Source organism: Lucilia cuprina, chromosome 3 (genome assembly GCF_022045245.1).
Source record: "Lucilia cuprina isolate Lc7/37 chromosome 3, ASM2204524v1, whole genome shotgun sequence".
Lineage (NCBI taxonomy): Eukaryota > Metazoa > Arthropoda > Insecta > Diptera > Calliphoridae > Lucilia > Lucilia cuprina.
This window is the reverse complement of record NC_060951.1, coordinates 41101019-41173107: the sequence shown is the minus strand read 5'-3', so window position 1 is coordinate 41173107 and position 72089 is coordinate 41101019. Positions and strand designations below refer to the sequence as shown.

Sequence of the window (72089 nt, the reverse complement as noted above, 5' to 3'; positions counted from 1 at the left end):
TCATTTATTAGAATTAAATTGAATTTTATATAAAGTACACTTTGAAAAGAACGTTTAAAAATTTAGACTGAACTAATGTTTAGTTTATAGTCTGGACCATATTCTAGTCAATATATACTCTACAGTCTGCACTAAATCATAGTCTATAGTCCGGGCTATAATCTAATGAAGCCATCCTGGTTTGAATCAGTTTATATCGGTTTTAATATCAATCAAAAATCAAGTGCAAAATGATTAAATCAATGTGAAATCAGCCAAGAACGGAAGTGTTAATTTTAGCGCGATTTTACCCTTTCATGCACAAAACTACACAATTTATTTTTTACGTAAATCAATCATTTTTGATGAAAAATTTTTACATTTTTGTAGTGGCATCAAATTTAAAAAAATTATGCATTTTCTTTAAATATAACCATTTACTGTAGTTTTGAACTTAAAGTAATGCTTCAAATCGAGAAAGACTAAAAAAAACTTGGGTCATCGGTGTACCGTATGAGTGAAAGAGTTAAGTCTTTTTGGGATCAAATTATCCTAGAACGTGATTGTGCTAATCTTAAAATGAAATTGCAATGATCCAAAATATGTTCTTTATAATATTTATACCCTACACCACTTTAATTGAGAGGATATATTGGATTTGTGCTGATGTTTGTAACGCACAATAATATTGGTCCTATATCCACCTTAAAGTATACCAATCGGCTTAGAATCATTTTCTGAGTCGATTTAGATATGTCCGTCCATCTGTCCGTACATGTAAACCTTGCAATCAAACTACAGGTCGCAATTTTGAAGATAATTCAATGAAATTTAGTACATGATCTTTTATTATCTCAGAGACGAAGCCTATTGAAAATAGTTAAGATCGGTCCATTATTTGACCTAGCCCCCATACAACTGAACCCCCCAATAGGGCTTGTAAACCTTGTAATCAAACTACATGACGCGATTTTAAGATAATTCAATAAAATTTACCACATGATCTTTTATGGTACCGTAGACAAAGCCAGTTGAAAATGATTAACATCGGTCCATTATTTCACCTAGCCCCCATACAACTGAACTCCGAATAGGGCTTTTAAACTTTGTAATTAAACTACAGGTCGCAATTTTAGAGATAATTTAATAAAATTTGGCACATGATTTCACCTAGACCCCATACAACTGAACCCCCGAATAGGATTTTTAAACTTTGTAATCAGACTGCAGGTCGCAATTTTTGAGATAATTCAATGAAATTTGACACATGATCGTCATGATACCGTAGACGAAGCCTGTTGAAAATTGTTTCCATTGATCCATTATTTCACCTTATGTTTAATATACTCATATCTCGACAAAAAGCTGCAATAGCTATACTAGACTTGATGACCCTCATGAATTCCATAATAATAGGTCCTCATATGACCTAGACCCTATAAAATTTTATTCAACCATAAACAGCTGAAGTATGTATATCTGGGGTAAGGTACAATTCAAATTAAATGCTTTATTATGGCAACTAAATCACATTATATTTGTGTCAAAGGTGTAGGGTATTATAGGGTCGGCCACACCCTACTATAATTTCGTAGTTATTTTAACTTGATTCCAGCAATTGAGTTAATGCTTTAATTGATTTAATCGAGCATTTAAAGCTGTTTGAATCAAGCCTTAACTCGTATTTGACTTAAACTTTTTTCAGCTCCAGATTATGGATTACAGTCTAGTTCAAAGTCTGGTCAATAGCCTTAACTAAAGATGAGTCTATAGTACTTCCTAAAATATAGTTAAGTAATCCATAATGTAAACAATGTCCTATAGTATGGACTATATGGGCTGGAATATAGTCCAGGCCTAAAGTCTATACTCTGGACTAAATCGAAGTATATAGTCCGGACTAAATTGTAGTCTATAGTCTACTACTATTTATTTTCTTAAACTACTTTAATACAAAATTTTCAAATCACTTTAGTCTACAAAAATAAAACTTAAATTTAAATTTCTATTGATTTGTGAAAAAATTTATCTTAAATTATGCCATTTTCTCCAGTTTCCAACTGAAGAAAAAAATCAATATAAATGACATTATATTTTCTAAACAATTTAAAAAGTTTAGAATGAACATACACAATAATATACACAATTATTTAACAATATACTACGTAGTATATTTTTATAACTTTGACAACTGACAGCAATGGCGGCATTTCCGTTTTATAACATAACATACACATAAACGCCACATATACAAATGAAACAAACAAGTTTTTTTTTTCTTTACAAATAAAATAAAAACAAACATTTATTACGCTTTTGCGCACTTTTCCGGTTTAACTAAGTAACTGTATAAGTTTATGTATGTGGATATGTTTGAGTGTATGTATGTAAGTATGTAAGCTTTTTGGCTGGTGGTATATGAGCCATTTTAACGACGTTTTGAACAATTTAAAAGAAAATGTCTTTATATATTAGTTGTTTTTCCTTTTCATTCTGTTTTTTTATCTTTTTTAGAACTAACACACACACATATGTATGTATGTATGTAAGTATAAGAAAATGTTTAACTTTGTATTTAAATGAAAGGAAATTGATGTTTTAAAAGCAAAAGCATAAAATTTAAACTTAGTTTTTTTATTATTATTATTTCCATTACACAATTTAGGAAAAAATTTCACAAAAAATTACCATAATTTATAGAGAAAACTTTTTTGCCTTAAATGTTCTTAGGTTTTTTGACTATTAAAAACAAAATTGAATTTAAAACTAATTTTTGTAAAATTTTATGTAATAACTTAAATTGTAATTTTATTCATTCATTATTTGTATTTTTGTTTCTTGTTTTATTTTTATGGGGGCAATAAATGTTTTTTTTTTTTGTGTTTTTATATAAGTTTTGTTAAAATATCCTTTTTCCTGTTGTTTTTCTTTTTATTACCAGTTTTTTTTTCTAGAGTGGAATGGTAAGGTAATTTATGAACCTTGCGACTTTAGCTATAATTAATCAAAATATCCATTTGACATTTTTTGTTATGAAAACAGAAAGCGTCAAACGTCAACATTTTTAGGTAATTAAGTTATATTTTCATTAAATGATTTCTTTTATTGGTCTTAAATTATGGGAATATTTTCTCTTTATAACCATTTTAACTAGATGAAGAACGTATTGAATTCGTTGAAAAGACTAATTTTCTTATATCAGAACCTCACCAATCCATAGAATCTAAAAAGATTTTCTATATAAAATGTCGTTAAAATCTAGAAATTTTGAAATTTTCAGAATCAGTACGTGATTAAATATTAAAATTAGATTTAATTGACACAAAAGGTGCTGGAAGCTTTTTAAGCACCAGATTATAGTCTGGACTATAATCTAGTCTATAGTCTATATTATGGGTTATAGTTTAGTCCAAAGTCTGTTAAATAGTCTTAACTATAGTCGAGCCTTTTGTCTAGAGAATAGTTTAATATAAAATTTCCTTAAAGTCCGAGAGGATTTCCTCGGAATCAGAGAGAATTTTCTATAGAAAATTTAATTAATCTGAGAGGATTTTATATAGAAAATTTGGTCGGAATCTAAGATTATATTATGTAGAAAATTCAAACAAAATTTGAGAGGATTTTCTGTTAAACGTTCTTTAGAATCTGGGAGAACTTTCTATAGCAAACTTCCTAAGAACTTAAGAAGACTTTCTATAGAAAATTTCCTCAGAATCTTCAAAATCTGTGAGGACTTTCTATAGCAAACTTCCTAAGAACTTAAGAAGACTTTCTATAGAAAATTTCCTCAGAATCTTCAAAATCTGTGAGGATTTTTTATAGAAAATTTTACCAGAATCTGACAGGATTTTCTATGGAAAATTTCTTAAGGATCTGAGGGGAATATCTATAGAAAATTTCGTCAGAATCCAAGAGTATTTTCTAAGAAAAATTTTCAAAATCTGAAAGAATTTATTGTAGAAAGTGACCTTAGAATCTGAGATAAGTATATATATAGAAAATTTCGTCAGAATCCAAGAGTATTTTCTAAGAAAAATTTTCAAAATCTGAAAGGATTTGTTGTAGAAAGTGATTTTCTATAGAAAATTCCTTAGAACATGAAAGTATTTTATACATAAAATTCCGTAGAATCTGAGTGGAATTTCTGTATAAATTTTCCTTTTTCGAATCCAAGAGAATTTTCTATGGAAAATTACCTTAAAATCTGAAAAGATTTTCTCTAGCAAGTTTTCTCAGAATCTCAGAGAACTTTGAAAAGAATTTTCTATAGAAAATGTGATCAGAATGTAGACAATTATAAGAGACACTTTATTGGTCTAAAAGTCATTTATTTAGAATTAAACTTCTTAAACAATAACTTTTCCAGACACACGTGTCTCTAGTCTAGCCCCTTGCCAATATTGACAGGGTCCGTCCTTCTCTAATTATTGTTAATGTTTATAATAAAAATAAAACAAAAAAAAAAAAAAACTAAAAACAACACAAAAACAATAACATAAAATTAATTACAACCCCATGAACGGTGGGATGGTTAAATGACTTTAAATATCCTGGGAAGTTAACACAACTCCATAACTTATTTCAGCAGTCAAACTACACATTAACATGCAAACACTAACATGTAAATAGAAAAAGTTAAATTGAAATAAAAGTCAAATTATTTCAATATCTTAAATAGTAACTCTTAAATATTAATGATTATTTTTTTTGACGGTAGCAGCCGTGTGTTTTATTTCGTCGAATGACAAAGAAAGAGAGAGAGAGAGAGTAGTAGGTCACGTGCACATTGGCAATGATTTATAAACCAATTGTAACAATAACTAAAATAATGAATAATATTCAAATGACAATAATACAAAACAGCAACTGTAAGTGAACGTCGTTCATTTACGTATTCCAAGTCTAAGTATCGTTGTAATTGTGTCGACCACTTGACTGATTTAGTTACAAACGGAAACAAAATGCCGTTGAAAAAGCACTTATAAGCGTTGCAAGTATGAAAGTATTTTATTGAAGGATATGACTGGATGTAAGTATGTATAAGTGTATAAGTGGTACAACATACCACAATTAGAAGTAGAAATAACAACAGTACATTAATAGCAATAATAATAATAATGAACAGCGAATTTGTTTCATATCACCACTTTATATGGTGCTTTCAACCACTAACACAATCACGAACCAGCTGCCCTTTCACAATGTTCGCACCCAATGCACAGTCGTTCTGAATGTTTGGGTGAATTTTTTATAAACAATTTTCATAAGAATCTGAAGGGATTTTTTGTAAAAAAGTTTCTTCAGAATCCAAGAACACGTTTTTTTTTTTTGGAAATTTTCCCTTAAATCTGAGTAGATTTTCTTTAAAAAATTTTCTCATTTAAGAGGATTTTGTATAGAGAATTTCCTTAGAATCTGAGAAGATTTTAAAATTTTTCCAGAATCTGAGAGAATTTTCTGTAGAAAATTTTTCGAGGAACCCAGAACGTTTTTTATAAAATAGATTAGATGCTGAGAGAATTTTCTAAAAAAAATTTACTCAAAACCGGAGAGGATTTTTAAAAGAAACTTTACTAAGAATCTGAGAGGATTTTCTATAGAAGATTTCCTCAATATCTGAGAAGTTTTTGAATAAAAATTTCCAAAGATTATAGATAGATATTTTCTTAAAATCTGAAATTTTATAGAAAATTTTTCAGAATTTGAATAGATTTTGTATAGAAAGTTTCAAAAGATAAATCTGATAGGATTTTTAAAAAATTTCCCCAAAATCTTATAGAATTTTCTTCATATATTTTTTTTCAGAATATTAGAATCTAAGAAGAAATTTTCTCTGAATCTGAAAGGATTTTCCATAGAAACATTCCTCAGAATCGGAGAAGATTTTCTATAGGAACTTTTTCAGAATCTGAGAGGATTTTTCTCTCAGGTTCTGAGGAAATTCTCTCAGATTCTAAGGAAAGTTTCTGTAGAAAATCCTCTCAGGATTTTCCATAGAAACATTCCTCAGAATCTGAGAAGATTTTCTATAGAAACTTTCTCAGAATCTGAGAGGATTTTTCTCTCAGATTCAGAGGAAATTTTCTATAGAAAATTCCCTCAAATTCTAAGAAAGTTTCTGTAGAAAATCCTCTCAGATTCTGAGAAAAGTTTCTATGGAAAATCCTCTCAGATTCTAAGGAAAGTTTCTATAGAAAATCCTCTCAGATTCTGAGAAATTTCCTCCGTAACTAAGAGAATTTTCTATAGAAAATTTCCTCAGTAACTGAGAGAATTTTTATAGAATATTTCCCCAATTTCTAGATTTTTTTTTTAGAAAATCTTCTCAGACTCCGAGAAAATTTTCTATAAAAAATCCTGTAGAAAATCCTCTTAGATTGTTAGTAAATCCTCTGCGATTTTGAGTAAATTTTTTTATTAGAGAGGATTTTCTAAAAAATTTCTAGAATCTGGGAGAATTTTGTGTAGAAAATTTCAGCAGAATCTAAGAGCACTTCCCATAGAAAATTTCCATTGAATCTGAAAGAAATTCCTAAAAAAAATTCTAGAATCTAAGAAAATTTTCTTTATACAATTTTCTTAGAAACTGAAAGGATTTTCTATAGAGAACATCCTTTAGAAGCTGAGAAGATTTTCCACTAGAAAACTTCTTCAGAATCTGAGAGGATTTTCTATAGAAAATTTCGTCGGATTCTAATAATATTTTTTATCCAACCCACAGTGCATTGCCTCATTTTGAAGTGTAATTTGTTCTCATTATTTAAAATGTTTTGTAACTTCGAACAAGTTGGAGGAAATCAACTTTTTTCCTTTTTCTAAATTTATTTTACCATTTTAATTTCATTTTTCTTATTTATGACCCACAATACCACACATAACGCAGAACAGGAGAAGCGAAAAAATAACAACAACAACAACTAAACTATTGTTAATGAGTCTGTATTAGGTTGGCAAATGAAAGGACATTTAGATATTTAATTACCCCTAAACTCTAGATTATTGCCATATAAGTGCGATTTAAGCGTTTTCATTTGATTTTTTTTTAGGAAAAAACTATTTTGGGACTTTTTTTCTTTTCCCTTTCTCATTCCTTATAAGATAACAATCGTTTTTATAGTTTTAATTTATTTGTATTTTACATTGAAATGTTCGCTGGTCACGTAACTTTTTATTTCTAATCTTTGTGTATACATATGTTTGTTGGTGTTTCGGTTCATAAATTAATTTTAATCTTAAAAGAAAAATATTTATTCATATTTTTGATTTGATAACAACTAATACAATAATTCATTTATGCATATTTCTTAGTTTATTTTCGTTAGTTTCGAGTAGTTTATGCAGAGTTTAGTAATTTAAACGAAAAGCAAATAAAAAGGGTTAAAAAGGGTGATTATCCCTTACTATGAGTTTTATTAAAGGATTTGTTGACCAGCAATTTTATTACCAAATATTGGTTAAATATGCTAATATTAGAACTTAAATTGCTTATTCATTGGTTATTTAATTCAGTTTTTAACCTAGTTTTATGATTTAAGGCAACCATTAACTACATGCGCTTCGCAAATCGCATCATAAATAAATCATTATGATGACATCACCACAACTCTTGAAGTAATAGTTGTAGCAAAAACCCAATTCTCTTACCAAACTACATCTCTACAACATTTAAACGAATTTCTTGGTGACTAAAAAATTCTTGATGAACTGTCTTTTAATTTTAAATAAAATCTATGACTTATTTTCTTCTTTTCTTTATAATTTAAGTTACCACAGCAAAACTGAATCGAAACGAATCTTATAATAGAATGTTCTTTCTCTTAACCATTTCTTACAACTTTCAAACGCTTTCAGTCACATTAAAACCATTAAGTGTTTAAAAAATTTAAAACAAAGATTCTCTTTTAACTTCCTTCCAACATGAATTTGTTTAGAGACCCAAAAGTCTCTGATGAGGGAAACAAAATCAATGCAATAAATAACTAAACACGATTAAATAAAAAGATACAAGACCACAACAAATTTGTATTTGACATGGTCTCTTAAATGGCCTGCGTTCAACATCATGAGGCAAGTGTGTGTGGTGTGAATGAATATCTCAAAAAAGATACATCTTAGAGTGTGCTGTATTCGGCAGTAACGAATAGTGGGTCTGTTCAATAACTAAAAATTGTTACAAAGTTTCACAAAAGTATTCAAAATTTGTATTGAAATACAAAAACAAAAAAAATTATTTGTTATTAAACATACATCGTATTATGTTCATATTCAAACTTCACAAAGTGTAAATAGAATCTAAGAGAAAAGCAAGAACCTAAGAGGAAAGCAAGAGAAAATGTCATTAGCATCTGAGAGAAATTTCTAAAAAATTTCTTCCGAATTTAAGGGAAATTTTCTTCAGAATATGAAAGCAATTTCAATAGAAAATTTCTTTTGAGAGGAATTTCTATAGATTACTTTTCAGACTTCTTCTATAAAAAATTTCTTCAGAATTCAAAAGGATTTTCTACAGAAGATTTCTTCAAAATTCATAAGTATTTTATTCAAAAAATTTCTACGGAATCTGAAGGAAAACGCTCAGACTATGAGAAGAATTTCTATAGAAAAATTTTTAAGAAGGAAAATTCCATTAAAAATTCCCTTAAAATCTGGGAGGAATTTATATAGAACATTTCTTTAGAATCTGAAAGAAGTTTCTATAGAACATTTCTTCAGAATCAGAAAGGTTTTTTATTGAAATTTTTTTTTCAGAATGTGGGAGCATTTTCTATAAAAACAATTTTTCAGAATACGAAAAGATTTCTTCAGAATCAAGAGGATTTTTTCTTTAAAAAATTTCTTCAGAATCCAAAAGGATTTTCTATAAAATATTTCTTCAAAATCCAAGAGGATTTTCTACAAAAAAATTCTTCAGAATCTGAGGGAAGATGCTCAGATTCAGAGAGGAATTTCTATAGAGGAATTTTCTATAAAAAATGTTTCAGAATACAAAATGATTTTCTTTCTAAGAAGAATTTTTATAGAAAATTTTTTTCAGAATCTAAGAAAACTTTCTATAGATCATTTCTTCAGAATCAAAAAGACTTTTTTATAGAAAATTTCTTCAGAATCTGTGAGCATTTTCTATAATTTTTCAGAAATAGTTTCTATAAAAAATTTGTTCAGAATCTAAGAAAATTTTCTAAAAGAAAATATTGAAAAACTTTCAGAAATCTTTAGAAATTTTCTCGGATTATGAAGATATTTCTTCTAAATCTGAGAGGATTTTCTTTAGAAAATTTGCTCTCAAGTTAAGAAAGTTTTATATAAAATTTGGCTCAGAAATTTTCCCAGATTTTTAAAAAAACTCTTTAGAATATCTGATGATTCTATAAAAAATTTTCTCAAAATCTGGGAGTTTGAACAAATTATAAATATTTTGTCAAAATTTTAAAACATATTTTCTAGATCCAGAAAAGTTTTTTCCCTCAAGTTGACCAGAGAGTAAGATAATTTTTCATAGAAATGTTGCCTTAAAAAATATTCTATCTTTAAGGAAATCCTTGAATTTTTTGAACAGAGCAGATCACAAATTATATGCAAACCAATGTCACTAAATTTGCATTTTCTCTTAGAAAAAGTTTACACAAAATCTGAGAGGATTTTTCTTTTGTAGAAAATATAGAAATCAAAAACAAATTTGTCACTAACGTTATATCGAAATCAATTTACCAACACATTTTATTTTAAACATTATTTAAGCAAAAAGGCAACAGAAAAATGTGGCGCAAGCAAAACAAATACTCATAAACAAAATTCTAATCGCTAGCAGCTATTAGCAGTATTTAAAAGACGCTAATGCGCTTAGCATATACATAATTAAATTTTAAGATAAGCGGAAACGATGAATGTCAGATGGAAGTGAGGCTGCAAAAAAAAAAATACACACACATAACACTGTTAAAGGAAGACCTATTCCTGACAAAAAAACACGCCTATACATACTATAACTAAAACCAAAACGGCAACATTTGTCGGGATTAAATATTGAAAAAAGTGACCAGAATATAGCACCATACGCCATTACAAAATAAAAGAGGCCAACAAACTATACATATAGGATAAAGCTGCTAAGGTATTTTAAATAATGAGTGTCAGCCAAAAATTAAAAAGGAAAAAGCAGCAGGTTTAAGCTCTTAACAATTTGAGTATATGTATGTATGCTGCTTGCAAAACAGTATCTGGAGCGCATGAAATTAGCAACACATTAGTTGTGATATGATCAAATAAACACCTGATGCTGAGTCTTCTTAAACATTTTATATACAACATAAAGATATATACTTCTCCAGACTATTAAGCGTTGTCGACTAAGTCAACTAATTTATATGCATTTAAATATTAACAAAATGTTTTGACACTTTTTTCTTTTCGCTTTTTCTGTTTGACATACCATGGAACAGCCGAATCTTATACTTTTAAGTTCATTGAAACCTACGGAGGGTGCAGAAGAAAAAAAATTGTCATCTTTTTAAAGAAAACCAAAAGAGTTAGATAATAAATTTTATCAATTTGTCAAAGGAAATCTTTTTTTTTTCTTTTTTGATTGTTATTGGTGTTAGATTAAACAAAGATTTATTTATTAGACTTTTATAAAACAACCGCTAAAAAAGAAATGATAATTTTTAATGGGTACTGGTCTCCATTAACAAATCTATATTCTAAAAAAACATGAAATGTTTAACATTTCTTAAAAGTTTTTTAAAATAAAGAGGAATGTTTTCTTCAGATAAAGGATTTTCTTAGAGATTAAGAATGAATATTCTTCTCATATTCTGAGAATATGAGAAGATTTTCTAAAGAAAATTTCTGAAAAGATTTTTTATACAAAACTTCTTCAGAAACCGAAATTATTTTTTATAGAAAAATTTCTCGTAAACTTTCTATAGATGTATTTCCAGAGTCGAAAAGCTTTGCTGAGAATTTGAGAGGAATTTTTAAAATACATTTTCTCAGCAAATGAATTTTTTATATATATTTTTTTTTAAATCTAAGAGGATTTTCCACAAAAAAAAAATTCTCAAAATCTGAGAGGATTTTCTACAGAAAAATGTTGTCAAAATCGGAGACGTGGATTTTCTTTAGAAAACCTTCTCAAATTTTAGGAGAATTTTCTACAGAAAATTTTATCAAAATCGGAGAGCATTCTGTACAGAAAAATTCTCAAAATTTGAGAGGATCTTCCACAGAAAATTTTCTCATTTTACAATCTGAGAGAATTTTCTATAAATAATTTGAAAGAATTTTTCATCAAAAATGTTCTTATAAAATTTGAGAGGATTTTCTGTGTAAAATTTTCTTAGATTCTTAGTTATTTTCTATAGAAAATTGATTTCAGATTCTGCGAAATCTTCTATAGAAAATTGATCTCAAATTCTGGGAAATTTTCTCAAGAAAATGATTTAAGATTTTGAGATATTTTCTATAGAAAATTGATATCAAATTCTAAAAAATTTTTCTATAAGAAATAGATTCAAGTTTCTACGAGATTTTTTATAGAAAATCCATTTTGAATTCTAAAATATTTTCTACAGAAAAAATTCTTAGAAATTTTCTATAGAAAGTTGATCTCTAATTGTTAGAAATACTCCGTAGAAAATTAATCTCAAATTCTGAGAAAATTTCTATAGAAAATTAATCTTAGATTGTAAGAAATGTTTTATAGATAACTAATCTCATATTCTGATATTTTTTTTTAAAGCTGACTTCAGATTCCGAGAAATTTTCACCGAAAAATTTATGTAAAATTTTTGCAAAGTAATACTATAGAAAAATTTCTCAAAATCTGAGAGGATATTTTATAGAAAATTTACTCTGAATATGAAAATATTCTTTAGAAACATAATAGATTTTCTGCACATATTATTATAGAATTAGAGAGGATCTTCTATAGAAAATTTAATAAGAATTTTTAATACAAAATTTCCACAGAACATAAGAAAACTAACTATAAACATGAGAGAATTTTCCCTCCTTGCTGCTTCTCAAACGATCATTCTTATACATTGTCTTTATTAAATAAGAAACTCCAAAAAAAAAACTAATAAACTAAACGATTATTTTATTTTTATAATCGTATGGGTCATTTTGATCTTAATTCTTTTTCTGGTATCACTTCAAAAAGAAAACGTGTATGTTTGTTTTAAAAAGCGATACGAAGACGATCAACAGAGTTTAACAAACTTAAATTTATGGCTTATTTTAAGGTTTTTTAGGTTCTTTGCTGTTGATGCTGTTTTATTTTTTTATATATATATTTTTTTTTTGTTCTTAATTTTAATACTGTTTGCTATTAATTGCCTTCAGGTGAAAAAGTATGCCGTTCACACTTTGTTTTGTGTTCTGTATTTAAGAAAATATTGTACAACATTCACTTCATCTAATCATGTCAACAAAATGGGAACATTATAAAATTATTTTTAAGGTTTTTGCTGGTTGTTGTTGGTTGAATGGATGGATGGACGGACGGACATATGGCTGGTGTTGCCGTTTGAAATACATTTATAGACAAAATTGTAAAAAAAATATCGACCGATTGTTTTCAAATCATCGCTTTAGAACTAAACTGATGGTTATGTGTATCATCTATATATGTGTGAGAAAAAGGTGTTAGAATGTTAATCACACAAACACTCTTTGGAAGGCGTTAGTGAGTATCTATACGAATGTGTGTATGTGTGTTATTTTAGGCCATAAAAATAAAGCAAGGTGTTGATAAGAAAACCATTCAAAAGGTTTTGACTAAACAACCTTAACAGGTGGGTTGTTTATTTAAAACAAACACCACAAATGGAAATGTGGTCTAAAGTCCACTCACTCACTCACTCAGTCAAACAGACAGACGAACGAACAAAGAAAAGAAACTGTAGACGACAATGTTTGTAACCATAATTGAGTTTATACGAAATAAATTTCATAAATAGGTTTATGATAATTTTGTTTTTGTGTTCTTTTCTTTGTTTCTTTAAATTTTATATCCTGATAAGAGAATTTATTTTATTTAATTTGTATAAACTTGTATAGTATATTGTTGTAATTGTAGCAGAGATAGTAGGAGAGTATAACGAATTTATGGCATAATTTATGTGAAAATAAAATATAATTAAAAATTTATTTCAACATTTTTATGAGTGTAAAATTAATATAAATAAAAAAATATAGTGGTTTTAAAAGAGATCAATGAAAATTATTTTTATAGTTTAATTTAAATTAATGATGTTAGCATGTAACTTTAATTATTTATGGAAAAGTTTAAGATTAAAATCATTCAATATCTTTTATGGAAAAATTTCTTCCAATTTTCTATAGAAAATTTCTCAGAATTTGCGAATCTTTTTAAATTTTTGTTAATTCTTGTAATTTGAAGCAGATATTCTACGAAATTTAAAAAATAAAGAATAGATTAGATAAATTTTCCTTAGAAAATTTCTCAGAAACGGACATCTATCTTTAATAGAAAATTTCTCAAAATCTGAGAAATTCTGAAAACAATTTTCTATTAATATTTGTCAGAATTTGAGATAAACTTGCTATAGCAAATTTCTAAGACTTTGAGATCAATATTCTATACAAAATTTCTCAAATTTGACATCTATTTCTTATAGAAAATTTATCTAGAAATCTAGGATCATTTTCTAAAATCTGAGGTCTATTTTCTATAAAAAAATTTTCACAATCTGAAATCTATATTCTATACAAAATTTCTCAGAATTTGAGATACATTTTCTATAGAAATTTTTTAGAATCTGGCATTTATTTCATTAGAAAATTGTTTAGAATCTGATATCATTTTCTATAGAAAATATCTCAAAAACAGAAATCAGTTTTTAAAAGAAAATTTCCTAGAATTTGAGATCAATTTTCTATAGAAATTTCTCAAAATCTGAAAACATTTTCTAAAGAAAATTTCCCAGAATTTAATTAATTTTCCATAGAAAATTTCTCGGAATCTGAGATCAATTTTCTTTAGAATATTTCTCGGAATCTGGGATCAATTTTCTATATAAATAATTCTCACAATCTTAAACCAATTTTCTATGGAAAATTTCTCAGCATTTGAGTTCGATTCTACATAAATAATTTCTAATAATCTAAGATCAATTTTCTTATTTCTTAAAATTCGAGATAAATTACTCAGAATCTGACATTTATTTCCTATAGAAAATTTCTATGAATCTGATATCAAACTAAGATCGTCTTTCTATAAAATAATTCTTAGATTCTGATATCAATTTTCCTAAAATTTAAGTTCAATTTTCCATAGAAAAATGTTTGAGAATCTGAGATCTATTTTCTATAGAAAATTTCTCCTTATCTAAAGTCTGTTCTCTAAAAAAGAGATTAGATCACATTTTCTACAAAAACAAAATGGTCAGGTTGATCTGTTTTGAGCGGTCAGCTATAGATGGTCAATCTATAGGAAATTTGCTGAAATTGTGACATTCTAAAGAAAATTTGTTAAGATTGTTTCTGCATAAAAATTACTCAATTAAAAAGCAAATACAAAATTTGCTCAGATGTCAACCCCATTTTCTATGGAAAATTTACACAGTTTACTAGCAGATTTTATACAAATAATTTGCACAATAACACTTTTAAACATTTGACTAACATTTAAACAAAAATTAAGGCTTCTAGGTCCTATTTAAACAATGACTACCGTTTTTGATTGCATGATAGTAAAATAAACTTAAACATTTATTTTTATAAAAATTGTGTTGCATATTTATTGGCGTGCCAACATGTTGTATTGCATGAACACTGTCGCTCAATTCTTTTATTATTTTAGAGATTCTTGTATATTATTTCATTTATTGTTTGCTGTTGTAATATTAACAAAGTTAACATGACATGCAACAGAAAATTTTTAATTCGCGACATTCTGCATTTATGACTGGAAATTGTAGTTTTTGACTAAAAAAAAATGTTGCACTCATTCCTTGAATGGACTCTTTTTTTTTGTTTTTGTTTTGAAGCGGATTAAATGAACATTATAAACCAATGATTATGAACAAAACAATTGTTGGCCTTATAAAATAAACACATACACAAATAAAAAACAAACATTTGACTAAAGTAGCAACTTTAAATCAAGGACATCACTTTTCTCTAAAGTAAATAAACGATTGTTTAACATACACTCAGTCAAGTCATTCTCTCGCCTATAATTATTTCCAATTAATGTTCATTTGACATGATTAAATAGTAATTTTGTTATAAAAAGTGAAAAAATTACATTGTTGAAGTTTTAAGTTTAATTAACGAATTAAATAATAATAAAGTGATTTTAAAGGAAACTCTTCTAAATTACATCAGAGTACATTTTCTACAGAAAATTTGCTTAGTTTTTGAGACACTTTTTCTAAAAGTGTTTTAATTTTGAGCATATTTTCTATAGAAAATTTGATTAATTTTTGAGACACTCTTTCTATAGAAAATTTGTTTACGTTATGAGCCTACTTTTAATAGAAACTATATTTTTTATAGAAAATTTGCTATATGAGGTTATTTTCTACAGAAAATTTGCTTACTTTATGAGCTCATTTTCAATAGAAAATCAGCTCTGTTTATGAGCCCATTTTCTATAGAAAATTTGCTCTGTTTAAAAGCCTATTTTCTATAGAAAATTTGCTCTGTTTAAGAGCCGAAACATTTTCTATAGAAAATTTACTCTGTTTAAGAGCCGAATCACTTTCTGTAGAAAATTTGCTCTGTTTAAGAGCCCAATCATTTTCTGTAGAAAATTTGCTCTGTTTAAGAGCCCATTTTCTATAGAAAATTTGCTCGGTTTAAGAGCCCATTTTCTATAGAAAATTTGCTCTGTTTAAGAGCCCATTTTCTATAGAAAATTTGCTCTGTTTAAGAGCCCATTTTCTATAGAAAATTTGCTCTGTTTAAGAGCCCATTTTCTATAGAAAATTTTCTCTGTTTAAGAGCCCATTTTCTATAGAAAATTTGCTCTGTTTAAGAGCCCATATTCTATAGAAAATTTGCTCTGTTTAAGAGCCCATTTTCTATAGAAAATTTGTTCTGTTTAAGAGCCCATTTTCTATAGAAAAATTGCTCTGTTTAAGAGGCCATTTGCTCTGATTAGGATCCCATTTTCTATAATACGATTACTTTATGAACCTTTTTTCTAAAGAAAATTTGTTTAATAATTGCTGAGGATGGAAGTACAATTTTCCAAAGACTTCTGCAGTGTGTCATAAGTTCGAAGTGTCCAATCATTTCTCTACTTTATACAATTCTCCATATCCTTCATACCCTGAGGCATATACATATTAATTATAAAACTTATAGCTTCTGCAATTTTTACAAGCACTTACAACAATGTTGCAATTTGTAAAAAAAATGTAAACAGCTTACCAAAAAAACACGAATCATTTATAACTACGATATCTTGTTAATTGGTTACAAATGCTCAAATGCACCTTTTCTCGTTGCCTCCTGATGCAACAACAGTCTAAATAAAAGAAGCGATTAAAATCACATAAAATTCAACATAACGACAGACAGACTTATTTTCATTTTCTATACATTGTTGTAGAATCCTAAATGATGTCGTAAAATTAAAAAAAAAAAACTCACCAAAACTAGTGTTGTATATTTCATTGAAACAATTTTCAAAGAATTTTTATTATTGAACTGCAATCAACAAAACTAAAAGATTAAAAATTATTAAAAATCGGAGGAGAAGAGAAAAATATTTATTAACTGCTGTATAAATTGTTAGTGGCTGGTTAATTATTTGTGGCCAATATAAAAAACAGCTTATAAACAGTTTGATCGTTAAAAATTTTATCGTAAAATTATGATTGAGTTGTAAAAATTTGTTGCAACATGGTTGTTTTATTTTTCACATATATGATACTTGCAGCTTTAACAGGAATATTATTTTTTTGAATTAATGTCTAAAATGCTAAATAGAAGTGAAAATGATGTTAACTGTTGATAATTAAAAACGATTAAATTTAATGAAAACTATTTGTGGTGAAAAAGTTAAGACAAACTTGTGGACACGATACAAGCCATAAGATCTTTTATGTATTTTCCAGCAACAAAGTTTAAACAAAGCATATGCTTGTCATTTGTTTAATAATTTCTTCTTCTTTTGAGATCATAAAAATGCTGTGCGATATTTGTTTCAATGACTTAATTAACTTCTGAAAACCGTAGTAGGTACCTTTTCCCCGTATCCAGTTTAATTAACTTGATAACCCTTCTATACTTTTAGTCAAATGTTATTCTTACATGCAACTTAATTATAATTTCTTAATTAATTTCAAAACATACTAAAACGAATGACTTTTAGCAATTTGTTTGAACAGAATTTGTGCTGTTTCCTTAGAATTTTTCTTAGTGCTTCATTTTTTCGTTAATGTTAAATATTAACCAGCTGCAGTTTCCTAAGTCCATACATGTGAAATTCCATATTTACTGCTCAATTGCTAAGTCTATGGCTTTCTTCTTATTACATCCTACTTTGCTTAATATTACTACACATTTTCTTTAGCCAAAACTTCAACCAACGAAGAAAGAAGTTAAGCCTTTAAATATAAATCGTTCAAATTAAACAAAAATTAATATAAATCTTAATAATACAACTATAATTTCCCTTTGAACTAAACATTCTACCAAAACCATTCATCCTCTATTCATGCAACCAACAACCAACCAAAATGTAGTAATAAAAAATCCCTACAATATTTAAACAACAATAATAAAAATGCAAATCATATGAAGCTGGATAAAGTCGAGTAACATACAGCAAAAAAAAATTGGAAAAAAATCTAGAGGTATCAACAAAAAAAAAAAAAAAAACGGCTTCGTTTGATATTATAATGTTCGTGTTACTGCGTGGACAAACGTAATAAAATAACTGATCGTTGTTGCTGATAAGTTAATTTACTTTTAATGTGTTTCCCTTTAACGATGACAACAACTACGACTTTAACTTTTAGAAATTCTACATGCAACAACAATACGTACACATTGGGGCGAACGAGATGAGGCTGTAGCAGAAAACTCCAAAAAAAATATGTTTGTGGAAGGAAAATAACAGAGAATGCAATACACATTTTTACAATAGTACGAACCAGCATGATCTTCAATGACGACGAAGGCGACAAATCTAAAGTTGTTGTTTGTTGTCATGTCAGTCCTTTAAATAGTGAAATCTTTTATAAAGACTTTAGCTTTTAAATTACTTTCTATAGGAAATTTTCTTTCCTTAAGAAAAAAAAAATTGCTCTCTTTAAGAGCCCATTTTCTATAGAAAATTTGCTCTCTTTAAGAGCCCATTTTCTATAGAAAATTTGCTCTCTTTAAAAGCCCATTTTCTATAGAAAATTTGCTCTCTTTAAGAGCCCATTTTCTATAGAAAATTTGCTCTCTTTAAAAGCCCATTTTCTATAGAAAATTTGCTCTCTTTAAGAGCCCATTTTCTATAGAAAATTTGCTCTCTTTAAGAGCCCATTTTCTATAGAAAATTTGCTCTCTTTAAGAGCCCATTTTCTATAGAAAATTTGCTCTCTTTAAGAGCCCATTTTCTATAGAAAATTTGCTCTCTTTAAGAGCCCATTTTCTATAGAAAATTTGCTCTCTTTAAGAGCCCATTTTCTATAGAAAATTTGCTCTCTTTAAGAGCCCATTTTCTATAGAAAATTTGCTCTCTTTAAGAGCCCATTTTCTATAGAAAATTTGCTCTCTTTAAGAGCCCATTTTCTATAGAAAATTTGCTCTCTTTAAGAGCCCATTTTCTATAGAAAATTTGCTCTCTTTAAGAGCCCATTTTCTATAGAAAATTTGCTCTCTTTAAGAGCCCATTTTCTATAGAAAATTTGCTCTCTTTAAGAGCCCATTTTCTATAGAAAATTTGCTCTCTTTAAGAGCCCATTTTCTATAGAAAATTTGCTCTCTTTAAGAGCCCATTTTCTATAGAAAATTTGCTCTCTTTAAGAGCCCATTTTCTATAGAAAATTTGCTCTCTTTAAGAGCCCATTTTCTATAGAAAATTTGCTCTCTTTAAGAGCCCATTTTCTATAGAAAATTTGCTCTCTTTAAGAGCCCATTTTCTATAGAAAATTTGCTCTCTTTAAGAGCCCATTTTCTATAGAAAATTTGCTCTCTTTAAGAGCCCATTTTCTATAGAAAATTTGCTCTCTTTAAGAGCCCATTTTCTATAGAAAATTTGCTCTCTTTAAGAGCCCATTTTCTATAGAAAATTTGCTCTCTTTAAGAGCCCATTTTCTATAGAAAATTTGCTCTCTTTAAGAGCCCATTTTCTATAGAAAATTTGCTCTCTTTAAGAGCCCATTTTCTATAGAAAATTTGCTCTCTTTAAGAGCCCATTTTCTATAGAAAATTTGCTCTCTTTAAGAGCCCATTTTCTATAGAAAATTTGCTCTCTTTAAGAGCCCATTTTCTATAGAAAATTTGCTCTCTTTAAGAGCCCATTTTCTATAGAAAATTTGCTCTCTTTAAGAGCCCATTTTCTATAGAAAATTTGCTCTCTTTAAGAGCCCATTTTCTATAGAAAATTTGCTCTCTTTAAGAGCCCATTTTCTATAGAAAATTTGCTCTCTTTAAGAGTCCATTTTCTATAGAAAATCTGCTCTCTTTAAGAGCCCATTTTCTATAGAAAATCTGCTCTCTTTAAGAGCCCATTTTCTATAGAAAATCTGCTCTCTTTAAGAGCCCATTTTCTATAGAAAATCTGCTCTCTTTAAGAGCCCATTTTCTATAGAAATTCTGCTCTCTTTAAGAGCCCATTTTCTATAGAAAATCTGCTCTCTTTAAGAGCCCATTTTCTATAGAAAATCTGCTCTCTTTAAGAGGCTATTTTCTATAGAAAATCTGCTCTCTTTAAGAGGCTATTTTCTATAGAAAATTTCCTCTCTTTAAGAGCCCATTTTCTATAGAAAATTTCCATTTTTCTATAAAAAATTTGCTCTCTTTAAGAGCCATTTTTCTATAGAAAATTTGATCTCTTTAAGAGCCAATTTTCTGAAAGGCCTTCTTTCAGTGATCTGCTTCACACAAACATCCTTTCAACAAATTAGTATCAGTATTATTGTGCCGCAAGGATGCATTAGTATTTGTAGATGGAGGTATGAATAGTTGGTTTGTTGTGTGTATGTATTCAATATTTAGGTGCCGCTGATTTGTTAACGTATTTATCTTGGTTCAAATCAAAAAGAAACATATAAAACAAAACAAATTAACAGCAGAAAAAAGGAAGAAAAAAGCAAACGAAAGAGTTAAAATGACGAATAATAAAAATTAAATATGGAACAACAAGAACGTTTGCCTCAGTCAGGCTCATTTAAATAAAGGCAATTTTCAGCATTGAAGATTATTTAAGTCAACTAGACATTCAAGACATTTAATGTCACAGTTGCCTTGCTAAATAGCCAGACCAACCAGACAGCCTTCTTGCCTGCCAGCCAGTTAGACAAACAACTAGTCAGTCGTCATTCAGTTTGTGTTGCAGTATAGTGTTGATTTTGGCAGCATCTTGGTTGCATTTATTCTCTACCATCCTCCTCCTTCATTTTTTTAGTTTTATTCCCTCATCCAGTATTTGTTATTAAAAAATCAGTCAGTGTTTGTTTGTTTATTTTTGGTGTTGCATGTATTGTCATTTTGTGTCCACAATCCACAAGTGTCAATCTTTTTTGCTTTTCTACATACAAATTTAACTCATATGTTTAAGAGTGTGTATGTGTTTGTTTCTTTTTTTATTACTCGATATGGACAGGTCCATTTCTAAATGTGACATTTAAATGAAAAGGACGTTAACACTTATTTAAATTGATGTCGGTTAATTTTTGTTGAACTTTATTTCTTTTTATTTTATTTTTTTTCTCTTACACCACATCATCATTGTGGTATTTAAGAACGACAAAAAGTATGCAAATAAAATTTATCATAAATGGGTGGAAAATGGAATTTACACGTTGCAAAAGATATACATTCTGGGGTGATTGCATAAGGAATTTTGAAATTGTTATTCGTTTGTGTCTTGTGTTGTTGCAGGCAAACAGGGTAATCAAAATTGTGGCACATGGCTATAATTAGTAAGAATTTAAGTGATAACACTTCTTTTTCTTTTTGGGGTTTTAAAGGAGTTTTTTTTTTAACAAAGACACCATAACAGAGAAGATTTTATTTTATACAGGAAAACGTTATTGACATACTTAAAACGAAAAACTGTAGAAGAACTTCATGTCATTTTAATAGATGACATAGTGTTCATTGACATATTGACACTTTTAAGTTTTATCATGACCATTTTTACAATGGACTATTAGACATAACCTCAGCTTAATATGAATCATTTAATTTATCCAATTTTTTTATTTTCCTTGTCTGTAAGAAACCTATTATGTCATAAAATTCATTGTTATGTCCATGATCGATGTGACAACATATGGAGTAAGATTGTTAAAGAAATATACATAGATAAAAATTCATATATCTACAACGTTCAACATAATTAGAAGACATTTAGTCCAAGTAAATACTGTAATCATGTAAATTTTATTTATGTCACAAAGTTTATTGACATGATGACATTTAATATTAAGAGGTTTTTACAGTAGTGACTAGAACCAAAAAACATTTAAGAGCTACTTATATAGGAGAACCATGGAAACATCATTAAAAACATAATAAGATTGCTTGGGTATAAGTTCGACATGATCAAAAATTTAGAATTTAGATCGCAATCTATTTTTGAGACAAAGCGGGACTTACTGCAGGACATTCATATGACCAATGTAAACTAGACATCTTGTGGGGTTATATTGCCTTTAGGAAACTAAAACTGGCGGTTTAACAGTAGTAACTAGAATCAAAAAGAATTTCAGAGCTATATAGCTGAACCATGAAACATAATAACCAAAGTATACTAGACATATTGGACAATTATATTGCATTTCGGAAACATAAACTGTCTGATCGCTGAACCCCCGGGGGCATGTTACCTAGGCTAGACCTCCGCCTTGGTGCTAATGCAACCCCGGGGTATAAAGAGGTGGCCAATATCTCCATTCTGACCGGAACTGAAAAATTGGTTACAGTCTACTGCTTGGCTTAGTCCTTGCATAGATTGCCAGAGGTCAGACCAGAGCACCGCATAATCTGGTACCACATGTGGCCTGTTGCCCGGTTGAATGATGATGGATGAAAGGTATCATATACATTTGATACCATTGAATTTTCCTTCCTTGTTCAGATATGTTCAGAGTTTACTCCGTTCATTACCACAGTGTGTGTCTGTGAGTAAGAACAATGTCCACGGCTTATTGATTCGGTCTACCGGTTACGTCTCTAGGTGCTGTTGCCGAATCAACAGAGGCCATCCAATGATCAAGAGATTAGAAAGCTCGAGTGCTCCAGCAAAGTACTTGTGCATGGACCGGTCAGAACCAATGTACAAAAATTGCAACCTACGTTCTTCATTGAAGAACAAAGGGGCGATGGTAGACCGTTCTCAAGTCTACTCAGTGGATGAAAAAGACCATCGTGAGATAAGGCCGTCAAGGCTGGTGCTCACGTTAAAACTCTCGACATTCCTGTCCGATCGTTGAGACATCGCTTCCTGAGTGTCCATGTTTATATTGTTCACATGCTAAAGGTCGCAATTTAAAATTTTCTCTTGGCCTAAGTATAGGACCTATTGTTAATGCTTAAAATCGGTTTTATATAAGTCCTAATGTTACCCGATTACCCACACCATTACGATGTGGCCTCATATGACACTAGCTTCCAGAAAGTCATGTAATTAACTTATACAAAATTAATTAATTTATACAAAACTGGTAAATGTTACAAAATATTTTGTAATATCACTAAATATTGTCTCATACATATTTGAGAATATTACGAAAATAATTTCAAAAAATTTATTTATTATTTAACTATAACGAATACAATCATAAAAACAAAATTGAAACTAAATTTTTTAAATACTTGAGTAGATACGTACAAAAATAAAATTACTATTAATTTTTAAGCTATAGTTTTAATACATTTTAAATTGTGAAAAAAGAGATCTTATCACAGATTTGTTTACCATTAATCTTCATTAAACACTTTGATATTTTTATAATTTTTTTCTCAAGTTTTTCTTAATTTTTGGCTTGTTTTGCCCAATTTGAGTTTTTTTTTTTTTTTTTTGTTTTGCTTAACCAGTTCAAATTGTTTTCATTTTGGTATTTTAATCAATGATTTTTTGATTTGTTTCATATGACAGTGGATATAGTAGGTTTGTGTGTTTAATTTAGTGATTTTCAACATCTTGATAAAGTTGTTTTCTGAAAATTTAGACATTTTCATTAATTTAAAGTGTAAAATTGTGTTTTGTCACATGATAAATGATGTTTATGCGTTGACATATAAGGATTGTTTGTTTCACTTTACTTAACTTAAAATCTTTTTTTTTTTTTTTTTTGGAATGAATTTAATTTTTGAAACACACTTGTATTAAGAATTCCAAACTTGACAGTTTCAAGAGAAAGATTTTTTTTAATAATGCTAGGTGGTGTGTTGTTTGGTTATTTGACCGCTTTTTTTGAGAAATTTTCTTGAACACAATGTCAAAAGAAATCATTCATTCTATACCTGTTACCAAAAAATATATATATTAAATGAATTGATGTTGAAACTAAAATAAACGCAAAAGTTAATTTTGTTGTATTCAAAAGGCTTAAAGACCTTTTAGCCAACACTTTAGCCATTCCTGTTACTCTCTAAACAAATGATTGATGTTTTAGGTGAATTAACCATTTCTGTTGTTTCGGTAGGTTTTTTGTTGTTGATTTCTTTTCCTTTTAATCCTTTGATGATTTTGTTAAGTAATTCTTGGAATTGCTGAAAGCAGTAGTGTTTGTAGTGATTGATGAAATATGTGACAAAACAATTAAAATGAAACCATTAATTAACTTCAAAATACATATTTGTTTAAAATTAGAAGGATTTATTGAGAATTTAAATGATGGCCTATAGAAGCATAGGACCATGCGTTATGTCAATTGGAATGTGCTAAAATTCCAAAGGATTTTGTATAGATGTATTTCAGGTCTATACTGGTTACTGGTGGTTTCAGTTTAAACCCAAGTTAAGGAAAAAAATACCTCAACCACTAAAGTGAGGAGGGTTTGTAGCACTCAATCCCCTTAAAGTAAACCAATCGGCTCAGAATCATTTTCTGAGTCGATTGAGCTATATTTGTCTGTCCGTCCGTCTGTCTGTCTGTCCGTTCGCTGTGTGTCCATGGATACCTCCCGCGCACTCAACAACCTTGGCATTATAATGCCTAAAAACATTGTCAACTTGTCTTGCAACATTGATATTAATACTTTTTCTGTATCACAGTTTTTAGACTTCATAAGTCCAAAGCGTTGGTCGAGAAGCTTAAAAATTAAGTTAAAGTTTTAAGAATTGCATACAAGGTGGGTCAACCAACCTGAACTTGGTCAACAGTGTTTGGCTAGGGTGGTACTCGGCTAGCGTTATAGTTAGCATGAAATCTGTTCTCCTCAGCTTAGAAACACTATCTGTCAAATATGACTGTAATGATTGACTTTGATGTTGATGGAATTTATGATCGGTTACTCTAAAATGAATTTAGCGCTAATGTGTAGACTGTACATGTAGTAATGGGACAGCTTAATAGAAGTCTAGCATGGACTCTGTTCGTCACTGATTTCTCTATTATGGTTTTCGTAAACTGAGTGATTGTGTATTTGGAATTAATATGGACGTACTTTGGACTTTTCAATATCGATTATTGCCATAAATATTGAACTGACAACAAACGATTGCAATAATTAAAATATTTATGAAAAATAAAAATAGGCGGCATCGGAATAGTGGGAGTGGCATTTTCTTTTAAAATTAATTTTTTAAATAACATATAGAATAAATCGCCTTCCAAAATAGTACAATAGTAATTTAATTTTTACTTTACGCAATTAATATAAAAAAGGGCAGAATTAAAAAAGTTGGCGTGACACTTCTTACAATAGTCCATGTTTATAATTTATTATCTTCAAATGTTTTAATCTTTAAACAGAGATTATTTCAACTGTATTCAAAACTGTTGACTGCATTTTCTTTAATAGTAATTAAAATGGGCGGAGTATATAGTGGGCGTGGCATTGAAAATGAAATGTAACTTTTTTATTGTTAAAATAAAGCCTATTATCCTCATTTCATGTTATTAAAAGAATTATCGGAATCATAGAAATGGGCGTAACGCCTATCTTAACTAAAAAACGGGCCCTAACGGGCAGACAGTTTTAAAAATTTCGCAATAGAAATAAATTAATATTTGAATAAAGAGAAAATTGGGCAGAATATTTCGAAACTTGAAATATTAACGTAGGACTAATCAAATCCTATTAGTAAACATGAACACTGTTGCTCCGGGCAATTCTCTGCTTAAACCGTTGCAGAATTGATCGGTGAACCGTCTTCAGACGATGTCAATCGATTTGGCCCGTGAGGATCGAACATTTTGACTCTTATAGATCGGGTCAGCAGTGATCGGTATGTAAGTTCAACATTCTTTTCGTCGTAATCCGGGATGTGAATGTATAGGATGTTATCTCACAAGATCAGTCTTTAGTTAAACTAGAGCGATCGTAACTCTGATCCCTACTTTGCAATATACAATGAAAATACTTTATTTAAACTAAATATATGGAGATATTTTATGAAAAATGCTTTCGTAAGCAAGCTTGGTGTAAGCAATTGCGATTGATGCTGTTTGTTCCTTTTTCAAAAAGAACAAATTTCTTTAGAAAGAAGTGGTGATTATTTGTAATTCATACTTTACTCAAACAAAATGGAAAGAGAGCATGTGTATGTCTTCTAGAGGCGAATGATTTTTAATAACTGCAATTCCATTACTCAATCATCTTCCTTTCTACAAAAGAAGTTAAACATTTTCCCCATTCTCATAAAGACCTCAGTTGTCAACTCCTTTTTACAAAATTCCTGACAATTTAAAAACAAAAATATAAAAAAAAAACCATTTAATTGCACTGTACTTACAAAATTGTTACGAATACATAATTCATTTTGGTTTATATTTCTTTTTTTATCAAAAGGTATGCGTGTTTTTGCATGTTTCTTTGAATTTTCTATATGTAAACAAGTGAACGAGTATAAGCAAAACTTAACTACTCGTATGCTAATCATTTGAACATTCAAGATTAAAATTCAGTTTTTACTGTTAAGCTAAACGGCATTTGTTTGTAACAATTTCCAAACAAATTTGAAGTTGCGTGAAATTTAGCACTTTTTACACTTCAATGTTGTAAAACGAGCCAATCTTAACTAAACTCCTGAAGCTAATCAAGCCAAATGGCGTGTGATAAAATGTAAATTTAAATGGTTGACTTCGAACAAAAAAAAACAAAAAAAAATATGTATTAAAATGAAACGAAATGTAAGGCAAACAGTAAGATATTTATGTCGAGTATGGTTTTAGAGAAAAAAATGGATAGAGCTTTTAAACACCTTGACAGGAGAAATAAATATGTAATAATCCTTTAAATTTGTTGGAAATTTTATTTTAAAGCTTAAGGAAAGACTTGATTTTAATGACTTATTTAAAGAAATTACTTATATATAAAATGAAAGTAAGGCATAAGGTTTAATATAATAAATGGGATAGGGCAGATTAAAATAAGGCAATTTTTGTGAAAGTGAAATACTAAAGGACTTTTTTATACCCTACAATTGCAGGATTGTCCATAAACATTAGTTAAATCTTTATTAGTTTTACAATATCCAATTAATCAGGACATTCAGGAGGAATGTATTTCGGTCAGAGCTCTAGCTACTATTCCGCTACTAGCATTAGACTATATACCTAAATTTCTGGATATCGGGACTTGCATATAAGAAGTATCCAAAACCCTAATATCCATAACAACTTCCATGAAGTCGATTGGTAAGTAGTTCATAGAAAGTGTTGCAAATTATTTGAAATCCTTAATTTAAATACAAAATCCCTGTAGTATTTAAGCCTAAGAAGAAAATAACATGTTTTATTTATTTACGGGCCAAAAGGTGGAAAATTGTGCAAACTGCCTACACATATTTTGTTGTAATATATTAAAGTTTTTACCAACACTCACCCTCCAAAATCCTTAATAAATGTTCCAACATTTCATTTCATATTTCACTAACAAGAGTACGAAGGGTAAGAGAAAAAAATATATATATTTGCATAATTATGATTAATTTTCATTTGAAACATTTGCCACTCAACTTAAACGACATGCCATTTTATTAAAATGTGAAATTTTCTTTACCTCCTGAACGGCAAGACAGACCTTTTAAATTTAGTACAAAAACGTATTTCATTGTTTTGGTCTATTTAGTTGATTTATACGTAAAATGTTTTTAAATACATTCGGAAATTTGTCTGAAATATATTCAAGTAGTAAGGAAAAAAACAACAAGAAAACATTTTTATGTAATTTTCTTTTCATATTACTTTTATATAATTTTTGGTTGTTATTGTTTGTTACCTTGTTCCACTTAATCGCTATAATCGCTGGCAATCAAATTCATATAAAATAATTCACACACTACCACCACCACCACCACCAACGCTACCAACATTACCATGCAAATGCCACCACCTTCATAACATAGTCCTTAGAAGTGTAATAAGCCTTAATCATTTTGAAGTGTATGTAGAAGTTGTTTGTATTTGAAAATTCATTTGATCCTTTTTTTTTGGTTTACCACCTTGCATGCTTATAAATGTTTTTCATTGTTGGTCTTTTGGGTTCTATTTAGGAAGAACATTTCATTTCGTGTCATTTAGTTGTGGTGTAATTTAACTAATACTCTGTATTTTGCATGAAATTGTTGACAGCAAAATGTATTTTAATTAAAGATCTAGAAAAATTTATCAATAAATAGAACATTTATATAAAAATGCAAGGTGTAGAGGACAGGGATTTTCAGAGAATCAAGGATATTTTAAGAAAAATGGTACAGGACTACCTTTTGCCCTAAGAATTAACATTAACTTGATATAGTTCATGCTGGTCGGATCACCATTATTCAGGTATGATAATGTTCGGACGCATAGGTTCAATTACCGGAAGAATTAAGATGCTGATATTCTTGTCAAATAAATTGGACTCAATATGAACAAAGTTGATTATTCTAGATTAGAATATGAGATGGAATTAAGATGCTGCTCTTCTAGTCAAATCAAGTTGATTTTCAAGTAGTCGAATCTAGTTGATTATGTTCTAGTCGAATCTCTTTGTATGTCATCTAGTCGAATGAAGTTGAATCTTATCTAGTCGAATAAAGTTGATTCTATTCTAGTCGAATCAAGTTAATTCAATTTTAGCTGAATCAAGATGATTCTGTTCTAGTCGAATTAAGTCGTCAAGTCGAATCAAGGTGATTCTGTTTTAGTCGAATCTAGTTCATTATATTTTAGTCGAATCTCTTTGAATAGTCGAATCAAGTTCAATCTCAACTAGTCGAACCAAGTTGATTCTAGTCGAATAAAAGTAATTACTTTTTAGTCGAATCATGTTGTTTCTATTTTAGACGAATCAAGTTGATTCTATTCTAGTCGAATTAAGTTGATTCTCTTCTAGTCAAATCAAGTTGATTTTCGTCTAGTCGAATCTCTTTGAATCTTATCTAGTAGAATGAAGTTGAATCTCATCTAGTCGAATCAAGATGATTCTATTCTAGTCGAATCAAGTAAATTCTACTTTAGCCGAATAAAATTGATTCTATTTTAGCTGAAACCAAATGATTCTGTTCTAGTCGAATTAAGTTGATTTTCGTCTAGTCGAATTAAGGCGATTATGTTCTAGTCAAATTAAGTTGATTTTCGTCAAGTCGAATCAAGGTGATTCTGTTTTAGTCGAATCTTGTTGATTATATTCTAGTCGAATCTATTTGCTTATCATCAAGTCGATTCAAGTTCAATCTCATCTAGTCGAACCAAGTTGATTTTATTCTAGTCGAATCAAGTTCATTCTCTTTTAGTCGAATCAAGTTGCTTCTATTTTAGACGAATCAAGTTGATTTTGTTCTAGTCGAATTAAGTTGATTCTTTTCTAATCAAGTCCAGTGGATTTTCGTCTAGTCGAATCTAGTTGATTATGTTCTGGTCGAATCTTATCTAGTCGAATGAAGTGTAATCGCATCTAGTCAAATCAAGTTAATTCTACTTTAGCAGAAACAAATTGATTCTATTTTAGGTGAATCAAGATGATTCTGCTCTAGCCGAATCTAGGCGATTATTTTCCAGTCGAATCAAATTAATTCTATTGTAGTCGAATCAAGTTGATTCTCTTTTAGTCGAATCAAGTTGATTATATTCTATTCGAACCACGTCACACACTTTTCTACGTCACTATACATTAAAAGCATAGTAAATTAAAACGCTTACACTCACTCTCTTATCACTTAAAACAAAGATAAAATATATTATTTTCAATCTGTTGGTTAAGGCAACAACAAAAAATACAAATAATAAAACTGCAGTAATCAACTATGATTAAAGGTGGCCAACACTTATTCAAATTTAATTGCAGACTACAGACAAACAATGATAACAAAAACAACAGAAACTAAAAATAAAAACACACATACAACTTAAAAGAAAAACAAAAACAGCAAGAATATGAAACTGATTTAAGGCAACAAAATTAAAAAAAAAACTAATAATGAAAAACCAAATCTTGTATTGTGCGAAAAAAAACCAGCGAGAGAGTGAGAATAAGATAAGGAAAAATGTGTTACGGATGTTGTAAACATGAAATTTACGATAGAAATCAATAAATTTCTTTTATTCAACTAAATGTTGTTGGTGTCGTTACTGATTTTATTCCACTAAATTGAAATCAGAGTTGAACAAAAAAATCGCAAATGTGGCATTAACATGGCAATTATCGCAAAAGAATAACAACAACATTTGATTTGATAGATAAATAAACATGTAGATAAATATAAAGATACATAGATAAAATGACATTATATAAGTGAAGGAAACAGCTAGAAAATAATGAGTGAATAAATATTTATGAAGAGTTTAATCATTTACATTTCATAAATCTATTTGTTGGTTTAGACATAAAACAGATAACTTTTTAAGGGTTTGCGATTCTACCTAAAACCATCTTAATATGGGGTTTTTTCAAGTTGTTTCTTTTTCAAGTAAAAGGAAGTTGATTCTCCTACAGTCGAATCAAGTTGATTATCTTTTAATCAAATTGTGTTGATTCTACTGTAGTCGAATCGTGTTGAATTCCCTTGACGATCCATGTTCATTCTACTCTAGTCAAATGATTTTGATTATCCTGTTATCGATTCAAATTGATTACTCTCTTGACGACTCTTGTTGATTACTCTCTAAACGAATCAAAGTGATTACATCCTATACTAATAAAGTTGATTCCGCATAAGTCAAATCACGTTAATTCTTCTCGAGTCGAATCAAGTTTGACTTCTCTTTAGTCGAATCTAGTTGATTCTTTTCCAGTTGAATTAAACAGAATCTTTTCTGGTTGAACAAAATATAATCATTTCTAGTCGAATCAAGTTTATTGTACTCTAGTTGAATACATATTTTATTCTAATCTAGTCGAATTGGATTGACTCTAGTCTAATTAAGTTGATTCTAATCGTTTCCAATCAAGTTGATTCTTTTCTTGTTGAATCAAATTGATTCTTTTCTAGTCGAATCAATTTTGATTATCCACTAGTCGAACTCAATTGATTATTCTCTAGTCGATTCTACTCTAGTCGAATCAAGTTGATCCTAGTCTAATCGAATAAAGTTGATCCTAGTCTAATCGAATCAAGTTGATCCTAGTCTAATCAAATTAAATCTATTCTTGTCGAATCAAGTTTATTCTTTTCTGGTTGAATCAAATTCATTTTTCTTTATTCGAATCATGTTTGATTTTCGTCTAGTCGCATCAAGTTTGACACTCCGCTAGTCGAATCGAGTTTAATTCTTCACTAGTCGAATTAAGTTTAATTCTGCTCTAATCGAATTAAGTTTGATTCTCTTCTAGTCATATCAAGTTTGATTCTCCTCTAGTCGAAACAAGTTTGATCCTTAACTAGTCGAATCAAGTTGATCTTCTTATCTGATCATATTTATTCGAATCAAGTTTAACTCTCCGCTAGTCGAATCAAGTTTGACTCTTTACTAATCGTATCAAGATTAATTCACCTCTAATCGAATTAAGTTTGATTCTTCATTAGTCAAATCAAGTTTGTCGAAAGTCGAAAAAAGTTTGATCCTTAACTAGTCGAATCAAGTGATCATGTTGATTCTCATTAAGTCTAATCAAGTTTATTTTTCGATTCAAATCGAGTTTGATTTTCGTCTATTCGAATCAAGTTTGACTCTCCACTAGTCGAATCAAGTTTAATTCTCCTCTAGTCGAAACAAGTTCGATTCTTAACTAGTCGAATCAAGTTAACCTTCTAGCCTGATCATTTTAATTCTCATCTGGGCGCATCAAGTTGATCCCCTAGTTTAATCATGTTAATTTTCCTTTATTCAAATCAATATTCCTTAATTAAAATTTCATCCTATATAAAGTTTAAGAAATATTATAAATATTAGAAAGTCGCTCGCTTCATGGTTGCCATCCGAAAGACACCCAACTGTGAGAGTTTTGTTGATTTAAAGTTCAGACAATGTGTAAGCGCAATACTACAATACTTCAATTGCATGCAATGTAAGTGTCCATGAAGGAAATGATGAAACCACAAACAATATTATAGTTGGTATTTTTGTTGCAATGTTTTAAATGAATGGCATTTGCAAAACAATTTTAACACGTGTGCACTAGACGAACACACACACACTCTAAATTTCCTAAGCGGCTGCATGCCACAAACTATGGGCTTTTTGTATTCAAAGTACTTGATATTCTTAAACTATGTTGGCAAATTTTTGGTTCTTATACACAATATTGCTGTTGTCTTCTCTCTAGCATTTAAAGGATAATTACAATTATTTGCAATTATATATACAATTCAACCGCAAACACACTAAAAATACTACGAAACCACAAATAAATTTTAAACTAAAATTTCTATTTAAATAACAAATATTTCCAATAATTGAACATGATAACAAACAAAAGAAACAAAAACAGATGGAGAAGCACCTCATTTGTAACTAATAAAGGTTAACAGAGGCACCCTTCCATTTTTTTCATTTGCACAATGAAAGACAGACAGACATATATTTTCCTCTTGTTTTTTTTTCTGTTCAAATTGTTGATGCTCCTTTTTTAATCGTTCACATTCGCATTTGTTTTTCTATTTACTCGTTTCTCCTGTCAAATTAAACATGTAAAACCTTTAGAAAGCCGACATTAATTTCATGATCACAGTGGGCGCGCATGCTCATTTACAATGATCGTATTAGACTAGAGTTATTATTGTTGTTTGCATTTGTGGTAGAATTTTCATTTCTTTGCTTTTAGGTTCATTTAACCTGAAACCACACAATTGTAGTCGTAATTAGAAAATTACTTTTCTTGATCAAGCAGACAATTGTTTAAACAAACCCACTATTTGAGTGTGTGTGTGTGTGTGTGTCTATGTGTCTGCTTCAATCATCATTATCCTTATTGAAGAGCCTTTAGAATTGTACTCTTTCCGCCATAGCGTTAAGAAATCAATCAAATTGTTTAGATGTCTTGCCGCGTTTCATTTTAAGACATATTGCGGACAAATTATTATTGATCTAATTTCGTTTTTTTGTAATAATTATTCTAGTTGTTGCTGTATTTTCTGTTAAAAAGCGTAACATTTGAAATTTTACTTCCGTTTTCGTATTTCGAATTTTATTGGTAATTTTGTGGTTGATATTTTTTGCACTTTCATTGGATAATTAAAGAATATTAATTGAAGAACCATCTGTTGGGTCATGAGAACAGCAAGGGAGCTTAGTTGTATTTAGTTTAATTTATTTTTAAGTCAATGTAATGTAATTATCAAAAAACTTTTTGAATGATATGTTTTTTTTTTTTTTTCATTGGAAATCGTAAAAGAAATGTTAGAAAAATTTACAATTTGAATAAGAATTTATAAGAAAGACCTCAAATATGCTTGGATCTACTATCTGCTTAGTTGCCAAAGAGAAATAAGACGCCATTTTATTTTCAGATATAAAGGATGTAATCCCTTGAGTTCCAATTGATAAACAAATAGAATATTTTTACTAAAAGACATGTGCTTTACTTGGATCTACAGTTTGCTTAGTTGCAAAAGTAAGATAAGACACAATTTTACTTTCAGCTATTAACGAGTAACCTTAGTTGCAATTAAGAGTATAAAATATTCCAGTTTAAATTTTAACGATTCCTTTGTCTATGATGTGAGCGGATCTATGTATATGATTTCTTTGGTTGCTTTACATGCCACAAACTTAATAGCTTCAGTGTTTCATCCTTATTGGTCTACTTTGCTTATTCTAAATTCATCAATTGCATCTGAACGCAAGCGCAGAATTACAAGTCAAAATATCGGACCGATTTCGTACTCAAAAAAAAACAGCATGTGCTAGGAAAATGATTGTTATATGATTCTTCTGGAGTAGGGCAGCTTTGTACGCTAGTCTTATTTAATCTGATCTTGTGTAGAGTTCTTTAGCTGGGGCATTACATCTTCTTAATAAATGCCCAGTTAAAAGCACTTACAGCACTTTGCTATATTCCCTTACAACTGTATGGGCCACTCTTGGGTTATTCGTATAGCATGGGTCTTAAAATAAAAAGCCTTTATCAATATCGCTGATAACACGGTTATCGAAAATACTACGCAAATGATATATTTTTTAAACAGATGTGGGACAACGTGTATTATCCTAACTGTATCCTTTTTGTGCAATGTTTTTTACGGCTCGTGGTAGTCGTTTGAAACTTTTTTCACAACAAACTACCTAAATTCTCTTTGCAAATATGTTTGTAATACTCCCCAACATTATTCAAACATAAAGGGACTTATTCTAGTCCGAATAGATAAATTTCAGACTGAATAAATTTAAATGATTAAAATTCCACTCTAGTAAAATTAAGTTGGGTACTCTCTACTCAATGCAAGTTGATACTACTCTAGTCGAATCAATTTGATTCATCGAAACAAGTTGATCTACTCTAGTCAAATGTTTTCTACTTTGTTCTAGTTAATTCAAATCTAGTCCTATCAAGTCTAATCAAGTTTTTATACTCCTCTAGTCGAATCAAGTTTGATTCTTCTCTTATTTAGCCAAGTACGTTCTCATCTTGTCAAATAAAGTTTACTCCGCTCTATTTTTTATTTAGTAATGTTTCTTAAATTTCTAGACTTTTTTAGGAGGAATACCTATAAAATAATGCGTTTTAATGTACTAAATACAAGAAAATTAACAAAACATTTTTTTTTTTTGAAAAAATCTTCAGTTCCTTATCTGCGATTGAAAATTTGGATCTCAGTATAATATGTTCAAAAAAATGTTCTGCAATTTTTTCGAATTGGGTATCAAAAGTTCCTCAATTTTCAGCTTATTATGAGAAAAATATTTTAAATTTTTGTAAGTGTATTTCTGGTTCGAAAAACGAATTTTATTGTATTATTAGGGGCACATAAATTTCAAAAAATTGTAAAAAAAAATCTGAAATGTACTAAACAAAATGCCATTTTTTTAAAGATTTTTCTGTGTAAGCTTAAAATTACGACAATTTTAACACCCATTTCGGTAAAAAACGGAAATAATATTCCTTTCCAACCTACTAATAATTATATTGTAGACCAACAATATTCTACAAAGTTTTTAGAATTAATTTTGGCGTAATCAGCTCAAAATTGCAGAATTTTTAAGACCCATTTCGAATTCTAATCTAAAATATTTTATTTTTAAAAAATACACTGAGGTCAGAATTTTAAATCTGTGATAAGAAACTGAGAATCATTTCAAAAAAAAAAAATATGTTTTATTTTTACTCGTGTTTAGTACATTAATATGCACCAATTGGTGGGAATTGTTTAAAACATGCAATATTTTTGAAACTGTGACAACATACCATTAATAAAAGCTTTTGGATTATCACTAATATTGGTGTAATTATTTTGTTAAAATTTCAACTCCTTCATCTGCATATCTGCGGATGTCGCACAACGATTTTGTGCGACATTTTTTGATAGACCGAAAACTGCTGAACATATTTCAAATCCGACTTTAGAATACTATTCTTTAACTGCGTAGAAGAATCAAAAATGCCACAAATGTGACAAAAACTTTTACAAAGTATGAAATAGAGGAATAATGTCATCCCGTTTATTTCACACGATAGACCTACGAAAGTATGAAAGTAATTTTGTCTAGCTTTGTCCGTCAATCCGTCTGTATACATTTTTTAAAAACATAATAAGGCTAGAAGCTTAATTTTTTTAATAATATTGATATTAAAAATATGTAAAATCGGTCCATATTTTATCCTAGTCTACATACTTATAAGCGCGTCTTCAAAAATTACTTTTACTCCATAAGTTTTTTAATAATAGATTGACGAAATTAGTTTTAAAAAAATTTAGCGGAATCTTTTAACCAAATCTTACAAAAATTATAAGTATCGGACTATAATTGACCATTTTGAAAAGTTTAGTAATTCCACATAGAATTGTAAGTTTTCGAAACAAATAAAATTATAATTTAATTTGTCAATTTTACTAAGAAAAACTTGCATAAAAATAAATTATTTAATTAAAAACCCTAATAGCAGTATTCAACAAAATATAAAACGAACAGACAATTTTCAAAAACATTTCACAATTTGAAGCAGCAAAAAAACGCTTTTGCACAAGTATAATTTCTCAATAACAACATTTTGAAAAATGGCTGTCAACAGCCCCTTCAAAAAAAAACGACAATTTCAACTCAAAAAAAAAAAAAACAACTTAAGCAGACAACATGCTATAAAAAGAAAACAAAACTAACTGTAACACAGCTCACTTATACTTAAGTAATAATATACTCCCCTTCTCGCAACTAAAACACTATAAGAAAGAGAGTGGTGAATTGAAATTCACCTCTAAGTATATGCAAACTTCCCCTTAATTTAACATTTTGTTGTTTATACAAAAAAACACAAATGCTTCCGTTACAAAATTGTCTAATAAAACTGACAAAACAAACAATTAGAAAATCAAATGGTAGAGAAAATGTTTAAACACTCTGGCACTCTTACAAAAAAACACACAAGCAAACATATTTAATGCGAGTGTATGTGAGAGATTAAAGGTGGTGAAAAGGAAGATTGAACACTTAATGTTTTTAAAGAAAATATAACAAAAAAAAAACATGACAGTTCAATATATTGCTACTAAATACCAGAGACCTTAAGGCTAACAAAAAAAAATAAACGTTGTTTAAAGAGGGGTCGCTCTCGAAATGTTTAACTGAGAGATAGAAAAAGTGATAAAACGATAAAATACTACTTGTACGCATAGAGACAGAGATACATATTTCTTGGTTTATGTATGTGTATGTATGTGTAATGGTACTACGAGCTAGTGGTGATAGTAGGAAGACCAATATGGCGGATGTATGTTAAAATCTTACTTGAATAAGTTGCCTATGAAAGACAGAGATGGCTAGATGGTTAACTCAAGAGCGCAAGTTTGAAATAAAAACAAAAGCAATAAAACAACCACCACCATATGAAATGAAAAAAAAAATACACACAGTTACAATGAACAACAACAGCAACAAAATTAAAAAACCTTTTTAACTTGGCAATCAACTACCACTATTTCATAAATACAACAAAGTGAGCAATTACTGGTTTTTTTATTTCAACAAATATTCAGCTCATTCATCACACACACACACACTGCTCCGGCATACACAAAATCAGGCACACTCACCAAAAATAATCAAACTACACAAGATACTTTCGTATCGGGAAGTTAGGCAGGTGCGGTTAGTTTCGTTTTGAACGTGGATGTGAACGTAGCAAGCGCGTTAAAAGAAATAAAAAATATACACAAAAAATAAATTAAGAAAAAATTAAAAAAAAACGTTTACAACAAATGTAACAATTTATAACAAAATAAAAAACACATTTAAAAAAAAAATCTAATAGAAATTCAAAAATTTCATTAACAAAAATTTTAAACACATTTTTCTATTAAAGAAATAAAAAGCGTTTTTGTGTTACCAAAAAGAAAAAAGTGTGAGCAAAAAAGTTTTATGAAAAGTGTTGTGGAAATGAAAGATTCAATGACCATATTACAACCTTCCTTAACGAATACCGAACATCAAAAAATGTCCAATATGAAACCGAATCGTTCACGTTTTATGATTAATGACATTTTAGCGGGTAGTGCAGCGGCCGCTGCAGCTGTTGAGGCGGCCAATGCAGCAGCCGCTTTCTACAAACAGCAGCAACAAAATATTAATAACAACAACAATGAGGAACAATCACCTTCAAATTCTCCACAACATCAACAATCCCAACAGCAGCAGCAACAGCAATTACAGCATGCCCAACAGCAACATCACCATCATCTTCAACAACTTCAACAGCAACATCTCCAGCAGCAACAACAACAACATCCTGCACATCATCATCCTTCAATACCTTTGGGGCATTCTCCACATCCTTTGGCTCATCATCAAAATGGCTCTGGAATACCTCATCATCATACACCTGCCCCTCATCATAAAATGCATTTTCCCGTCGGTGCCACACAAATCGGTTCGAATGGTTTAAATGTGGCTCAGTATGCAGCCGCAATGCAACAACATTATGCCAATGCCGCTAATGCTGCAGCAGCAGCACGTGCTGCCGCTGTTGAGCGTAATCATGGTGTTGATTTGGATGATAGCAGTGATTACCAGGACAATGATGATTGTGACAGTGATAATGGCAGCGGTGGAGGTGGTGGTGGTCATTTGGATGATAACAGCGTTTGTAGTAATGGTGAGGTGAGCTTTATTTTTATATGGGAGGGAAGGGGTTGTGAGGTTATGTGCAGACGTCGTTGGTAGATAGGTTTAGGAAGGAAAGAGGGATATTAATAAAACTAATGGTTTATGGCTAGAGATTTTAAATGTAGGTTTTATGGGAAATTTAAAACGACATTTTAAGAAGTCTTAGAAATGTATAGAAATTTAAAAAATTTCTAATTGTGATTTTTATAAATAGAATGAAATCTTTTAATCAAACCTATAGCTCAATTCTTGATTTTGAAAAGTAAAATGCTGAGAAGCAATATTTTTTATTGTTTGTGCAATAAGAAATCAAATTGCTATTGCATAATTTTTGTTATAATTAGAATATAAAAAATGTTGCATACTTTAAGGCGTCAACCTAAAACCATTTTAAAGAACAGTGCATTAACTTACAAATTTTGCTTTTTAATTCTTGCTTTATGGTCGAATTTTACAAAATGTACTTTCATATAATTTCATGAACATTTCTAATAAAATAAGTAAATATTTTTTTTAAAGAAAATTAATTTATATTGCATAATTTTTGCCAAACGCATGTTATCAAAACTGTCTACACTTCGAGTCGAAAAACTGTATTAGTGTTATGAACGAGTTCTATAGTTAACATTGGCTTCTTAAGTTTGTAGGATATGAGTTCAATTGGTTGCATATTTTTAGGCTAATTCTTCTTAAGCTGCAAACTGATCTTGGACTTGAGAAAAAAGCGTTAATTTCTGGAGAGAAGAAAATAACTGGACTCTAAGTAAAGCATTTGCTTTCATTTTAATGCCAAAGTGATGTGTATTGAGATTCAGATCGGTTACCTACTGGTCCAACACTGGAAATTTTTGTTAAATTTAATGAAAAACCAAAAATACATATTTTGTTGAGAATGTGATTTGCCGTCGGGCTTATAGTTATATTTTTTAAATTGTTATTTGTGTAGCCTAGTCTGGTATACAAAAAGTGGTGGTTTCCATTCCCACCTGAGGAACAGTTTAAGAAGCTTACAAGTCGCCCTATAGAGGCCTAGGTGTATTTCTTGAGATTTGATCTATAAATCTTTCAAACTTACTAACTAACGATAAATATGTTCATCGAATCAATAACACTCTGCAAATGTGGAAAGATATAGCATTAGTAAGAAAAAAAAAACAAAATACCAATTTAATACACGTCCTTTGACCTTTTGAAAAAAAGTGTTCCACAAAATAGCTTTAAAAAGCCAAAAAGCTTTAAACACGCTTTTTGTCTTAACTATGTATTTCAAACTTAAACGTATTTAAAGATAAACTTTTTCATAAAAACTAAATATATCTTTCTTAAAACAAAGCTGTTTTAAGTTCATTTCATAAAGAAGTAATAAAAAATAACATATTTTTATTGACAAAAGAACATTTGTATGTTTAAAAAAAGCCTCTAACCCATTTTTTCACTGAAAAGTCATATTTTTTATATTTTTCCCTTAAGCAAAGCACTGTATTATTCATTTGTAAACAAAACTTTACCACATATTTTCACAAAAATCTCCCACTGTTCTTAGTTATTAACTTAACATATTCATGTTAACATCTAACGTACAATAAATTATTTAAACCCCTCCAGTTTATATAAACAAAGAAAAAAGGAATAAAACTAAACAATTTATACCAAATTCCCCTTTTTTGAAAATTACATAAATTTTGTCGCTTAAGTCTTTTGTTTTTTTTTTATACAATACACATGCATATGTATAAATAAAGAACAAAACAATCAATTTAGCAACATTACCACAATGAATTTAAAAAAAAATCTGCAAAAAAAACAATTTACTAAAATATACAACATAAATTGTTTAAACTAAAAACACACTCCGAAAAAGAATAACGATTCTAACTAAAAAACAAACTTTGTTTAAAAAAGTAATATGGAGAATTTTGTTAGGAAATTTAAAAATCACTAAACCATGTAAATAATAAATGGAAAAAATAGACAACAAGACAACAACAAATTTGCAAAAAATAAAAATAAAAAATACTTAAATATTTGAACATTACATTAATACACATATTAACAGTCTTTCTTTCTATGTTGTCTGTAAAAGTGTGCTTTGTAATAGATTTTTTTTGCAGTGTTTTTCCTTCTTAACTTTATACATACATATGTATAAATGTATTTTTTTTACTTTAGTTAAAAGCAGGAACAAAAAAAAAATGTGTAATTTCAATTTAATGTTTTATAAAATAGCAACAACAATATGTTTTTGTAGTTATAGTTGCAAGTTGAATAAAATTGCATTTTCACGGTTTGTTTAGTTTTTCGTAAGAAGCGCAATCAGCGATTTTTTTCAGCATAAAATGTCTAAATGTTTTCAATCATGCCTCTTGTCTAGAATAATTGTTTTAAGGAAGTGAAGATTATCTTTTGATAAAAGCTTTTAAATGAAGTTTAGAAGATTAAGATTAAAGGTATTTAATTAGAAAAATATGCAATTTATTATGAGATTTAATGGAATTTTTAAGAAAGCAACTCTGTACCGTTGGAAATACTAATAATAATGTAATTATAAAGTTTTGAAGAGCTTTAGAAATATATAGTGATTTTTATTAAATTTCTCATGGCCATTAAACTAAAATAAATTTAACATGTTTACCTAAGGTTAAAAAGCTTGAACTTTTGATTATATAAAGCTTTTTGATTTTAAAGTTAAAAGTTACATTGATCAATTTATATAAACCATTTCTTTTGAACTCTAGATATAATTAAAAAAATTAACATAAAGCTTTTAAATAAAAAATAATCAAAAAATTTTTGTTTATATAAACCATTTCTTTTGAACTCTAGATATAATTAAAAAAATTAACATAAAGCTTTTAAATAAAAAACAATCAAAAAAGCTTTTTATAAAGAAATATTTCGAATTTGTTTAAATTTTTCAAATAAATATATAAATTTTTAAACTTTTCAATTCATTAAGCTTTTTATTTAAAATGTTTTAAAGCTTTTAAATAAAAAATAATCAAAAAAGCTTTTTCATAAACAAATATTTCGCATTTGCTTAAATTTTGCAAATATATATTAACTGTTAAGCTTTTAAATTCAATAAGCTTTTTATTTCAAATGCTTTAAAGGAACTTTTTCCAAAAATGACTACAAGAAAAAATATTAAAAATCGTCAAATATTCATTTTTCGAGAAAAGCTTTAAAAAAAAGAATAACGAATTTTTTTAATATTAATAAATATCGGCAAATTTCATTCTTCGAGAAAAGCTTTTCTGCCAAAAAAAGCTTTTTTAAGAAAATCAACGGAAAAATTATTTTCCAAAAAAAAACTTTTCACAAACCTGTTAGAAAATTAGAGCTTTTTGACAGCTTATGTTTTCAATTAAAAGCTTAGCTTATCTCCTTCGCTTAATTTTTTTAAATTTAAGATATTTTTTAAATCTAAAGAGCTTTTACAGCTAAAAAATTTTTGTATAAAAAACCATTTATAACTGAAAGTTTGTAAGATTTTATGTGTAAACTAAAGTTAAAGCAAACTAAGCTTTCAAAAAAAACTTGTATACTTTTAATAACTACTTTATGCATAGTAAAAATAGCTTTATTTAAATTTCGTAGCAAAAAAGCTATTGCACTTAAAGCGCTAAAAAGCTTTTGTAAAAAAACTTCAAATTTGTAAATGTATGTTATAATTCATATGCAGATAAAAGCTTTCCAAACTTTTTCCAAAAAAAGCTCTTATTTTCAACTGTGTATATACCGAAAAGTAAGAAAAATTCCTTTGTAACCCAAATGCTTTTGCCATAAAAATCTTTTTAACCTAAAAAGCTTTAGTATAGGGCTCTTCAGAAACCAAATTTTCGTGCTTAATTTGAAAAATAAAAATTAAATTTAAACAAAACTTTAATTCATTGTCCGCATTTGATTGCTAATAACACATTAAAACTTTTAAAAAGCTTTAAGTACTATTTCCAGAAATAATTTCACATAATATTTCCTTTCAAATGAAATTTAATTTGATTTTGTAATAGTATTTTAAAAACGCTTGATGGTAAAAAGAACACACAAATTTTGCTAAATTTACTTTTCATTTAACGGAAATGGCGATTATTTTCGCCTTTATGTGTGTGTATGTGTGTGTAAAAAGGTAGAAAAGAAAATAACTAAATATTTGCTAAATTTACATAAATTTTGCTGAGAAGTTTTTTTTTGGCAAAAAACAACAATCTAAATAGCAGTCTAAAAAGAATAATGGTTTTTTAATGTTTTTGTCTATTTTTTGAAAATTAAATACAACGTTTATTTCTATTAGTTGAGGGGGAGTTGTTGTTTCGATTCATTCATGGCTTTTGTTTATTTAGCTACATTTTGATTTTATTAAAAGTAATCATATTGTAGCAATTTAGGCTTTTAAGAACATAAATTACATATTTTGGACAAATGACCTCCAGGTCTAGAGAAAGTAGCAGAGGTTATGAAAAAGGAGGTTTAAAAGAACACAATTAAAAATTTAAAATAATAACTTCTTTTATGATTTATATGCTAGAGTTTAGTTATATCTTTTGGAATACAATTTTAAATAAAAATTTATATTAAAAAAATTACATACCAAATCCATAATAACAGATTACCTGCAAAACAGAAAATATAATTTATTAATAAATATGCTAATGCAGTTCTTAAATAATTTGGTTTTTTAGCGGCTTATAATGTCCAAAACCTAAAATTAATCCAATTTATTAGAATATCAAATGTTTTATTAGATAAATTCATTTAAATATAATGCTAATCTATTAAATCCCCCTCTTATCATCCTGTAGATTAGCATTTGTTTAGCTTTAATTTTAATATTTTTTTTATCACAAACTTTCAAATCTCTGTCCAATTCGCAATTAATAACTCATTAAACAAAGCATTAAAAATGCCGCCTTTATATTATTTTGTATTTAATAATTCATATTATTATTAATAATAATTTTAAATTTTTATTAATACTCTAAGTCACAAAAAAAACTCAAAGTAAATAACAAACATTCTTAAGATAACAAACAATTAACGTTTCAAAAAAACTAACACAAATAGAATTATTAAATAAGCAAATAAGTCTAAGATTTTGCAATTTGTTAATATCCAACCAAGCCAGACAGCTAGACAGTTACACTTATAAAAATAATATGCAAATTTGGTTTCAAATAAAAATGTTAAAAAGTTAACATTTAATGATTAATAAATCATTGAAAATAAATAAAAAAAATCAAATTAAAGCTAAAAATAATTAAAATTAAATTACGCTTAACATACACAAGACAATTAAAATAAAGAAAGAAAATTAACATTAAGACAAAAGCAAATTTGAAAGAAATTAAACTAAAACAAGTTTCTGTTTTAAGTCTTTTGTTTTGTGTTTTTTTTTGGGGAACAAGGTTCATGTAGTTTTTTTTTAGTTTTACAAGTTTATGTTAATTTAATGTTTTTTGTCTATAGTTAAGTCAATAATTTGTTTTTATATATTTTTTACTAATCTCCGCCCTTTTTTGTGCGTTTTCTTTTGTTTTTTTTTTTTAGGCGGCAAAGATGACGATGGCAATAGCATTAAGAGCGGCTCCACCAATGATATGAGTGGCTTGAGTAAAAAGCAGCGCAAAGCTCGTACTGCCTTTACCGATCATCAGTTACAGACATTGGAGAAATCTTTTGAACGACAAAAATATTTAAGTGTCCAGGAGCGTCAAGAGTTGGCTCACAAATTGGATTTGAGTGATTGTCAAGTTAAGACTTGGTATCAAAATAGAAGGTAAGAGAAATTACTTGTTAAAAATACTTGTTAAAATTATTATTAGAAATATTAATTAAAAACTAGAACAGAACTCAAACAAAACTAGAACAGAACTAGAACTGAACTAGAACAGAACTAGAATAGAACTAGAACAGAACTAGGACAGAACTAGAACAGAACTAGAACAGAACTAGAACAGAACTAGAACAGAACTAGAACAGAACTAGAACAGAACTAGAACAGAACTAGAACAGAACTAGAACTAGAACAGAACTAGAACTAGAACAGAACTAGAACAGAACTAGAACAGAACTAGAACAGAACTAGAACAGAACTAGAACAGAACTAGAACAGAACTAGAACAGTACTAGAACTGAACCAAAAAAAAAAAAAAATTGAACATAACAAGAACTGATCTATATACAACATTCAACACCTCTGACTCATAAAAAATGTAAAACATTTCATGATTTCATTTATGCATTGACATTTTTGCATTTTACAAACATCTGTAAATTACCCAAATCTCCAAGAGAGAGAAAGATAAATATTTCTTAATACAAAAGTCATAAATTATTTTGTTAAAAAAACGTATGTGTTATACGTTAATGCAAAATAATGTTTTTAACCGGGAGCTACTTTTCCAAAACACAAAAACAGACACACACATAAGTCCTCTTACATATAAGCATTGGCACTTTAAAGCAGCCAGACAATACTCAAACTCTCTAGCCAAACAACAAGTCCAGTTTACAGACATAAATGTTTAAGCAGTCATTTGAAAATTTCATGGAATTTTGTAGAATTTATTAATAAACGCAATGAGTATTTGAAGAAAAACTTGTATTGTATTTTAATTGCCACAAGTAGCAAAATACTGGACACTATTGCAGCAGCAGCAGCGAGTAGCAATAGTAGTATTCTGCTTAAAACAAAAAACACATTCATTATTATATCCAACCATAAAACATTTTGTAACGCAAATAGTTAACGTAGCCTGCAACTGCTGCAGCAAAAAACAAAAAAACTTGCAACCGTATGCTGCAGCAGCTAGTTAGAAAAAAAGAAGTGCGTGTGGCACTTTTTTATTTATTTATTTGCCAACTTACTACTACAAACACTGAGCTGTGAAAACATCAGCACTAGTGCAGAAAAACTTATACATACAAATAAATAAATTACAAAATTATTTGTTAACAAAAATTTACGTTAATTTGTTTTGTTAACGCAATTCTCGTTTCTTTAGCCAGGGAAAAAAATTAAATGTTCTAGGAATTTTAAAAGTTGCTCAGTTAGAAAATTGTTCATGGAAAATGTTTGGCCCGCAGCCATAGTTTTATGGAGAAAAATTATAAAAAGAAAAAAATCTTTAGATAATTTCTTTTAATTTAAGCTATTTAATAGTTAATGTTAGAAAAAAAGTGTTTTTATTAAGTTGGCGCCTAAAAGTAGGCTTAATGGTGCAATCTAATATTAAATAACGGTTAAATGGCAATAAACTTGTAGTTTTAATAATTTTTTTAATTATATATAAAAAACTAATAAATTTGATCTTTGTTTCTTTTCTTTTAGAACAAAATGGAAACGTCAAACTGCTGTTGGCCTAGAGCTTTTAGCTGAAGCTGGCAACTTTGCTGCCTTCCAACGTTTGTATGGTGGTTCACCCTATATAGGAGCTTGGCCCTATCCCGGAGCCCAACCTGGCCATGGTGGTCCACCTGCTTCCTCAATTGATTTGTATTATAGACAGGCTGCTGCAGCAGCTGCTATGCAGAAACCTTTACCCTATAGTCTATATGCTGGAGTGCCAAATATGACACATTTAGCTGGTCTACCAGTAGCGGCAGCTGCCGCCCCCTTCTCACATCTAACCGCTTCTAGTTCTTTATCCTCCCTAAGCAGTTACTATCAAACGGCCACAGGGGCTCAAGCTACTTCCCCCACGGCAGCCAATGGCGGCCCCACAGCTAGCACCCCTTTGGGTGTAATTAAACCCATAGCTACCACCCCCTCACCTACTCCTCTAGCAGAATCATCACCTATACAACGTCCCGATACCCGATCTCCCAGTCCTACTTTAAATCCCGGTAGTCCACCCGGACGTTCAGTAGACAGCTCTTCACAAGCCCAGTCTGATGATGAAGATCATATACAAGTTTGAAGTTAAAACAACAAATTAATTATTTATTAAAAACAAATTTAAAAAAATAAACAAGAGATTAAAGGAATTATTAAGATTATTAAAAATAAACATTTTTAGTAAAACAACTAATTAAGATAAAGTTTAATAATATAAAAATTACTTAAAATGAAAGTCTCAATATTGATTGTATTAAATGTATTTTGTTACTTAATTCTTATTGTTTTTTTCTCTCCATATTTAATAATATTCTCATTATTAATTATTATTTTTATTTTTGTATTTAAGTGTATAAAGAAATTTTGTAGTTTAGTAAAAATGATATTATACAAATAAATCATATTTATGAGTTGTTTAACTTTTTATTTAGCATGTATTATTTGAATTATAAGTGATAAAGATATGTATAATTGAATAATAATTAAATTGAAATTGTATATTATTACTGTGTGAATTGTTTTCAAAATTAATAATCTGAAAGAAAAAGAAAATAATAAAATTTGTGTTTTTTGTTTTCAAAAATATCTGTATAATATTATTGTGTAATTTGTGTAATGTACTCGCATTTAAGTCGTAAATGTAATTTAATTAAATTTTTCTTTAACTTATAAAAAAAGCAGAATAAAAAATCTCAAAAGTATTATAAATTAATTAAAGGATGTGTTTCTTAATTATATGTTTTGTTATGACGTCTCCTAAAAAACGGAACAGATCATTAAAACGACCATTAAACAAGAACTGAAGCAGAACTGAACTGGAACTAGAGCTGAACTAGACCTGTACTAGAACAGAACTAGAACAGAACTAGAACAGAACTAGAACTGAACTAGAACAGAACTAGAACAGAACTAGAACAGAACTAGAACAGAACTAGAACTGAACTAGAACTGAACTAGAACTGAACTAGAACTGAACTAGAACTGAACTAGAACTGAACTAGAACTGAACTAGAACTGAACTAGAACTGAACTAGAACTGAACTAGAACTGAACTAGAACTGAACTAGAACTGAATCAGATCTGAACTAGAACTGAACTACAACAAAACTAGAACTGAACTACAACAGAACTAGAACTGATCTAGAAGTGAAATTAGAATAGAATCAAACTGTATATTTGTATTTATTACTCTTACAAATAAGATCAAACTTTTCAGATGTCCCTCGTTAACGTCTACAAGAACTTCTGTCAAACACAACACTATTTGCAAAGAATTTAACATCAGTATTGAAAAATATTAAAATGAAACTAAACTTACTAGATTCCATTAAACGACTGACAGTTAAACTGCAGAAATGTTGTTGCCACTAATAATTAAAAATGTTAATTTGTGGTATTTGAACAATTTTATTGTTTTTTTTTTATTTTATAATTATTTAACTGAATAGTTGGTTTGTCTCGGGCTTAGGTGAATGGAGTAAATGGAGACCCCTAGACACAGCAGCAGCAGTTAGTTAAATGACAAACAATAATATTTAATTGAGCGTAACCACGTTTAATGAAAGGGTTTTTGCATTAATGTTGCGTAGTCTGAAATAAAAAAACTGCAATAACTTTTATATTCATTCCTGTGTTGAAATAGTAGTTACTGTTTTTTAGTTATTGCAATTTTTAATTTTCAGTCATTGTTTTAGGGCACTGTAAAACATTTGTGCCAATTTGTTTGCCAAAACTCAAGGAAAGAAAAAAGTAAAAAAACTGTTTGCTTACAAACCTAAAAACCTGTCAAGCGGCTGTTGAAGGAAAACACATTGAAAAATAAAAACAAAATATTCCTACACACTCTTTGTGTTTAAGCGAAATAAAATGCCAGTTGTCAGTCAAGCGTTCCAAAAAGCAGTGTTTAGTGTTAAATGTATTACGTGTTTTGTTACCAAAATTACTTATGAAATACAACATCAACAACAACATACTATAAACAGGAGTTTAACAACAACAAAAACTGTTTTTGTTTTATAAATGTCCCTGCAGCTAAAGTTTTGTTCATTTTTTATTTATTTCTTATTTTTGGTAGAGTGCATTGGCTGCTCATTACATGCAGTTTAAGTTCACAGGCATTTTTTGGGTTAAAACCATACACTTCTCAAAAAGGGTGTCCCTTAAGTGGATATGTTTCCATAAGTTTACAGATAATATTTTCTAATATCACAAAATGTTACCAAGATATGTATTTATTACAATATTTTACCAACCCAAACAAATTTTTAAGGAACTTTTGAAATTTTATAAAAGGGACACCCTTTTTCACATTCTTGTCATAATGTTACATACTAAATACTAGTGCTCCAGCGAACAACAACAACTTTTACGTTATTTAATACTTGGCCTAATAAATGTACTAATTGCGGTTAAATGCATGTTGCATGCAATTATTGTCATTAAGGGTGGTAGTGGTAGATGGCAATTTCTTCTACATACACATACACACTACTATCATTCACATTCATTCATCCAAACATCATGGTTTTCACTAGTATTTTCTTTTTATAATTGTAAGTACGTATTAATTGCCTTTGGCAAAAATGTTTATAAGTTGTTCAAAAGTTTTGTTTATTATTTTACTTAATTTGAAGCAAAATTTTGTTTGTATTTTGTTAATTTTGTCCTATGAAACAGCTGACTAAATGAAATAAAAAAGCATGTACATAAGTAGTTTTAGGGTCAAGAATAGCAAATACGTAGTCAAGTTGCTTCAACAAGAGTCTCGAAACTCGAGTAGCAACTACATGAATGTTGGGATAGTTTCATTTCCTACTCTTCCTAGATAATCCTTTGCACAACATAATTCTTAAACCTAAGGATCCTTTAGTAAGTGCCATGACCAATTTGCCCAACATTAATTTATATTCACAACTCATTGAATCGTCAGCCCCCCCATTTAAACTGGATAAATGATTCTTAGTGTAGAAAATTATTCATACAAAAAGTATCCATAAGACCTGTCGATAGATTTCAAAGTGTTGTGTCAACACAAACTCTATAGAATAATTAGACTTTCTAGCAGTAGTTTTCTATATAATTTTTAGCCTTTGAGGGGGACATTTATCCTAAATTCGCAGGGGTAAAAGAAGTTAAGGGATGTAATGGCGGTTATTATATTTGACCATGTTCTCAGAGAGATATAGTTGATCACGAACAAAAAACTAAATCCTAACCACCTTACCTAACATTTAGTTGGAGGAGCTAACTTTCACCAATATTCTCTCTGTATCATTCTTGACTTTTAGTGGTTCCTCTCTGATGTTCTGAAAATATTAACAAAATACGTCCTTATATTAATAAGCTAATGTCCTGCGATTATCTTCTCTCATTAAAGTTCAATAAAAAAAACCACCCCATTGAATTTTCTAATCTTCGTTAATGGTGATGAAGCCTCGATCTGTAAGGTAGAATCGCCAGGATCAGTTAGTTAATTAATACTTCTACAAAACCTGGTACCTTTAGGGGTCAGAAGATCTCACAGAATCCTATTCAATAGGAATTTTTACTTTATATGCTAGTAAAGTGCAAAAAGATCATGAGATGAAAGATTGGGGGTCCCGCGCCCTTAAGCTACAAACTTTCATGCCTAAAGAGGGCGTCTGCTTAAATATTCTTAGTGAGAAAATGTTCGATGAACTCTCAAAATAGGAGAAAAGTTTCCTACAGTAAGCTAGAATTCTTATCGAGGATCCAAATAGTGTTAAAGCTAAAGAGATACTCTTTAAGTAACTCTGAAATTACAAGAATCCTTTGAAAGATCCTTTACCACTAAGTATTTCGCTTAAAGTGTTCGATGTACCCTAGAAGCTCGTTACACATTATGAATCCTAAAGTTTAAAAATCCTTTCAAAAGGGAGGTCAGTATAAGTCGACTTGTTGACTAATGCTTATTTATGGAGGATGAAAATAGTGTTTCTCCTCTGATAGAAGATGAAAGAACTTCTAATCTGGGAGATCATAAACAAAGCAAAGACAAATTGGTAAATGGTTGACTTAGTTCTTAGTTGGGTATTCTAAAAGCCCTCCCAAAGCATTCGGACATTCTATCGAGTTTAGCAAAATTTTTGGGCATTCGTTAGTGCCAATGTAATACATCTAAAGAAAGCACCACCATGATCTGTACCTAAGGTAAACGATAAACTACAAAACAATTAGAATGTTTGGAACACAAATTAATAGCCCCAAAAGTATCTAAACAGAAGTGGAAAGTAGTTGTTTGTAGCTTATACTTAGATGAATCCTAAAGAACAAAACTTTTGGTTGATACAGGTTTGGCTGACTTGTCAGAAATTAAATAGTTAAGATCACTGATGTCAAAAGGCTCAATATACTCACAGCTTGTTAAGCAGTGACTCTTCCTTGTTACTTCAGAGCAAACACGGACAGGTTATTCTCTATCTCCTGATAATACGGTATAAAGAGGACAATGACTTCAAACTACTTCGTCCACACTTTGGTATCAGCGATTTTTGTTTCCAAGGGACATGAGAACTAAGGATTTCCATTTTGAATGATATTACTTAGTACACGTTTGAACATTCGGTTAAAACTTTACTGTAGTTTAATAAGAAGCTACTGTTTTATGTATATTGTACATTATTTTTATATCCTTTTTAAACTGTTTTGCATATTTATTATAAATAAAAATATGCATAACATATACTTAATAAGAAGCTCATTCTATAACCTTTAATTTATAACTTAATTCTACTTATTTAAAACTAGTTACTCTCCTCCAAGAGATGAATCATTTAAAGTTTCATTAAAAACACAAAAACATTATATTCCATTTAAAGTGATTATTCAGAGCATGAAAACCCAGCTGTTTCAGTTTGTTTCCAAACTTGTCTGTCTGTATTGACAAATTATATGTCAAAAATTACTAAACTGACTTTGTCACGACATTAAAGTAGAAATTAACACAAACATTTCATGAGGAATATTGCAGGAATTAAATATAAAATTTTTATTTACAAGCTGAACTATATAGGAAAGCAAGTGCAGCTGCTGTTGCAACATTTTATTGTTATGAGTTGGTGTAAGAATATCTTAAGGGATAAACTAAAATGTGCCATAGGAAAAAGTCTAGGGCTTTTATTAACATTTAATTAAAATAAAGGATTTTGATTATTTATTATTTAATCCAAATAAATTTAAAAAAATTCCCGCTGCGGACACGATTCGAACCTGTGCGGGTAGAACCCAATGGATTTCAAGTCCATCTCCTTAACCACTCGGACACCGCAGCTGACACAAAAAGAGCAACGGAAAATATTTAAAAATAGAATTATTCCATATGTAAATACAGTGGAACCTCAAGAAGAGAAACTTCCTTTAAAAAAATTTTTGAAAAAAAAAAACTTATGGGATTCAACAAAACATATAGCATAACTTAAGTCAGGATTCATACTTCAATGCAAATGATAACTTTTACCCCACAATTTGACCTTTCTAAATTTAATTTATAATTAAGTATAAATATCCTTAAATTATTTTGAAAAAATAAATAACTAATAGTAATCCGCTGCGAACAGGATTCGAACCTGTGCGGGTAGAACCCAATGGATTTCAAGTCCATCTCCTTAACCACTCGGACATCGCAGCTTAATGCAAAATTATAAACGAATAAAAAGCTAAATTTTAATATTTAATTTTTTTGTTAAATATCCTTAAATTGTTTAAAAGGATAAAAAAACAAAAAATACTTCGCTGCGGACAGGATTCGAACCTGTGCGGGTAGAACCCAATGGATTTCAAGTCCATCTCCTTAACCACTCGGACACCGCAGCTTACGTAATCAGCACTAAAGATGACACATTTTCAAGGCCACAGCCTACAGTAAAACATGGCTAAGATGAACTTAATCAACTTTTATTAAATAAATATCTTTGTTTTCATGGAAATTCACAGCGAAAGGATTAATTGATATATTGATGTAGTTTAAGTGTTGCTATAGGTCGTCATAACCGAGTTTCACTGTACAGGTTTAATATGAATTTTTAAAAATTGTAATACAAAAAAATGAAAAAAATAATAATAAAAAGTTAGCCGCTGCGGACAGGATTCGAACCTGTGCGGGTAGAACCCAATGGATTTCAAGTCCATCTCCTTAACCACTCGGACACCGCAGCTGATACAAATTGGAAGAAATATTACAAGTTTTAAAGTTATGACAATACAGTGAAACTTCACTAAGACGAATTTAAACAATATTCACTTATATACACGTTATTCTAAGCCAAAAAAGCTAATATCAACAAATAAAGATGATAAAATGATACTAATAATATAATGGTCATATTGTGAATGTTTTTTATATCTAGGTCTTACTGTACTCGGGCAAGCATAGGCGTACAACCACTCCCATTTTTTTTAAATAAAATATTTATTGTTTATATTGAGTAGGTTGATTGTATAAAAGAATATCTCGCTGCGGACAGGATTCGAACCTGTGCGGGTAGAACCCAATGGATTTCAAGTCCATCTCCTTAACCACTCGGACACCGCAGCCGTTATCGTTGGCGATAATTATAAACGGTTAAAAGTTACAATTGTCAGTAAAATAAAAAAAATCTTTTTTATTAACAAAATAATCTTTCGCTGCGGACAGGATTCGAACCTGTGCGGGTAGAACCCAATGGATTTCAAGTCCATCTCCTTAACCACTCGGACACCGCAGCTACAAATTTTCGGTGGTTTAAAGCTTATTTTAAAATTAGAAGCTATAAAAAGAACGGGTTAATAGATAACTTCCGGAATGACAAATTTTATGACTAATTTATTAATTAAAATATGAATCATAAAGCTCAGCATCTGTTATTTGACAAGTTTGATGGATAGATAGATAAAATTTTTAAAACAAAAATATCTATTCTGTTTTATGATCTTTGGATTAATACTCTAAGGGTCGCCAAGTTTATGGCAATTTCCGGAGGAATTTCGGTTTCAATTTGTCGATTTACTGAAATGAAAATTGGGCGATAACCTAATTTCAAGAAATGGAAATCTTTATTTTCCTCAAAAGTCGGACAAAAGTCAGTTTCTTTTGATAAATTAGCAATAATTTATGCCTCCGAGGCATGAATGCTCAAATTACAATTCAAAAAGTGATCATTCTCAGGAATGATCGTTAAGATCATTTGAATTCTTCCAGACTCGGAAGTGAATAAGAGTTTCCAATGTATTGTGACTCTTCCGCTATATCGAAAAGTTTTTTGTTCAATTTTAAAATTTAGATAAATTATTAAAAAAAAGTAAAAAAAAATTTATGCGTCGGCCGGGAATCGAACCCGGATCAACTGCTTGGAAGGCAACTATGCTGACCATTACACCACCGACGCACTTAGTTTAGTCGCACACCAAAAACCATTATATTATTTTAGTAGTTTCTTCTCTTCTTGACAAGAGTAAAAAAAAAATACAAAAAATCTAAAAATAGAATTTATTCAAGCGAACAGGGCAAACTTTGAAATTCTGGGTCAACACGACACAGCCAACAAACATCGATATAGTTCAATTTTAAAAATCAAACAAAAAAACCACAGCAACTACAGAAAAAAGCAAACAATAACGTCATCATCAAGTACAACAACTAAAAGTACGGTGTGTATGTGAGCTTTTAATGAAAGGGGTTGCTGATAAAGAACTGATGATTAAAGTTTTTTTTAATAAACTAACACTTAGTTTTGTTGTTTTAATGTTGAGCTACGAAAAAAATTTAAATAAATTTCAAAACACACATGTATGGTGAAATATTATTTTTAATTAATAATATATTTTTTTTATCGAAAATTTTTGTTTGAAACATTTTTGAGGTGTAAAAATTGTTTGTGGTGAATATCTTGTGTCAGGTGAATAACTTTGGTTGGTGAATACAATTTCTAGATGGAAAATTTTCAAAATTAGTATTTTTAAGTTTTTTTTTTTTTTTGAAAATTCGTATTCTAATTCAAAAGGTATAAAATATTAATAGAAGTTTGGTTTAGTAAACAATTTTGATAATAAATTACAAAACCAATACCTATAATAATTTTTTTCTTAAAACCTCCCAAACAAAATCTCCCTTTTCCCCCAAAAAAACAAAAACAAAATCCACACCTAAAAATATACATTCAAAATTTCTATTTTACACTCAACAAAATTTATTAACAGTTAATTGAACACGTACGCAATTGCTACCGAATTTACGCGCAAAGTAATCAAAAATTTTCCGTTTTTTTTTCTTTAATTTAAAACCAATATACCAAATTTGCAGACCCCCCTCTCTAAACAAAATAAAAAAACAACACACCAGTAATATTTATTTGTAAGCATATAATTTAGCCGATACAAAAGTTCATTTGCATTAAAAATAAAAATCAAAAGAGGCGCAAAAAGAGAAACAAGCCAAAATCTAGATTTGTAAATAATAAATCTGCTGCCAACCTTGGTGTGGGTACAATCTTTACCATCAACAGCATCGTCATCATCACAGTGCTACCACAATAATATTGGACGTCTGTCTACTTTTATCAAAGAGCAAATGTAGTAAACACGTGCGCTTTGGGTAATACTTTTCGTGTGGTTTAATAGAGAATAAAATATATAGTAAGTATGTATATGAAATATTTCTCCTACATTGCACTAAAGTAGAAATCGAAGGCATCCAAATAAAAAATTAAGTATATTTATAAGAAACATGACAAACTTAAAAGATTTATAACAATTTCGATGGAGGAGCATGCACAGTGGTTAAGAAGAATTCTAGTTATGATAATATATAAATCTATAACGCTCTGTATATAATAGAATGAGGAGAAGATGTCGATAGCGTCAGTCAGACGACGATTATTAAAAAAGCTGGTTTTAAAGATTGCTTAAAGGTACCAGCGATTCTTTTCGGAATAAGTCAAATATACAAAATATTTAGGACTAATGAACATGATAATATTTACAATTAATTCATTAAATTTGCGATTTGACTTCTTATTAAAGAACAAGAGTTTGCGATCGATATCCTACGAACTTATCGATCTACTGCTATTAAGTATATAGCAGTAGATCGAGCGCATCGCGTAAGGTAAAGTTTTCCCCCCACTAGAGCAGGATCCGCGCCTAACTATATATTAAATATAACACAACAAACAATAGTCTTAATAAATATTAGCAATCTTAAATGTCAACTAAAAAGGCCAAGTCAAGTAAACATTTTGTAAAAGCCAAAAAGGATAAATAAAAAATATCTACCGTAAAAGTCAAACATTTAATTTCATTCATAGGAAAAGATTCATAAATTCTACCACGCATTACTGTTTAGTATCGTAAGTGTAGTTCTTCTTACAAAATTCACGATAATTTTTCAGACTAATGATCATTAAGATTTGGACGTTTATGAATTAGAATCTAATCTCTATCTTAAAGTCGGATACAACAATAGCCAGTAAATACTGCTGTTGTGCTTAGGAACTTAACTGTTTATTTATATACTAGGGAAAGTGTTCTTAGTCTATAATATTTTGAGCAGATCTTAAGCCTTCTATAGGAAGGAAAATTTTATTGAATGGGAGTTGAAACAAGAATCTTTAATAATAGATAAATTTAACTTATCAACGATATCTAGAAGTGATCTAAAAGTGAATTTGGAACTTAAAGGAAAGTGCTTTTAGTCGATCTTGGGCTTTCTAGAAGGAATAAAGTTTTATTCAAGGAAACCTATAAAAAGATCTGGGATCCTATAAAGTCAGTATTTACACATTTACGAAAGTCTAAAAATGTGAGTGACTCAAAACTATAAACCGCTCTTACTTTAGCATCTGAGATCTTATGATCTTAGTTCTTCTACAAATGACATCAGCGTACCATCTAATATTATACAGTGACAATTTCTGAAAATTTGGATGATCGTATCTCCTAGTGTGTCCAAAAGTAGACTAATTACTGATCCTTTATATTATGTTCTGTGGCTTAGCATGGAGTATATAAATTAGGACAGATGATCTTAATATTTTCATCTTAATATTATGTCACATTATAGTGGATCATAAAATCTTGCATAAAAGAAAAGGTGGTATTCTTAGAAAACACTCATTCTCAACTTCTGAAGAGTGCAGAGAGAGAGATGACTGAGGTTCAGCGACTAATCATGACACAATTTTTTCTTACACAGTGACAGAGAAAGTAAGGAAGAGTAACTTTTATAAAGTGACAACTTTAGAAAAAATGGGAGATTTTATATCCAAGTGTGTCCAAAAGGATTCAAATCACTGAGCATTTACATTAAGATCTTTAGATTAACATAGGGTATGAAAAATAGAACAGATGATCGTTGCAATTTGGCCACAAAAAGTATTCTTATATAACATTAGTTCCCCCCATATGTTAGAGTTCCAATTCGAAATATTTCGCCATTTCGTTAAGAGGAACAACAAAAACTTATTCAATAATATGACATTTCACCAGTCCTGCAATTCTTTTATGTCACCCACTGTAAATGCAACGAAAACAAATGCAATTTACCTAGAAGAAATAAGAATGTTGGCAAAAATATACAAGTTCTTAGACATCGTAGCTCCTTTTTTTATTCCATTTTAATGTGACTCTTAAACTGATTGATTTAAATTGTGATTGCATTCCTTTTATCATTGTTTTTTTTTTTTTTTTTTTTTTTGATTTGCATTAATGCCCTCACAGTTTCACGTATTCATCGTTGATAATTGTAAAATGCATTGCAATTTATTCGGTAAAAATGAAACGCATTCGTAACAGTGAAAAAAAAGAAAACCTCAATTGATTTTCTATTTAAGCATATGACCAAAAAATATTGGCATCCCATACATATATTGGGCGCCAGTTTTGTTATTATAACAATTTAACATCCATTCAATATTTAATGATCGGTAAGATGTATTGAGTGGAATTGTTGGCAAAACAAATTTCATTTTAGAGCGGAATTTATGGGGTTTGTTTTTGTGGTTAGAGTTGGTTGCATTTACGTTTGTGATGGAGTTGAGATGTGTAAGTGTAATAAACTTGATTGAATTCTAAAGTGAGAGAGTGAGCAGCAGCAGCAGCATTAGTGGCATGGAAATTAAACATAATGGAAAATAAAAACAATACTAACAAACATAAAAAACAGTAGTCAATTGCCGCCAACAATTTGTGAAGTTAAACGTTTTGATTGTATGTATATCATAAAACTAAAAGAAAAGGTGACCAGGTGGGTAAAACAAAATCTAAATACATATAACAATTAATATATATTATAAAGAAATTCTAGAAAAATTCAATAAGAACCATAGATCAAAATATTTTTCTATAAATTAAAATATCGAGTAAATCGAGTGAAGCTTTAATACTAAAATAGTAAAGCATATGTTAAGGGATAGATATAACTGCAGTTCATATCGAAATCATACTAAACTGGCCACCTATAACTTGATATTAAATATTATCTTTAGAAAAGTCTGCCAACAATTGTAGGTAGAATGTTGTAAATTATCAACTAACAAAGCTCAAGGTAAAGAAAGCAAACACAATATTTAAATTGCAAAAAAAAAGTAATTCTCAACTATTTGTACATTTTAGAAAAAAAAAATTAATTGAAATAATCGCATATATTTAAATGAAAACCTACAATTTGTCGATAATTGTAGACAATGTAATAAACAAAAAATATAATTTATAGCCATTTTTATCTAAAAAAAATAAATAGCAACTATAGAAACAAATGTGTTTTTGTTAAATTTACATTAAAGGCAATAATATGTATAAAAACCTTTTATTATTTAATTAAATTAAGTACTTTTACGCGTGCCTTTTAATTTACTGCACAATAATTAGCAGTATGTTAAAAAATTACTCTTTAAACAGGACACTCTTGGTATATGAAATATTACTTTAAAATTGCATCGTTCAAGAAACGATCAGTATACATTTTTTAAAACGATCCAAACAAAGAGACAAACAATGTTCGTTTAAACACTTGACAGGATCATGTGTATGCTCATCATTATGTTGATTATTTTAATAACAGCTAAAAGGGTAATTGACTTAAGGACAAGAGAATGTGTTGCAAATGTATAGGAATACGATCATAAATTGGATTTATATTAAGAACTATGATCTTTGTTTATGTAAAAATATTCTTAACTAGTCTATAGTCTAGTCTATAGTCTAGTCTATAGTCTAGTCTATAGTCCAGTCTATAGTCTAGTCTATAGTCTAGTCTATAGTCTAGTCTATAGTCTAGTCTATAGTCTAGTCTATAGTCTAGTCTATAGTCTAGTCTATAGTCTAGTCTATAGTCTAGTCTATAGTCTAGTCTATAGTCTAGTCTATAGTCTAGTCTATAGTCTAGTCTATAGTCTAGTCCATAGTCTAGTCTACAGTCTAGTCTATGGTCTAGTCTATAGTCTAGTCTATAGTCTAGTCTATAGTCTAGTCTACAGTCTAGTCTATGGTCTAGTCTATAGTCTAGTCTATAGTCTAGCCAACAGTCTAATATCTATAGTCTAGTCTATAGTACAGTCTAGAGTAAAATCTATAGTCTCATAGTCTATATTCTAAGCTATATCCTAGTCCATATTTAGATTATTTTAAAATGATGTGACAAGATAGTGAGAAGATTCCTAACTATGATTTGTTTAAAAATTTTACTCTTTTCTTCCCTTTCTCCACATAATTATAAAAACTATATTCAAGACAAACGCATTCTTTTCCTTAAGTCCCTTATTCCTTTATGTCTTTGTTTTTTTTCCTGACTTTCCGTTATCATGCATATAATGTCTTGGTTTCCCCTTCCATCATATTTCTATAAACTTTCAAGCTGCACTAACGACGCAAAAGTAATAAAAAATATAACAAATAAAAAAAAGAAATTAAAATAAAAAATGTAACTTGTCGCCTAATTTAAAGTGACAGGACCACCTTGAAGTCATGTTATTGTAATATAATATCAACGTTTGGGGTTTCCAAGACAAGAAAAATATATATTTTATTCATTAAAAGTGAATATTAAAAAAAATTTTAAACTAAAACACTATTTAAGTATCTTGTTTTTTTAAGTAAAGCGTTTATTAAATGTATATTAATATTACTTACTCATGTCTATACTGTCTGTAGTTTGTGCTTAATATATATTTTTTTATAAATATAAAATGCTTTTTTGTTTTTATAAAAGGATTATTTATATAGTTTTTATACATATTTGTATTTTAAATAATGTGGGAAAAAGTGTGTCAGCAATAAATCTTGTAATGAATTTTTTAGTGACCATTATTAAAAAAAACTGGTAATTAAAAGTATTTTGTTTCAAAATGTTTTAAAACCGGTAATTTTGTTGAATGGTATGATTTAGTGATATTTATTACACGTGCACTTATTTAAAATACATATTAACAATACAAAATCGTTTGGATACGTACTGCTGAAATCGTAGGAATGGTAAAGAAAAAGTATACTACTGATTGTTTCAGCACTTTCTTTTTAAGATATCAGCCTATAAGTATTAGTACTAATCCCGGCATTGAAAAAAAGTTACAGATTCAAAACGAATTATTTGAAGGTTTTTTTTTCGAACTAATTTAGACAAAAATCTAAACCATAATAAAGACTATATAGTTCAGACTATAGACTCAACTTAAGTCCAGACTATAGAATGAACTATTAGGAACTAAACTATTGTCTATATTATTGCTTAAACGATAGCCCTAGTCTATATAGTATTGTCTAGACCACAATGCAGATTAATAACTAAATTGGACTTTAGTATATATACACTTACCCCATATTCATAAATGCTTAATAAAGTTATTGATAGCTTGTTGTATGAATTTTGCATGAAAAATATGCGTAATAAATAAAAAAATAACTCGATTATAGTCTGTGAAAAAAAATCGAAAAGTCGACATTGTAAATAAAAGTCGAAAATTCCAAAAAAGTCGATAAGTCCAAAAAAGTCAAAAACTCGAAAATAGTAGAAAAAAGTCACAAATAGTCGAACAATTTAAAAAAATGGAAAAAAGTCAATAACTCGAAAAAAGTAAAAAAAATAGTCTTAAAAGTCGGAAAAAGTCGAAAGCAGTCGAGAAGTCAAAAAAGGTCGAAAAGTCGGAAAAAATCTACTATTTATAAAATACCTAAAGTCGAAAAGTCTTAAAGTCGACTTTTAATTAAATGAAAAAAGTCGAAGAGTCAAAAAATCGACTTTTCATAAAATTCAAAAAGTCGAAAAGTCTATTTTTTGTGTTAACTATAGAACTCTAGATAATGGACATTTATGATGACAAAGTTTCAAAATCATTAGATCGAATATAACAAATTTTTAACATTAAGAAACTCGAAGTTACAAAGTTGACAATGGCAAAAGAGTTTCGTCCCCTGAGTTGATTTGGAAGTCTTTGAACAACTTAGTGATAACAACTCAGACCGAGAATCATTAAGAACTAAGAGATAAAATTGTGGTCCCGACTTGTACATTTAAGGAAGTTAGCAAGTTAGGAAGTATGCAAGTAAAATTAAATAGGAAATTTTGAGATAAAATTCGGAACTGGACTTTCATTCCAAATGAGTTAATGCTATTCAATTCGATATGTGTACTTCGGATTATTGTATTATATACGGTGTAGTGAGGAAGAAACGATTGCTAATATTAATTTATCAATAAATAAAATAACTTGTTATAAACAAATTACTTCCTCTGTGGACGTAACTAACTATACACTCAAATGATTTATAATTTAAACTTTTCAATAAGATCTAATAAAACTTTTAAAATACCTTAATAATAGCGATAGTCATGTCATTTAATATTAAATCATGATTATTTAATTACATAAAGGACAAATAATTAATTTTGTAAAATATTTATTTTCAATTACAACCCATTAATAAGGGAAAACAAACTTTAATCAAAGATTCAAATGAAACGATTAAAAAAAAGTAAATGAAAAACAACAGGTACCGAGTAAAAGCTCAATTTAACTAAAACAAGTTGTGGCAATTAAAGGTAATAAATGTGGTGATATGATGAGATACGTTTAAAACAACAAATTTTATTTGAACAGAAAAAAAACTAAATAATATTTATGAACATATAGAATTCGTGTTAACAATTTATTGTTTGTTATTATTGCCATTTTTCGCATTAAATGAATAAATGGAAAAAATATTCAACAAAAAAATATATGATTAAACTATAAATATAATATTTTTTTAAATAAATAGCTATCGTTAGTTGGTTTTTTTAATTTAATTTATAAAAAATTATTGAAATGACATGTAACATACTACATACTCTGAGTGTCAACGGAAATGGATCGTTAATTTAAAGCAATTAATTTAAAACAAATATGAACATGAACAGAAAATAAAACACGCCCTAAATGAGTTTAAGATAAATGGGTGTGGATGGATCGAGGGGGTGCGTAAATTAAATATAAATTAATATTAGCCGATATAATCTCAAAACATAAAAATAATTCTAAAGTTGCAGAAAAAATATTGTTAAATACTAATACAAAAAAATAAGTAACATGATGATTGCTACAATATCGATAAATCACAACACATTACAAATCATCAATATTAATCGCTTTCAACCATATCCTTTACAAGTGACAATTTTACACTTTCCCAAACATGTATAGACTTTTAGTCATTTACTTGTCTATTCAGCTTCATCCATCATGTGTCATATTTTACATAAACATATGTAAACAAGTAAATTGCCTATATTTTCATGTTTAAATTAAGTCTTCATATCATCACATTATAATTTACCAAACCAAAACTAAATTTTGTAAATCCTTCTTTCCCACCTAGTTATATTGTGATTTAAATTTATAACAGACCTAACGATATGACTGAAATATGTGCTTGTGTGCGCCTCTGTTTAAGTTATTTTGAATGAATGATGACAATTTTATAGGGATTCTAATTTGCATGAAAATCAAACATCATCGAATATTTATAATAACAAGGACCTTTATACAATAACATAAACATAAGCAATCATCTATCAAAATTGGTTAATGTAACTGTGATGTACAATAATTGGCGCTAGAGTGTTAATAGTGATAACAGACAAAATAGATTGATAATAAGTGGCACATCAAGATAATGTAATAATACATACAATTATGGACCCAAGGGAGACTTTATGGGTTGATCTTTCATACGAAAGGGGTTCTTTAACCACAAATCGCAGATCCGTATCAGCGTAGAGATAAGATGTGCATATCATCCCGATGAAACAACTGAAAATACAAGTATATTTATACCCTACACCACTATAGTGGGAAGGGTATTATGCGTTTGTGCTGAAGTTTGTAACACCCAAAAATATTGATCCTAGACCCACCTTAAAGTATACCAATCGCCTCAGAATCACTTTCTGAGCCGATTTAGTTATGTCCGTCTGTCTGTGTGTCCATGTAAACCTTGTGCGCACGCTACAGGTCGCATTTTCAAGATAATTTGATGAAATTTGGCACATACTCTTTTTTTGATTGAAAATAGTTGAAAATAGTTCTTCTAGCCCCCATAAAACCGTACCCCCCGAATCGGGCCTTTAGGCTCATAAGTACGTTAAATGTTTTATAATGTCAACGGAAATCAGCAAAAATTAGTTTTATAGAACAATAATTGACAATACTAATTTTTATTCTGATCGGGCCTCATTTGACCCTAGCCCGCATACAGACTCCCCTTCAGAAAATGACTTGATGGTCAAAATTAACTTATAATTACTTATAAAACGATTAAAATCTACATAAATGACTTTGTAGTAGACGTAAATTCATCTACCAAAAATTATAAGGGTAGACCCATATTTACCCCTTCTCCCCTGTGAGCCCTCTTGTAGAAAATCTCTCTTTTTTGTCAACAATAAGTAAAAATATTCCACAATAAAACAAATTAAATGCTTTATTTTAAACAAATTTAAAATTTTAACATACTTATTGGTGTAGGGTATCATATGGTCGGCAATGTCCGACTATAAATTCATACTTGTTTTACATATAAGTGAATGAAACCAAAATTTGCTAGCCTGAATTGACACTCTATATGATGTCCACCTACGTTTCCAAAATCGACTTCAAAATCCCATCCAACCTGCCACATTCTGCAAATGTATTAACTGTCACCTTTTATCGCCCTTATGAATCGCATTTTGGTGGGGACAGAAGAAGTTTATATCTTCCATTTAAGTCAAAACATACATTTATCAGATAGGGCACAAACTGATAAGCTGTAACCAAGTGTGTGATCATTTGCCTTCAATTTCTAAGTCAATTGATTCTAGTAGGCGATTTATCCAAGATCCTTGTATAAAATGATCGTCATATAAAGTCATTTGGATTAAATGCGCTTTGCTATTCTTGAAATTGCACACTGTCGGCAACAGTTCCCCCGGGGGCATGTTTCTTGATGTTTGTTCCACAAGTTAGTGTATTGTAATCTGGTGGAAGATAGACTATAAACTGATACTCTCTGGCAAGTCCATCGATGATTTGACATGAGGTCTAACACAATTGCCTGTTGACTGATGAACGGTAAATTCTATATTTCAGGAAAAATTCGGTGTTGTTGCTGATGACAAAAGATTCCCCACAGAAGAGTGACAGGATGAATGAAAGGGTATATGGAACTTGCTATGAGTGTGTAGAATTTGGTTGGATTAATAAGTGACGAGATAGATGATAGATTAAAGTTATCTTATACAAGTGATAGCATTGAATTTTCCTTCCTTGTCCAGGTATGTTCGTAATAAACTCTATTCATACCAGATTTACCACAATGTGAGCCTGCGAGTAAGAATAAACTCTCGGCCTATTTGATGGATTCGTACTTCAGTACCAGTTACGTCTCTAGATGCACTGGCCGACTCATCTGCCTGGTTGTAGCCTGAAGCGATGTTTTTGCATCTCGGAAGCAACGGGTCGCTGGAATTGTCAGAGATTAGACCGGAAATAAATTGTCACCGACGTGTAAGATATACAGTGGGACGGTGGTGAGTTGTAAATAAGCTCACCCACCGTGAATTCAACACGGAAAGTGTTCACGTAAAGTACTTTGACATTCATTTGCCAGTATCACAGTTTTTCTCTAACAAGTCTCATAAATATTTTTCAATATTTCCTAACGTTGTACAAATATTTTGACCTCGACCAATAGAAAAAAATTTCAATCAGCTCCTACAGATCGGTGCATTGCAACACCTAAAGATGTTTTATTTTCATTATCATCAACTAGGAAAATTACAAAGATCATATTTATGTTACTTAAATTTACGGCCTAATCTTATGGTAAACTTTTGCATGCAAGGAGTGAACTACAATGAAAAACACTCACTTGAAATGTAAAATGTGTGCGAAACTCGGATGTATAAATGATCAGTAACAAGATGATATCACTTGACCTAGATGAGCTATTATATAGAAATTTGTTCTTATCTCTAAAAACTGTTTTTCAAAGTTTAACAAAAATTTACCGAATCCGTCATTCTGACGTAAAATCAACGTTCTATTAACCACAAAACAGTTTGATAATATATCACCGTTATTATTAATACCAATTTCGCAACTCTATCAATTTCAAATAATTCCCATTATAACCTTTCTGCTAATTTGCCAATTTTTTCCACCTTTCGTCATTTTTTTCTTTCATCTCCACCCACCAATGCTTTACTAATAGCTGCCACATACCATTTGGCCATTGTTATGGTTCATAATAGTGCGTTCCATTATCTTATAGGTCACACTTAATGGATCATCTTTGGCACGTGTTTTTTCTTTCGTTTTCGTTGACATTTATTTAAAGACTTTTATTTATTTTAAGCATTTCAACCGCAAAATGTTGGTTTTAGGATTTTATCTACGAGTATTCTTTTGCGGTAAATAGGAAAAAAAGGACACACGTGTCCTATGTCTATTAAATATATTGTATGGTTTGTTTTAAAGTACTTTTAGGCGTAAAATATTAAATGATTTTTTTTTCTACTAATGTACATGTGTGGGTGTTTATAAAGAAGATTTCAGTAAATACTTTAAAAGCAGTATTTAAGGGGAATTTAAGGAAAAAAGAAACATGACGAATTTTGGTTATTAAAATGATATTTATGAGTTTTATTTATAAGCTAAAGATTTAAAAGGGCTAAAAGGGAATTTTGTTTGTTTTTAACAAAAAAAAAAAAGACATTTGTTAGATTTGTTTAAAATAATAACCATTATGATTCAATTATCCTTTCCACAAAAACCAACAAAATCAACATAAATTTATAAATAAAATATTCAACAAACCATAAAAGGAGCTACTAAATTCAAACAACTACATAAATATAGACAAAGAAACATACACATGTAAAATAAATTGTGACATGTGACATTTTGATTGTCCGGTGTTGTCAGTGATTTGACACTCACTGAAGTGATTTGTCTATTTTCAAATAAATAAACATAAAAAGAATCTACAAACATGCAAACAATAAAATTTTCAAGTCAAATAAATCAAACAAACAACCCCCTTTAAGTACAATTGGAAAAGGGACCCCTGTATATAAATAAAGTCCTTTGAAAATGACAATAATGATGATGTTATTTGAATACAACTTTTGGGGAAGGAAATAGAAGAGAGTGATGGAAATGGAAAATAAAAAATATACATAAAAATTACAATCAATTACTATTTTAGTATTTTCTCTTATATAGAGTTATTTAGAATTCTTTTCATCACTCGATTAGAGCGAATTTTTTTAAGAAACTACAGCCTATTTTAGTGTTTAATATAATGATCGAATTGAAATTTATTAAAATTTAAAATATTTTCAAAATTAAAAAAACAAAATTTAAAGTCAAGTTGACATGTGACATCTTTATGTCAACATTATCCAGCCTTCTGTTTATTTGTTTTAAGGGGAGGTTTCTAAATTTCATTGACAATTTTAAAACATTTGTAACAATAACAGATTTTTTGTTAATACTTGCACAGTTGTTGCCTTTTTTCAGTACCAAAATTTTTATCTATGTATTTTATTCTCTACTTAACTTTTTTGAACGAAAACTTTGAGTATAAAAGAGTTTCAACATTTGCTGATTTTAATCTTTTTAAGTAGCCTTTTTTTCGTTTTATTTTTTAATCTCCTTTTGAAATCATCTCTTTCATTATCTGTTTAACAGTATCAAAATTCTGTTTATATATGTGACACGTTTGTTGGTCAAAATGTAGAAGAAATCTTCGTTCACACATAATTTGTTTGTAATGCCTTGGTAATCTTTGTTAAAAAGGGAAACAAAAATTCGGTATTGGAAATATCATCGACAAATTTTATATCAACCCCTGTTGGCTTACAATGTAATATGTTAACAATTACGGATATTTAATGATTTAAAACAGAAAAAAATATACAATTTGTTTGTGTGTACGACCCTCCCGCCTTATTTAGTTTGGTTCATTGATGACTTAATTTGTAAAAGGGAGTTTTTGCAATTTATTTTTGATGACAACAATAGTGAGTTTGTGATGTATGTGTAGTATTTTCATCTTTATAATAGGGCTAATGTGACAAATTTTTATTATATTCTTTTTTAAACTTCTATATACGTATGTACTATGATTTCAACATTTGACACATACGCCGCCTGCCAAGTATTAGAGATTGCCTGAAAAAATGTATAGGTTGTACATGTGTTTACATTATCTGCTTATAAGATCATATTGAGTTTTCAAATCTTATCGATTGCCCTTTTTGTTGTTAATACTTTGAACTTTGAATAGTTTTAAACAGTTTTATTGTCAATACTTTAAGGTATTTTGTTTCAATTTATTTATTTATTAACTGAACTAAAACTGAACTAGAACTGAACTAGAACTGAACTAGAACTGAACTAGAACTGAACTAGAACTGAACTAGAACTGAACTAGAACTGAACTAGAACTGAACTAGAACTGAACTAGAACTGAACTAGAACTGAACTAGAACTGAACTAGAACTGAACTAGAACTGAACTAGAACTGAACTAGAACTGAACTAGAACTGAACTAGAACTGAACTGAACTAGAACTGAACTGAACTGAACTGAACTAAACCACAACTGAACCAGAACTAAACTAGAACTAACCTAGAACTGAACTAGGACACAACTAAAACTTGCAAGAACTGAACTAAAATTTTACACATTCAACAAAATTTTCCTGAACCTTAATTCAAAAACCATTTATTAACCACAAAACAAATCATAAACTTAAATTTTCCACCCACAAATCATATAAACTTCTATCGATGAAAGTCTTTCGTATACTAAGTTCCTAGGCATTCATTTAACTAAACGAATTATGTAAATTGTATAATATTAAAAACCAACAAACAAACAATATTAAGTAAATATTTGGCAAAAATGTTTGCCAAATATATAATTCAAAATTTCATGTCTATTTTGCATATTATCTAAGTTGCAAATTAAAATTGCATATACAAAATATACCATTAGCCTGAGTAAATTTTCCAATGTAATGGAATGGAAACCTTAAAGGGATCCATATCATAGACTATGTCTATGTATAGTAGAAGGAGTATTTTAGCAGGAATTTTACACATTTTGAAGAAAAACAAATAAGGTAGGAGACACTACGATTATATTCAATAATTGTTCATTTAGATACTAAATATAGGCACTTGATGAAAGTATACAGGAAGTTATGAAGAATTCATTGGTGGTAAATGAATGTTAGTCACGCTAGAAGTTCTTTTTGCAGTTTAAAAGTAGAATATTATGTTGTGGTATATTTTTAAGCTAAAATAACATTTAGTTAGTATATTTGTAAGTGTAGTGTAATTTTTTGTAATTTAAAAGGACCAAACAGACTAGAGTTTTACTTAAAAATATGTAAAACGTGTTGGGAATGATTATGAATGAATTAAAAATGTATCAGATGATGTTGATTTATATTAAATTATTAATTTTTTTTAATTCTCTTACCTTTTGTAATTTGATGAATGCTGATTGGAAAGGATTTATTCTGGAACCACCATTTATTTATTATAATATATTATTTTATTTTTTATAGTTATTTTTCATAATTATATCAAGGTTGATTATTACGATTTTTTCACGTCATTTTAAAAATGATTACCGCTTTATAACGTTTCGTTTTTTTAAATTTTCCGACCGTTTCACTATTTTTCAAATTCCCGAATTTAAGCGATTTGAAAAAAATGCTGAACACTGTCGATCACTTTCTTAATAATAAACTACCTTGATCTTTTATTAATTTAAAAAGGCCATTAGCATATTTGTATTAAAAATATGCTTATTTTTATTTTATTTTTTTAAAACTTTTTTCTATTAAATTATATTTTATTAATTACATTTTTAGCGACTATGACTTTACTTTTTTAATTTTATTTCTTATTTATTTTTATAAGCACTTTAGATCAAGGTTTTGGATTTAAATTTTTTCACTTTTCTTTCACTTTGATGAAAAAATCGATCGATTTAAAAATACGCGACCGTTTTATTGCTATTTAACTTTAAAATATCGTTACCGTTTGAAAATTTTCGCCTATTTAAGTAAACCGTTACCGTTTCAAGTACCACGTTGGTAAACAAATCGATTTCAATATATAACCCGGAACTAAAGCTACCGTTTAAAAACGAATCGGTTTTAATGTTTTACAGTCGCGACCACGAAGCATTTGCGACTTTTAAATAAACAACCTTGATTGATTTTATTAATTTAAAAGTCCATTAACATATTTTTATACCCTTCACCTTTATGAGAAGTGTATGTATTATATGTTTGTCATTCTGTTTGTAATTTCTATAAAATACTAGTCTGGCTATCAGTCTATCTATATGTTTGTTGAACTCTATTTTCATAAGACCTCAGATATCTTCAGGATCAAAATCTTTAAGAGTTCACTCAGTTATGATTTCCTATTTAAAGTCAACAAAATGTTTAATTAACTAAAAGAGATATGAGCCAAAAATCGAATATAATTTCTAAAAATTTTATCAAAAAATAAAAATTTGTGTGCAGAATAACAACAACATACAGCATTATACGTTAAATGTAGTTCTGGTACTTAATTTGTTTTTGGTACTTTTTAAGTTTTCTATATTATTAAACCTACAGACATGAAATTAAGCATGAAAAACCTGGAATTATTGAGATCTTATAAAAGTGGAAATTTTGCTACTTTTTCATTTAAAAAAAATGTACTTTTTTCAATTTACCACTATATTGAACATAGAAATCAATCGGGTCAAGGGCCTACAATAAATGAGAATCTATTTTTTCTGTAAAATTGAGCCTAGAAATATAAAATTAAAGATTCAAAGTCCTGAGTGAATGAAAATCTGTAGGGGAGGATTTTAATTACTTTTCGTTTTTCAACTACAAAATTGGATTTAAAAATATTTAATCAGAGTTATATCCTGATAAAATAAAATTCTCTGAAAATGAATTTTTGAACACTCTTTATTCTTCGACTGGTACTTTTTTAAAATTTAAAAAGGGGGTGTTTATGGGGCGAATTATTGAACCTGGAATCATACATACAGGTAGCTTGGTGAAATGAAAATTTATAAAAGTATACTTTTTGGTACTTTTTCGTTCATCAATTGGTACTTCATACGAAATAATACATATAGGAAGATGTTGAAATTAAAATTTATAAATATAAACATTTTCGTACTTATTCGTTTAGTACGTTTTGAATTGGTACTTTTAGAACTTTTGAATATTTTTTAATATTAAATAAAAAAGGAATTTTTGCGCATTTTCTGTTCTTCAATTGGTACCTTTTTAATTAATATTTATAAAGGGGGAGTTAAAGGCAGTTTATTGACATTCAAATTGTACTTTTTGGATTTTCGAATAATCAAACCCGAATCAATCATATAATGAAATAAATATTTAAAAAAGTAAAACTTTTGGTATTTTTCGTTGTTAAATTGGTACTTTGTTACAAAGTTTTAGTATTTAGTCTAGAAACATAAAACTAAATACGCAGCATGTTGGTACTTTTTCGTTTTCTTATTGAATTTTTTGAAAAATTTATTTTTGGATTTTTTGTAATAAACTCTATTTTGTAACACTTTGCAGTGAAGGGTATATAAAATTCGGCAAAGCCGAATAAAGGACATTTTTTTTTTGCTTTTAATAAATATGATTTATATTTTTCAGAATTAAGTAATATTTACATTTATTTTATAATATATTTGTTTTATATTAATTATTGATTTATTTTAAATTTTTAATATATTTCTTATTTTTATAATTTTCCTATTTTCACACTGATTTTTTATATATAATTTTATATATTTTTTAAATTATTTAATATAAAAGGCCATTAAGGTATTTTATTTCATATTATTTTTTTAATTTTAAATTTTTTAAAATTTTATTGATTTTTTTATTTTTTATTTATTATATTTTTATTATATATATTCATTTTTATTATTTAATTTATTTAACATATTTTTCTTATAAACAAACACTTTTTTTATTGATTTATATTTTATTATTATGCTTTTTATTTTACTCCTATTAAATCAAATTGAATGTACATATGTATGTACCTGTTTCAAAAAAAAAAAAAATATATATACCTAATAATTCTAATAACATCTTTAAAAGTTCCCATAAATTCTACAACTCTATAAAGTTCTTAACAATTAAACCTTTACATTAACCTAGAGATCTCTAATGATCTCTAAAAGCTATCATTTACACTCTTAAAAACTACAAAACAAAAAAACAATATCCAAGGAAAAGGAAATTCTTGAATAATTTCCTTTTCCCTTTACCAAAAAAAACTGAGAAAAATACCCTCTGCTAATACTCTTTAATAAAAAAACTAACTAATAAACAAACACAACAAGTGGAGAAATAAACAAACTGTATTAAAAACAACATAAACTACATACCTTCACATAAACATACTTCCTCTCCATCTCTATACATTTCCTTATTCAAAAAGCTAATCATCATCATTTAAACATACTCACAAACACACACATACTTGTAGAGAAAAAAAAACCTTGGATACACACTTGACTTAACAAAGAAAAGAAAAAAAATTGAAGAAAATTTTCTCATTGAACTTTACACATTAATTTAACTATTTTCTTATGAAATTTTTATTAAACTAACGCTTGATTATTGTTATTTAAACATTTCTTAAAATTTTGATATAAATTTTATTTAATTTAACACACTTTTTACCGATTTAATTTGCAAATAATTATGACACTAATTTGAACTAGTTACGCATGTTAAGACCGGACACTAATAACTGATGAGCAAGAACAATAGAAAGAAGGTGGTTAGTGGGTTGAGATGGTTTATTAAATGGGAAATTTAAGAGAGAGTTGCTGTTTCATTTGTATATAAAGTTTTTGCAAGGGACTTTTTTATGCTTTTAGGAATTTGTGATAAATGAAGAAATTACTAATTAAAATTAATAAAGTTGTATTTAATAAAGTTGTACTCATTTTAATGGTATAAAATGTGAAATTTAGATAAATTGAAATTTTAATTTTTTAATAAACATCTATTAATTAATTGATTGAAAAATTTTAGTATTTTCTTTGGAATATTAAGAACAAACGAAAATTACAATAATCAAAATTAAATGCTATAATGCCTTAAATGTTATCCAAAAATTATACTCATATTCTGACAATTTCAAATATGAGACATAGACATGGTTATTTTTTTATATTGAATGTTTAAGAATGTTTAAGATGGATATCGATTAATTTTAGGTAATATGTTATTACGTGGGAGATATAAATTTGTTTAACTTTAAAATTATGAAACTATTAAACTAAAACGCAATCTAGTTAAGTCATGGAAATAAAAATAGTAAAAGTTTATTTAAACAAATTTGTTGTAGATCAATACATTTGATTAATAACAAGTAATATTTATTATTTTGCGTTTTAGTATAAAACATACATTTAAGATCTATTTCTTAACAAAACTATTTCTGATGAGCTTCGTAGTACTATGGTCGTTTATTAACTCAATATGCTGATAAAGTTTTTTATATTTAATTTTGATCTGCTGAGAGGTTATAACAATTTTTATACGGTTTATCTTATTGATAGGGAAAATGATCATTAAACAAGTAAAGATAGTTATTTTCTTATTAACGTTTTATTATTAGAAAATAGAAAAAACTAACATTATATAAAAATCCCCACAAACAAG

At 28.8% G+C, this 72089-nt stretch overlaps 1 protein-coding gene and 7 non-coding genes across 8 annotated transcripts; 1 reads left to right on the top strand and 7 right to left on the bottom strand.

The window, feature by feature from the left end:
- Positions 1-37003: 37003 nt before the first annotated feature.
- Positions 37004-46059, top strand: LOC111679441 (homeobox protein B-H1). The gene is made up of 3 exons (XM_023441020.2): positions 37004-38009; positions 43565-43793; positions 45348-46059. Exons 1-3 carry the CDS (start codon positions 37277-37279, stop codon positions 45934-45936), a joined length of 1551 nt encoding a protein of 516 aa, XP_023296788.1. The 5' UTR covers positions 37004-37276; the 3' UTR covers positions 45937-46059.
- Positions 46060-51062: 5003 nt separating this feature from the next.
- On the bottom strand, positions 51063-51144 carry Trnas-uga. Its single transcript has one exon. It is a non-coding gene; the product is annotated as a tRNA-Ser (tRNA).
- Positions 51145-51418: 274 nt separating this feature from the next.
- On the bottom strand, positions 51419-51500 carry Trnas-uga. Its single transcript has one exon. It is a non-coding gene; the product is annotated as a tRNA-Ser (tRNA).
- Positions 51501-51603: 103 nt separating this feature from the next.
- On the bottom strand, positions 51604-51685 carry Trnas-uga. The gene has a single exon. It is a non-coding gene; the product is annotated as a tRNA-Ser (tRNA).
- A 260-nt stretch (positions 51686-51945) lies between these two features.
- On the bottom strand, positions 51946-52027 carry Trnas-uga. The gene has a single exon. It is a non-coding gene; the product is annotated as a tRNA-Ser (tRNA).
- A 297-nt stretch (positions 52028-52324) lies between these two features.
- Positions 52325-52406, bottom strand: Trnas-uga. The gene has a single exon. It is a non-coding gene; the product is annotated as a tRNA-Ser (tRNA).
- Positions 52407-52494: 88 nt separating this feature from the next.
- Trnas-uga lies at positions 52495-52576 on the bottom strand. The gene has a single exon. It is a non-coding gene; the product is annotated as a tRNA-Ser (tRNA).
- A 588-nt stretch (positions 52577-53164) lies between these two features.
- Trnag-ucc lies at positions 53165-53236 on the bottom strand. The gene has a single exon. It is a non-coding gene; the product is annotated as a tRNA-Gly (tRNA).
- Positions 53237-72089: the final 18853 nt, after the last annotated feature.

Coding starts and splice junctions, on each gene's coding strand:
- LOC111679441 (XM_023441020.2), top strand. CDS start 37,277: ATGAAAAGTGTTGTGGAAATGAAAGATTCAATGACCATATTACAACCT. Junction 38,010..43,564: donor TAACAGCGTTTGTAGTAATG/GTGAGGTGAGCT, acceptor TTTTTTTTTTAG/GCGGCAAAGATGACGATGGC. Junction 43,794..45,347: donor ACTTGGTATCAAAATAGAAG/GTAAGAGAAATT, acceptor CTTTTCTTTTAG/AACAAAATGGAAACGTCAAA.